Genomic DNA, 72,089 nt, shown 5'->3' on the forward strand with positions numbered 1-72,089 from the left:
AGATATGCGGTGGAGTAGGGGCCTGAGGGCACACAGTGTGTTGTGAAATCTGTGAATGGATTGTAGCGTTTTTAAAATTGTATAAACTGCCTTAATTTTGCTGCACCGCAGGATGAGTAATGGGGATCCATAATAAATACAAATACAGATCCGGGGCTCAGCCAGCAGGGGGCAGCAGAGACGACAGGTCTCAGAGCTTTACCTCAAGACCCAGCTCAAACCCCATCACAACACCATGACGTGCTTCAGCACCAACCCCAGCTTCAACAGCACCCCTCACACCAACACCAGCTTCAACAGCACCCCTCACACCAACACCAGCCTCAACACGACCCCTCACACCAACACCAACCTCAACACGACCCCTCACACCAATGCCAGCCTCAACAGGACCCCTCACACCAACGCCAGCCTCAACAGGACCCCTCACACCAACGCCAGTCTCAACAGGACCCCTCACACCAACGCCAGCCTCAACACGGACCTTCACACCAACGCCAGCCTCAACAGGACCCCTCACACCAACTCCAGCCTCAACACGACCCCTCACACCAACACCAGCCTCAACAGGACCCCTCACACCAACACCAGCCTCAACAGGGCCCCTCACACCAATGCCAGCCTCAACAAGGACCTTCACACCAACACCAGCCTCAACAGGACCCCTCACACCAACGCCAGCCTCAACACGACCCCTCACACCAACACTAGCCTCAACAGGACCCCTCACACCAACGCCAGCCTCAACAGGACCCCTCACACCAACACCAGCCTCAACACGACCCCTCACACCAAGACCAGCCTCAACAGGACCCCTCACACCAACGCCAGCCTCAACAAGACCCCTCACACCAACGCCAGCTTCAACACGACCCCTCACACCAACACCAGCCTCAACAGGACCCCTCACACCAACGGCAGCCTCAACAGGAGCCCTCACACCAAAGCCAGCCTCAACAGGACCTGTTCCATTCATATACTAACCAGATCATTTCTAGTCCCCCAGTGGAGAAACCTGTCTTTTCTCTATCTTCCACTCCTGTCAGGTTGAACTTGAGCAGTAACTTCCGGTGAGCCTCCATGGGTCACCACGGCAACCCTAGCCACCTCCCTAGAGCTAGTCACTGGATATGTGTTTAGCAAATATTTATACTACATGAAACTTATCTTCAAAATAAAGAAAGGATGAAATAATATAATTGAGCAGTATAGTTAGTATGTTAAATTTAAAATAATATGACACATGAAATATAGAACGTATATCATTAAAAATATATATATATTTGACATTTCATACTTGTGCACATTTTTCTGAAACAAACAATTGTATTTTCCAGATCATAGTGGGGGGCAATAAAGTACCATTTAAAAACACCCACAAGTTGCTATGAGACAAGGCCAGGGCAATGAAATAGACTGTGCATTACAGAGTAAAGAAATTGTAATATGAACGGGTTTACTGAATGAGTTTGAGTTTGAGTTTGTTTGCTGATACCTCGGAGGACAAGTAAAATACCAGGTGTAATGCAGGATGTCCTGAAACAAAGTTACTATATGGCCACTATGCTGCAGCACACTATGCATTAGGAAATGGACAGAGCAAATATCAAATTACACCCTAATCCCCAGACAGAAACCCTCCAAACATTCACACCATGTTCTTCTATGCAGTCAAGGTAAATGGCAACTAGGACATTTCCTTCTGTGAACTCATTCCCAAAGGTGAACAATGCTGTTAGGAGCCACTGAACAGACTAACCTTAGCTGGAAAGTGATGCCACAACTTTATTTCAGTTACTCAGATGCATTAACACAGTCAGACTAGAGGATGTTAAAACACTCATGTCTCTTCTCAGGGAGCCGTGAGAAGCAGGTTGAGTGGGAGAGAACGACCAAGTGTTGGTAAATCCACCAGTCTGACAATCTGTCAAAGTGTTGGTAAATCTACCAGTCTGACAATCTGTCACAACAAAGTGTTGGACAAACTACCAGTCTGACAATCTGTCAAAGTGTTGGCAAATCTACAAGTGTGACAATTTATGGAGACATAAGAGGACTGTGTAGTTTGGTATCAAGTGTGTGTGTAATAGCTAACTTCTGCAGTAGGTTACTCTAGACAATCATCTCCAGCTGCCGTGCATACTCTATGACTTGTGAAGCCAGCTCGGTGGAGGGAGAGTTGACTTCCTCTGTCCTCTGCTGTTGGCTACTGAATGAGTAGTAACCACCTGGGCTCTGGGTCCAGCCCCGCTGTAAAACACAGACGCATATTTAATACGATGAGAGGTTCTGGGTCCAGCCACCGCTGTAAATCACATACACAAATTTAATACGATGAGAGGTTCTGGGTCCAGCCACCGCTGTAAATCACATACACAAATTTAATACGATGAGAGGTTCTGGGTCCAGCCACCGCTGTAAATCACATACACAACTTTAATATGATGAGAGGTTCTGGGTCCAACCTCGCTGTAACACACAGACACAACTGTAATATGATGAGACTGGACTAAACTCAAGTTCTAAGGATCGGCCGTTCTTTAAAGCTAACTCCTATGGTCCTTTGTCAAGCACAAACAGATTTTGGACCAGGCTAGTGTTCAGTAGGGTTACAACAGAGTAGAGCAGATATTAATTAAACTCTGTCATGTTGTTTGTGCAGGAGAAGAAAAGCACTCTGGTAGTTTCATTGAAATGGATCTGTTTATAAGCCTTCTCTATGCACCCAGAAATATCATCACTGGAAAACACACACAAGGATCACACCATGCCATTGCTAGACCACAAGGATGACTCAATGAATCCATGCATCTGCCATTTCCAGACAATATCAATTCATCCAATGTCAGAAATCATTCGGTCTCTTACAGGATGGTGCTTAGCAGAATATCTATGAAGAAGGTGTAGCTCTCAGCAGGGATGTTACTGTAACAGTGCTCTTCTTGCGTTGTGTACAATCAGTCATTGACACGGAACTCCAACATGTACCACCAGTCATGTAGATTTATTCTTATTGGAACAGCACAAAATTGCACGTCATGCAATGCACGGCTCACTATCCAACTCTGCACTCACGCACTGTACAAAATATATGAACCCCCCCACCAGACACAGTAAGTTGCTAGCTAGTACTGGCGGGAATTCTTTACAACAAAATGCACAACAAATATTCTCCAATAAACCACTGCATCTTATGTGTGATGTTCGAATAACATTTACAAACAATTTGATATAAATTGTACATTTCAATCATCACTTGAGAGTATAAAAATCACTTTTGATGTACAGTGCTTGTTCACTGGGACGATTCTAACTGGAACATCCCCCCCCCCCCCATAAGCAAGCTACGCAAACCAGCCAATAAGATGCCATGTTGAGTAGGTGAAGGCAAGACAAACTCAAACCAAAAACCCATTGGCTTAACAATAAAGTGGCAAGGGGAATCACCAATATAACCCTGTTACATTACCTTTGGCCCGACACACTTTGTTGTAACTTCCTTCCATCAGGTACTGACATGAAGATAGTGAAAAGTTAAAAAGGCATTCTACAAGCCAGCTGGAATTGCCATGGTTCCACAAAGACAAAGAGAAAAGAACAAGCAAAGAAGCGATATACATATGGGTCATTACAGTAGAAGGTAGAGGCTCCTAATCCGTGACCTGATCTCTTATTTCTGAGGCTCTGAATACATGTGTGGAAATTAATTTCTGTCATTTTTCTCATGCCAAAACTAAATGCCAAAAAGATGACATTCTCAATGTCACTAGGGAAAACGCACACAAACCCAAAAAATGAAGCGCCACTACAAAGTCAAAACATTATTTAGTTCTGTACAATTTGCTTGATGTTGCAGACCAGTGACTTCGGTATATCGACATTAGCTAGCTAGCTTATGTTAACATGCTAGCGACTCGTCAGAATATGCTGCTACATAATAATCAGCTCTCATTAGCTAGTTACCTGGCTGGATAGAGTAGCAAGCGCCAGTCCAATGGAAACCGATGCAACCCTGCTGGCTAACAGCTAGCTAAATGAGCTCACTGGTCCCTATGAGAGTCAAGGCTTTAAGTGCCATCGTGCAGAAAAAGGAAAGAAAATACTGGTTGATGAGCTAGCTAAGTTAGCTACCATTGTGCGTGCACAAATGCATAACGAGTCAGTGACGACACATTGTATCAAAGTCAAGAAGGCATACAGAATGGACTGCCTCTGGGACTGGACTGCCCCATCTAGCTAGCTATCTAGTACAAGGGGGGTACAAAAATGCAGGTACAGAAGCATAGGTCATACAATTATATGTTCTTCTAGTCAATGACAATACATGTTGCAAAGAAAATACCTGCATCAAATCTCTAGTTGTGTTGTTGTGCATAGGAAATTGGACTCCTTAACATGTATTTATGTATTTATTATGGATCCCCATTAGTTCCTGCCAAGGCAGCAGCTACTCTTCCTGGGGGTTTATTATGGATCCCCATTAGTTCCTGCCAAGGCAGCAGCTACTCTTCCTGGGGTTTATTATGGATCCCCATTAGTTCCTGCCAAGGTAGCAGCTACTCTTCCTGGGGGTTTATTATGGATCCCCATTAGTTCCTGCCAAGGCAGCAGCTACTCTTCCTGGGGTTTATTATGGATCCCCATTAGTTCCTGCCAAGGCAGCAGCTACTCTTCCTGGGGTTTATTATGGATCCCTATTAGTTCCTGCCAAGGCAGCAGCTACTCTTCCTGGGGTTTATTATGGATCCCCATTAGTTCCTGCCAAGGCAACAGCTACTCTTCCTGGGGTTTATTATGGATCCCCATTAGTTCCTGCCAAGGCAGCAGCTACTCTTCCTGGGGTTTATTATGGATCCCCTTTAGTTCCTGCCAAGGCAGCAGCTACTCTTCCTGGGGTTTATTATGGATCCCCATTAGTTCCTGCCAAGGCAGCAGCTACTCTTCCTGGGGTTTATTATGGATCCCTATTAGTTCCTGCCAAGGCAGCAGCTACTCTTCCTGGGGTTTATTATGGATCCCCATTAGTTCCTGCCAAGGCCGCAGCTACTCTTCCTGGGGTTTATTATGGATCCCGATTAGTTCCTGCCAAGGCCGCAGCTACTCTTCCTGGGGTTTATTATGGATCCCCATTAGTTCCTGCCAAGGCCGCAGCTACTCTTCCTGGGGTTTATTAAGGATCCCCATTAGTTCCTGCCAAGGCAGCAGCTACTCTTCCTGGGGTTTATTATGGATCCCCATTAGTTCCTGCCAAGGCCGCAGCTACTCTTCCTGGGGTTTATTATGGATCCCCATTAGTTCCTGCCAAGGCAGCAGCTACTCTTCCTGGGGTTTATTATGGATCCCCATTAGTTCCTGCCAAGGCAGCAGCTACTCTTCCTGGGGTTTATTATGGATCCCCATTAGTTCCTGCCAAGGCAGCAGCTACTCTTCCTGGGGTTTATTAAGGATCCCAATTAGTTCCTGCCAAGGTAGCAGCTACTCTTCCTGGGGTTTATTAAGGATCCCCATTAGTTCCTGCCAAGGCAGCAGCTACTCTTCCTGGGGTTTATTATGGATCCCCATTAGTTCCTGCCAAGGCAGCAGCTACTCTTCCTGGGGTTTATTATGGATCCCCATTAGTTCCTGCCAAGGCAGCAGCTACTCTTCCTGGGGTTTATTATGGATCCCCATTAGTTCCTGCCAAGGCAGCAGCTACTCTTCCTGGGGTTTATTATGGATCCCCATTAGTTCCTGCCAAGGCAGCAGCTACTCTTCCTGGGGTTTATTATGGATCCCCATTAGTTCCTGCCAAGGCCGCAGCTACTCTTCCTGGGGTTTATTATGGATCCCCATTAGTTCCTGCCAAGGCCGCAGCTACTCTTCCTGGGGTTTATTATGGATCCCCATTAGTTCCTGCCAAGGCAGCAGCTACTCTTCCTGGGGTTTATTATGGATCCCCATTAGTTCCTGCCAAGGCCGCAGCTACTCTTCCTGGGGTTTATTATGGATCCCCATTAGTTCCTGCCAAGGCCACAGCTACTCTTCCTGGGGTTTATTATGGATCCCCATTAGTTCCTGCCAAGGCAGCAGCTACTCTTCCTGGGGTTTATTATGGATCCCCATTAGTTCCTGCCAAGGCAGCAGCTACTCTTCCTGGGGTTTATTATGGATCCCCATTAGTTCCTGCCAAGGCAGCAGCTACTCTTCCTGGGGTTTATTATGGATCCCCATAAGTTCCTGCCAAGGTAGCAGCTACTCTTCCTGGGGTTTATTATGGATCCCCATTAGTTCCTGCCAAGGCAGCAGCTACTCTTCCTGGGGTTTATTATGGATCCCGATTAGTTCCTGCCAAGGCCGCAGCTACTCTTCCTGGGGTTTATTATGGATCCCCATTAGTTCCTGCCAAGGCCGCAGCTACTCTTCCTGGGGTTTATTAAGGATCCCCATTAGTTCCTGCCAAGGCAGCAGCTACTCTTCCTGGGGTTTATTATGGATCCCCATTAGTTCCTGCCAAGGCCGCAGCTACTCTTCCTGGGGTTTATTATGGATCCCCATTAGTTCCTGCCAAGGCAGCAGCTACTCTTCCTGGGGTTTATTATGGATCCCCATTAGTTCCTGCCAAGGCAGCAGCTACTCTTCCTGGGGTTTATTAAGGATCCCCATTAGTTCCTGCCAAGGTAGCAGCTACTCTTCCTGGGGTTTATTAAGGATCCCCATTAGTTCCTGCCAAGGCAGCAGCTACTCTTCCTGGGGTTTATTAAGGATCCCCATTAGTTCCTGCCAAGGTAGCAGCTACTCTTCCTGGGGTTTATTAAGGATCCCCATTAGTTCCTGCCAAGGTAGCAGCTACTCTTCCTGGGGTTTATTATGGATCCCCATTAGTTCCTGCCAAGGCAGCAGCTACTCTTCCTGGGGTTTATTAAGGATCCCCATTAGTTCCTGCCAAGGTAGCAGCTACTCTTCCTGGGGTTTATTAAGGATCCCCATTAGTTCCTGCCAAGGCAGCAGCTACTCTTCCTGGGGTTTATTATGGATCCCCATTAGTTCCTGCCAAGGCAGCAGCTACTCTTCCTGGGGTTTATTATGGATCCCCATTAGTTCCTGCCAAGGCAGCAGCTACTCTTCCTGGGGTTTATTATGGATCCCCATTAGTTCCTGCCAAGGCAGCAGCTACTCTTCCTGGGGTTTATTATGGATCCCCATTAGTTCCTGCCAAGGCAGCAGCTACTCTTCCTGGGGTTTATTATGGATCCCCATTAGTTCCTGCCAAGGCCGCAGCTACTCTTCCTGGGGTTTATTATGGATCCCCATTAGTTCCTGCCAAGGCCGCAGCTACTCTTCCTGGGGTTTATTATGGATCCCCATTAGTTCCTGCCAAGGCAGCAGCTTCTCTTCCTGGGGTTTATTATGGATCCCCATTAGTTCCTGCCAAGGCCGCAGCTACTCTTCCTGGGGTTTATTATGGATCCCCATTAGTTCCTGCCAAGGCCGCAGCTACTCTTCCTGGGGTTTATTATGGATCCCCATTAGTTCCTGCCAAGGCAGCAGCTACTCTTCCTGGGGTTTATTATGGATCCCCATTAGTTCCTGCCAAGGCAGCAGCTACTCTTCCTGGGGTTTATTATGGATCCCCATTAGTTCCTGCCAAGGCAGCAGCTACTCTTGCTGGGGTTTATTATGGATCCCCATAAGTTCCTGCCAAGGTAGCAGCTACTCTTCCTGGGATTTATTATGGATCCCCATTAGTTCCTGCCAAGGCCGCAGCTACTCTTCCTGGGGTTTATTATGGATCCCCATTAGTTCCTGCCAAGGCCGCAGCTACTCTTCCTGGGGTTTATTATGGATCCCCATTAGTTCCTGCCAAGGCCGCAGCTACTCTTCCTGGGGTTTATTATGGATCCCCATTAGTTCCTGCCAAGGCCACAGCTACTCTTCCTGGGGTTTATTATGGATCCCCATTAGTTCCTGCCAAGGCAGCAGCTACTCTTCCTGGGGTTTATTATGGATCCCCATTAGTTCCTGCCAAGGCAGCAGCTACTCTTCCTGGGGTTTATTATGGATCCCCATTAGTTCCTGCCAAGGCAGCAGCTACTCTTCCTGGGGTTTATTATGGATCCCCATAAGTTCCTGCCAAGGTAGCAGCTACTCTTCCTGGGGTTTATTATGGATCCCCATTAGTTCCTGCCAAGGCAGCAGCTACTCTTCCTGGGGTTTATTATGGATCCCGATTAGTTCCTGCCAAGGCCGCAGCTACTCTTCCTGGGGTTTATTATGGATCCCCATTAGTTCCTGCCAAGGCCGCAGCTACTCTTCCTGGGGTTTATTAAGGATCCCCATTAGTTCCTGCCAAGGCAGCAGCTACTCTTCCTGGGGTTTATTATGGATCCCCATTAGTTCCTGCCAAGGCCGCAGCTACTCTTCCTGGGGTTTATTATGGATCCCCATTAGTTCCTGCCAAGGCAGCAGCTACTCTTCCTGGGGTTTATTATGGATCCCCATTAGTTCCTGCCAAGGCAGCAGCTACTCTTCCTGGGGTTTATTAAGGATCCCCATTAGTTCCTGCCAAGGTAGCAGCTACTCTTCCTGGGGTTTATTAAGGATCCCCATTAGTTCCTGCCAAGGCAGCAGCTACTCTTCCTGGGGTTTATTAAGGATCCCCATTAGTTCCTGCCAAGGTAGCAGCTACTCTTCCTGGGGTTTATTAAGGATCCCCATTAGTTCCTGCCAAGGTAGCAGCTACTCTTCCTGGGGTTTATTATGGATCCCCATTAGTTCCTGCCAAGGCAGCAGCTACTCTTCCTGGGGTTTATTAAGGATCCCCATTAGTTCCTGCCAAGGTAGCAGCTACTCTTCCTGGGGTTTATTAAGGATCCCCATTAGTTCCTGCCAAGGCAGCAGCTACTCTTCCTGGGGTTTATTATGGATCCCCATTAGTTCCTGCCAAGGCAGCAGCTACTCTTCCTGGGGTTTATTATGGATCCCCATTAGTTCCTGCCAAGGCAGCAGCTACTCTTCCTGGGGTTTATTATGGATCCCCATTAGTTCCTGCCAAGGCAGCAGCTACTCTTCCTGGGGTTTATTATGGATCCCCATTAGTTCCTGCCAAGGCAGCAGCTACTCTTCCTGGGGTTTATTATGGATCCCCATTAGTTCCTGCCAAGGCCGCAGCTACTCTTCCTGGGGTTTATTATGGATCCCCATTAGTTCCTGCCAAGGCCGCAGCTACTCTTCCTGGGGTTTATTATGGATCCCCATTAGTTCCTGCCAAGGCAGCAGCTTCTCTTCCTGGGGTTTATTATGGATCCCCATTAGTTCCTGCCAAGGCCGCAGCTACTCTTCCTGGGGTTTATTATGGATCCCCATTAGTTCCTGCCAAGGCCGCAGCTACTCTTCCTGGGGTTTATTATGGATCCCCATTAGTTCCTGCCAAGGCAGCAGCTACTCTTCCTGGGGTTTATTATGGATCCCCATTAGTTCCTGCCAAGGCAGCAGCTACTCTTCCTGGGGTTTATTATGGATCCCCATTAGTTCCTGCCAAGGCAGCAGCTACTCTTGCTGGGGTTTATTATGGATCCCCATAAGTTCCTGCCAAGGTAGCAGCTACTCTTCCTGGGGTTTATTATGGATCCCCATTAGTTCCTGCCAAGGCCGCAGCTACTCTTCCTGGGGTTTATTATGGATCCCCATTAGTTCCTGCCAAGGCCGCAGCTACTCTTCCTGGGGTTTATTATGGATCCCCATTAGTTCCTGCCAAGGCAGCAGCTACTCTTCCTGGGGTTTATTATGGATCCCCATTAGTTCCTGCCAAGGCAGCAGCTACTCTTCCTGGGGTTTATTATGGATCCCCATTAGTTCCTGCCAAGGCAGAAGATACTCTTCCTGGGGTTTATTATGGATCCCCATTAGTTCCTGCCAAGGCAGCAGCTACTCTTCCTGGGGTTTATTATGGATCCCTATTAGTTCCTGCCAAGGCCGCAGCTACTCTTCCTGGGGTTTATTATGGATCCCCATTAGTTCCTGCCAAGGCAGCAGCTACTCTTCCTGGAGTTTATTATGGATCCCCATTAGTTCCTGCCAAGGCAGCAGCTACTCTTCCTGGGGTTTATTATGGATCCTCATTAGTTCCTGCCAAGGCAGCAGCTACTCTTCCTGGGGTTTATTATGGATCCCCATTAGTTCCTGCCAAGGTAGCAGCTACTCTTCCTGGGGTTTATTATGGATCCCCATTAGTTCCTGCCAAGGTAGCAGCTACTCTTCCTGGGGTTTATTATGGATCCCCATTAGTTCCTGCCAAGGCCGCAGCTACTCTTCCTGGGGTTTATTATGGATCCCCATTAGTTCCTGCCGAGGCCGCAGCTACTCTTCCTGGGGTTTATTATGGATCCCCATTAGTTCCTGCCGAGGCAGCAGCTACTCTTCCTGGGGTTTATTATGGATCCCCATTAGTTCCTGCCGAGGCAGCAGCTACTCTTCCTGGGGTTTATTATGGATCCCTATTAGTTCCTGCCAAGGCAGCAGCTACTCTTCCTGGGGTTTATTATGGATCCCCATTAGTTCCTGCCAAGGCAGCAGCTACTCTTCCTGGGGTTTATTATGGATCCCCATTAGTTCCTGCCAAGGCCGCAGCTACTCTTCCTGGGGTTTATTATGGATCCCCATTAGTTCCTGCCAAGGCAGCAGCTACTCTTCCTGGCGTTTATTAAGGATCCCCATTAGTTCCTGCCAAGGTAGCAGCTACTCTTCCTGGGGTTTATTAAGGATCCCCATTAGTTCCTGCCAAGGTAGCAGCTACTCTTCCTGGGGTTTATTATGGATCCCCATTAGTTCCTGCCAAGGCAGCAGCTACTCTTCCTGGGGTTTATTAAGGATCCCCATTAGTTCCTGCCAAGGTAGCAGCTACTCTTCCTGGGGTTTATTAAGGATCCCCATTAGTTCCTGCCAAGGCAGCAGCTACTCTTCCTGGGGTTTATTATGGATCCCCATTAGTTCCTGCCAAGGCCGCAGGTACTCTTCCTGGGGTTTATTATGGATCCCCATTAGTTCCTGCCAAGGCAGCAGCTACTCTTCCTGGGGTTTATTATGGATCCCCATTAGTTCCTGCCAAGGCAGCAGCTACTCTTCCTGGGGTTTATTATGGATCCCCATAAGTTCCTGCCAAGGTAGCAGCTACTCTTCCTGGGGTTTATTATGGATCCCCATTAGTTCCTGCCAAGGCCGCAGCTACTCTTCCTGGGGTTTATTATGGATCCCCATTAGTTCCTGCCAAGGCCGCAGCTACTCTTCCTGGGGTTTATTATGGATCCCCATTAGTTCCTGCCAAGGCAGCAGCTACTCTTCCTGGGGTTTATTATGGATCCCCATTAGTTCCTGCCAAGGCAGCAGCTACTCTTCCTGGGGTTTATTATGGATCCCCATTAGTTCCTGCCAAGGCGAAGATACTCTTCCTGGGGTTTATTATGGATCCCCATTAGTTCCTGCCAAGGCAGCAGCTACTCTTCCTGGGGTTTATTATGGATCCCTATTAGTTCCTGCCAAGGCCGCAGCTACTCTTCCTGGGGTTTATTATGGATCCCCATTAGTTCCTGCCAAGGCAGCAGCTACTCTTCCTGGAGTTTATTATGGATCCCCATTAGTTCCTGCCAAGGCAGCAGCTACTCTTCCTGGGGTTTATTATGGATCCTCATTAGTTCCTGCCAAGGCAGCAGCTACTCTTCCTGGGGTTTATTATGGATCCCCATTAGTTCCTGCCAAGGTAGCAGCTACTCTTCCTGGGGTTTATTATGGATCCCCATTAGTTCCTGCCAAGGTAGCAGCTACTCTTCCTGGGGTTTATTATGGATCCCCATTAGTTCCTGCCAAGGCCGCAGCTACTCTTCCTGGGGTTTATTATGGATCCCCATTAGTTCCTGCCGAGGCCGCAGCTACTCTTCCTGGGGTTTATTATGGATCCCCATTAGTTCCTGCCGAGGCAGCAGCTACTCTTCCTGGGGTTTGTTATGGATCCCCATTAGTTCCTGCCGAGGCAGCAGCTACTCTTCCTGGGGTTTATTATGGATCCCTATTAGTTCCTGTCGAGGCAGCAGCTACTCTTCCTGGGGTTTATTATGGATCCCCATTAGTTCCTGCCAAGGCAGCAGCTACTCTTCCTGGGGTTTATTATGGATCCCCATTAGTTCCTGCCAAGGCCGCAGCTACTCTTCCTGGGGTTTATTATGGATCCCCATTAGTTCCTGCCAAGGCAGCAGCTACTCTTCCTGGGGTTTATTAAGGATCCCCATTAGTTCCTGCCAAGGTAGCAGCTACTCTTCCTGGGGTTTATTAAGGATCCCCATTAGTTCCTGCCAAGGTAGCAGCTACTCTTCCTGGGGTTTATTATGGATCCCCATTAGTTCCTGCCAAGGCAGCAGCTACTCTTCCTGGGGTTTATTAAGGATCCCCATTAGTTCCTGCCAAGGCAGCAGCTACTCTTCCTGGGGTTTATTATGGATCCCCATTAGTTCCTGCCAAGGCAGCAGCTACTCTTCCTGGGGTTTATTATGGATCCTCATTAGTTCCTGCCAAGGCAGCAGCTACTCTTCCTGGGGTTTATTATGGATCCCCATTAGTTCCTGCCAAGGTAGCAGCTACTCTTCCTGGGGTTTATTATGGATCCCCATTAGTTCCTGCCAAGGTAGCAGCTACTCTTCCTGGGGTTTATTATGGATCCCTATTAGTTCCTGCCAAGGCAGCAGCTACTCTTCCTGGGGATTATTATGGATCCCCATTAGTTCCTGCCAAGGCAGCAGCTACTCTTCCTGGGGTTTATTATGGATCCCCATTAGTTCCTGCCAATGCAGCAGCTACTCTTCCTGGGGTTTATTATGGATCCTCATTAGTTCCTGCCAAGGCAGCAGCTACTCTTCCTGGGGTTTATTATGGATCCTCATTAGTTCCTGCCAAGGCCGCAGCTACTCTTCCTGGGGTTTATTATGGATCCTCATTAGTTCCTGCCAAGGCCGCAGCTACTCTTCCTGGGGTTTATTATGGATCCTCATTAGTTCCTGCCAAGGCAGCAGCTACTCTTCCTGGGGTTTATTATGGATCCTCATTAGTTCCTGCCAAGGCAGCAGCTACTCTTCCTGGGGGTTTATTATGGATCCTCATTAGTTCCTGCCAAGGCAGCAGCTACTCTTCCTGGGGTTTATTATGGATCCCCATTAGTTCCTGCCAAGGCAGCAGCTACTCTTCCTGGGGTTTATTATGGATCCCTATTAGTTCCTGCCAAGGCCGCAGCTACTCTTCCTGGGGGTTTATTATGGATCCCTATTAGTTCCTGCCAAGGCCGCAGCTACTCTTCCTGGGGGTTTATTATGGATCCCCATTAGTTCCTGCCAAGGCAGAAGCTACTCTTCCTGGGGTTTATTATGGATCCCCATTAGTTCCTGCCAAGGCAGAAGCTACTCTTCCTGGGGTTTATTATGGATCCCCTTTAGTTCGTGCCAAGGCAGCAGCTACTCTTCCTGGGGTCCAGCAACACCAAGGCAGTTATGAAATGTAATGTTACATTTTTTACCCAATACATTCATTGTGTTCCCTCAGAGCACTACTACCACATATCAACAATACATTCATTGTAGCTGTAGCATGTAGACCGACTCTGGCAACTCATCCCTGGATGGAGCAGCAGGAGCATGTAGGCCGACTCTGGCAACTCATCCCTGGATGGAGCAGCAGGAGCATGTAGGCCGACTCTGGCAACTCATCCCTGGATGGAGCAGCAGGAGCATGTAGGCCGACTCTGGCAACTCATCCCTGGATGGAGCAGCAGGAGCATGTAGGCCGACTCTGGCAACTCATCCCTGGATGGAGCAGCAGGAGCATGTAGGTCGACTCTGGCAACTCATCCCTGGATGGAGCAGCATGAGCATGTAGGCCGACTCTGGCAACTCATCCCTGGATGGAGCAGCATGAGCATGTAGGCCGACTCTGGCAACTCATCCCTGGGTGGAGCAGCAGGAGCATGTAGGCCGACTCTGGCAACTCATCCCTGGATGGAGCAGCAGGAGCATGTAGGCCGACTCTGGCAACTCATCCCTGGATGGAGCAGCAGGAGCTTGTAGGCCGACTCTGGCAAGTCATCCCTGGATGGAGCAGCAGGAGCATGTAGGCCGACTCTGGCAACTCATCCCTGGATGGAGCAGCATGAGCATGTAGGCCGACTCTGGCAACTCATCCCTGGATGGAGCAGCAGGAGCATGTAGGCCGACTCTGGCAACTCATCCCTGGATGGAGCAGCAGGAGCATGTAGGCCGACTCTGGCAACTCATCCCTGTATGGAGCAGCAGGAGCATGTAGGCCGACTCTGGCAACTCATCCCTGTATGGAGCAGCAGGAGCATGTAGGCCGACTCTGGCAACTCATCCCTGGATGGAGCAGCAGGAGCATGTAGGCCGACTCTGGCAACTCATCCCTGGATGGAGCAGCAGGAACATGTAGACCGACTCTGGCAACTCATCCCTGGATGGAGCAGCAGGAGCATGTAGGCCGACTCTGGCAACTCATCCCTGGATGGAGCAGCAGGAGCATGTAGGCCGACTCTGGCAACTCATCCCTAGATGGAGCAGCAGGAGCATGTAGGCCGACTCTGGCAACTCATCCCTGGATGGAGCAGCAGGAGCATGTAGACCGACTCTGGCAACTCATCCCTGGATGGAGCAGCAGGAGCATGTAGGCCGACTCTGGCAACTCATCCCTGGATGGAGCAGCAGGAGCATGTAGACCATCTCTGGCAACTCATCCCTAGATGGAGTGTGAGACACTGATCTAGTTGATTGAACAAGCTCAGGTTGAGATGCTCAGACAGAGGGCCTTCAGAAAGTATTCACACCTTGACTTTACACATGTTGTTGTTTTACTGCCTAAATGTAACATTACATTTAGATTTGTTACTGGCTTACACACAATACCCCATAATGTCAAAGTGTTCGTAATTTTTTTTACGAATTAATTATAAATGAAAAGCTGAAATGTCTTGAGTCAATAAGTATTGTCATGACTACACTTGAGGATCCAAGGGCTCAGATCAGATTGGCAATGGTTGACAATTAACCAGGCCCTCTCTCACCCACATAAGAGAGGAGGGGGGGTTGGGCCGACTTTTGACACCTCACACCCGGTTGTAAATTTTATGTAGCAGAGACTCTCTCTCTTTAGTATCAACCAAAGGAATGAGTTTGTTCACAGACACTTTTGCCCACGCAAAACTCTAACATCCAAAAGGTGAACACTGGAACAATATTCCTAACATCAGAACATGGGGAATGATGAGAGATGGTCTATGGAAAGCTATGGTATATGGTATAACGAAAAAACTGTAACTTGAAAAATATACACACTGTATATGTCAAGTTTTCATCTTATATGTTGTGGTGAGACATGAAACATGAACGTATTTTTGTTAAGAACATAGTTTTAATGATACTTTGCACCAGTAAGTAGCCTCGCCCCGAGGGAGCTCAGAGATCATGTCAGGATGATGGAATGCCCCTTTTACACAGAGTGCATAAAGGATTGGAAGAGAAATTAGCATCAGACCAGAAAGACATGAGACCGTGGTACATGTGTTTGAAATGGTTAGAACTTAACCTCAATACGAGGTGAAGAAGATGAACTCACCAGACTAGACCCGAACATTGCCAGGCTGCAGCTGTGCATGTAAAGTGGTTCAAACTCTGACTGACTATCCACACGAGCTAAGAACAAGTTCTGAACAAAGATACTACCGATGACCGAACATCTAAGGAGGGCATTGTGACCTCTGGTGGACAACCCCCTTTCAAGAAGGCATGGTTTCAACAGAGATAGATGATGAACGACTGCATTCAAACACATAAATGCATTCATGACTTCTTATTCCAAACAGGCGGTGGTTCGTGTGGAAAGTAAATGGTTACTGTGAGCGTAGTTTCCAAATGTACGATAAGTGATCTTTGTCTCCCTCTCTCTACCCCTTTTTTGGTAAACAAGCAGTCATCTGTCAGTCCACTAGGGACCTTTGTCTCATGTAAGTGTGTATTCTGTGCTATTTAGTTAGCTGGTAAATAAATATTAAAACCAATTTGTGTGGTACAGAATGATCAGTAAAGCTGGGGTTTTTGCGGCTCAAAGAAGGTTGAGGTAATGATTAATAAGTGACTGTTATCGATATAACTTATATATCTAGAGTTTTTTTTTATATTGATATAAAGTGCCATAACACCCCAAAAATTATCCGTATTGATATGATGTGCCATAACTTGTGACCAATAAAACAAGGAGATATTGGGCATCCTTGTTTATTTCAAGGGCTAATATCAAATCTCTGAGTTTCCATGGGATAATTTAACAGAGCTGTTACTATTATGAAGTGTCTTAATTACACTTTGAAAATATTGACCAAAGGTCTACAAATAAAATAGAGACATCTTCCATAATGTGCTCATTGTAGTCTATCAAGTCCAATACTAGTCGGACATTATTACATATAAACTCAGCAAAAAAAAGAAAAAGAAAAAAATCCCTTTTTCAGGACCCTGTCTTTCAAAGGTAATTTGTAAAAATCCAAATAACTTCACAGATCTTCATTGTAAAGGGTTTAAATTCTGTTTTCCCATGCTTGTTCAATGACCCATAAACAATGAATGAACATGCACCTGTGGAACGGTCGATAAGACACTAACAGCTTACAGACGGTAGACAATTAAGGTCACAGTTATGAAAACTTAGGACACTAATGAGGCCTTTCTACTGACTCTGAAAAACACCAAAAGAAAGATGCCCAGGGTCCCTGCTCATCTGTGTGAACATGCCTTAGGCATGCTGCAAGGAGGCATGAGGACTGCAGATGTAGCCAGGGCAATAAATTACAATGTCCGTACTGTGAGACACCTAAGACAGTGCTACAGGGAGATAGGACGGACAGCTGATCATCCTCGCAGTAGCAGACCACGTGTAACAACAGGAAAAACATTTTTGAGGTCATTGGATTTTCCAATGCTTTTCTATGGGGAAGCCAAATTATTAGGACCCAGATTGCAGTTCCTATGGTTTCCACTAGATGTCAACAGCCTTTAGAAATTGTTCTATGTTTTTTTTTTTATGAAGAAGTAGTCTTACTCTTTCTAAGTGTCACTCAGGTGGCCTCCAGTCTTTTTGTGAGCGTGAATGAAGGTGCGCTCTGTGTTGTTTTTCTCCAGTAAACAGTTTTTTCAGTCTTAAATTTTATCGATGATTTACATTTTAGGGTACCTGAGGTTGGATTAGAAACGTTGTTTGAAATGTTTGGACCAAGTCTACAGGTAACTTATTAGATCCTTTGTAGGCATGTTGGGCGAGTTCTGAATCAAACGCGCCAAAAATAAATATACATTTTTGGGATATAAAGAAGGACTTTATCGAACTAAACAACCATTCATTGTGTAACTGAGACCTTTGGGATTGCAAAAAGATGAAGATCTTCAAAGGTAAGCGATTTATTTTATCGCTATTTCTGACTTTCGTGATGCATCTGTTTGGTTGGAAAATGTTTTTCATGCTTTTGTATGCATGCTTGTGTATGCCTTACAATAAGCAAATATTCACCCATAGTTAGTGTTTAGTTTTTCCAGTTCAGGTCAGCCTTTCTCACTCAAAGTGTTTTTGTAAATTCTTTACAATAAAAGGCTGCTTTTCACCTGGCAATTAGGCAGTATTTAGGCCTACCAGTTCTGTTTGAGTTAGACTGGATCTCTCTCAAATGTTCTGATTTGGTCACATTTCTTTCCCATCAATGATCACTCTTGCAATGACAAAGAATGCTGTTTTCCCTGCATTTCAAACTGCAGGCACCATCAGCCACAGGTTCTGTGTCACACCCTGACCATAGTTTGCTTTGTATGTTTCTATGTTTTGGTTGGTCAGGGTGTGATCTGAGTGGGCATTCTATGTTGGATGTCTTGTTTGTCTATTTCTATGTCTGGCCTGATATGGTTCTCAATCAGAGGCAGGTGTTAGTCATTGTCTCTGATTGGGAACCATATTTAGGTAGCCTGGGTTTCACTGTGTGTTTGTGGGTGATTGTTCCTGTCTTTGTGTTTGCACCAGATGGGACTGTTTAGGTTTTCTCACGTTTGTTGTTTTTGTTAGTTATCTCATGTGTAGTGTCTTTATAAATTAAAGAACATGAATAACCACCACGCTGCATTTTGGTCCGCCTCTACTTCACCTAAAGAAAGCCGTTACATTCTGACTGTCTACAGATCCTCAGTGAACTTACATTTTCGCTTGATGAGGAACTCACAGTTCTTTCCTCACCTCCAGAGAAGATCCTGTGTAGATCTGTTGGTGAACTGGATGATGGTTGTCCTCGGACTCGTCTTGATCCTTGACTCTTCCCAAACAATGAACGATGTCCACATTTTCCTGAAGTTTGGCTTTTGATTCAGGAATGGCAGCTCCACAGATGTCAACAACTTCAACAACAACGTCAACAACAATGTCCTCACCCACCTGCTCTGGAATTCCATGGAGCCTCAGGTTCAGACTGGTTTCTCTCTGCCTCATTTACCTTTTGATCAATTTGATCAAACTGAGGTCAATGTTAACCGCAAGAATTGCGTGATGTAATTTATTGGCAGGTTGTGGAAGCTGCATGCTTGTCTTTTCTATTCCGAGGATGTGTGCTCATCCTGTCATATTTACCTAACCTTTATTGAACTGTTAAAGCTAATATATAATACATGTTGGGTTGAAGTTGATGCACCTGACTAGAGATTATTTGGCTGGGGTTCAATAGTTGCTATAGTTATTATTTTTGCTCTCCCAAAAGCAACACAGGCCTAATACAAGATTATATAAAGTAATGAGTTACCATTTCAGAAAATCATGGGACATATAGTCCTTGGTATTTTATGTCAATCATATTGCTACTACAGCCTTTAACTGATGCTTAATGGTCTTATGCTCCCATCTATTGGAAATATTTAGCAATTACTTCACATAAAAACATTGAATAGGCAGCTGAGAGAGTATTTTTCATGTGAAATCCTGAGATTAGTCTAAAACCTATGAATTCCTGAGATTAGTCTGCCCCACTTATCCCAGTTGCTGGACTTTCAAACAGAGGTTACTAGGTCACACCCAGTTCAAACCACATCTGAAAAATAAAATGTCAAATGTGGCTTGTTTCTCAAGTGTTCTGCCTTGCAATAATACATTTCATAAAATAACTAATAATAAAAAACTAAATGCTTATTTAGGTTTGATTTTTTTAAAATATATATAATCTAAATTATATTTAGTACAAATCAAATCAAATGTATTTATATAGCCCTTCATACATCAGCTGATATCTCAAAGTGCTGTACAGAAACCCAGCCTAAAACCCCAAACAGCAAGCAATGCAGGTGTAGAAGCACGGTGGCTAGGAAAAACTCCCTAGAAAGTCCAAAACCTAGAGAGGAACCAGGCTATGTGGGGTGGCCAGTCTTCTTCTGGCTGTGCCGGGTGGAGATTATAACAGAACATGGCCAAGATGTTCTAAGGTTCATAAAGGACCAGCATGGTCAAATAATAATAATAATCACAGGCAGAACAGTTGAAACTGGAGCAGCAGCACGGCCAGGTGGACTTGGGACAGCAATGAGTCATGATGTCAGGTAGTCCTGAGGCATGGTCCTAGGGCTCAGGTCCTCCGAGAGAGAGAAAGAGAGAATTAGAGAGGGCATACTTAAATTCGCACAGGACACCGGATAGGACAGGAGAAGTACTCCACATATAACAAACTGACGCTAGCCCCCAGACACAAACTACTGCAGCATAAATACTGAAGGCTGAGACAGGAGTAGTCAGGAGACACTGTGGCCCCATCCGAGGACACCCCCGGACAGTGCCAAACAGGAAGGATATAACCCCACCCACTTTGCCAAACCACAGCCCCCACACCAGTAGAGGGATATCTTCAACCACCAACTTACCATCCTGAGACAAGGCCGAGTATAGCCCACAAAGATCTCCGCCACGGCACAACCCAAGGGGGGGCGCCAACCCAACTACAATGGTATTTACTAAGATAATATTATTACTAAAATAGTTTCTAAAAGTCTTCTAGGCTACCCTACCCTAGTATTAGGGGTTAGGGTTAAGGCTAAAATAAGTTACACCTAGGGTTAGCGGTTAGGGTTAAAATAGGTCATACGTAGGTTTAGGGTTTAAGGCAACAACAAAAAACAGTATGGGTTTAGAGCTCTCTTGCCCATCCATGTGGCCTTCTGCGGGTACTACATACCTCATTCGAAACTTTAAAAATATATATTTTTATTATTATTATGGACACAAATTCAAAAACAGATATACAAACAAGAGTACATAAATCTAACAGACAGGGGTATTACATATTGAGATACATTTTCAATTTGTCAAACTTTCATGGTGCTTATTGCTTTTATGTTTTTATATTTACTGATAGAATTTAAATATTATTTTGAAATGATCTTAAATCATTTTCAGAGGGATAGGCCAACAAGTGATAGGTTTCAGTAGGATTAGATTTTTATCAATGTTATCAACTGTACTGCAGGGGTGGAATGTAAATCACAGAAAATGTAGGTTGTGGTGGCAGGTGTGTGAGACTTGACATCAGAAGAGTTACAGGGTGTGTTAAGTGGTGGTGACTCATCCTTTCAGGTTGTTGGCCTGAGGTAGGACTAAATAGATTTAAATAGTGGAGTAGGGTGGTGTCCCATCCTTTCAGGTTGTTGGCCTGAGGTAGGACTAAATAGATTTAAATAGTGGAGTAGGGTGGTGTCCCATCCTTTCAGGTTGTTGGCCTGAGGTAGGACTAAATAGATTTAAATAGTGGAGTAGGGTGGTGTCCCATCCTTTCAGGTTGTTGGCCTGAGGTAGGACTAAATAGATTTAAATAGTGGAGTAGGGTGGTGTCCCATCCTTTCAGGTTGTTGACCTGAGGTAGGACTAAATAGATTTAAATAGTGGAGTAGGTTGGTGTCCCATCCTTTCAGGTTGTTGGCCTGAGGTAGGACTAAATATATTTAAATAGTGGAGTAGGGTGGTGTCCCATCCTTTCAGGTTGTTGGCCTGAGGTAGGACTAAATATATTTAAATAGTGGAGTAGGGTGGTGTCCCATCCTTTCAGGTTGTTGGCCTGAGGTAGGACTAAATAGATTTAAATAGTGGAGTAGGGTGGTGTCCCATCCTTTCAGGTTGTTGGCCTGAGGTAGGACTAAATATATTTAAATAGTGGAGTAGGGTGGTGTCCCATCCTTTCAGGTTGTTGGCCTGACGTAGGACTAAATATATTTAAATAGTGGAGTAGGTTGGTGTCCCAGCCTTTCAGATTGTTGGCCTGAGGTAGGACTAAATAGATTTAAATAGTGGAGTAGGGTGGTGTTATTATACACTGCTCAAAAAAATAAAGGGAACACTAAAATAACACATCCTAGATCTGAATGAATGAAATATTCTTATTAAATACTTTTTCTTTACATAGTAGAATGTGCTGACAACAAAATCACACAAAATTTGTCAATGGAAATCATATTTATCAACTCATGGAGGTCTGGATTTGGAGTCACCCTCAAAATTAAAGTGGAAAACCTCACTACAGGCTGATCCAACTTTGATGTAATGTCCTTAAAAAACAAGCCAAAATGAGGCTCAGTAGTGTGTGTGGCCTCCACGTGCCTGTATGACCTCCCTACAACGCCTGGGCATGCTCCTGATGAGGTGGCGGATGGTCTCCTGAGGGATCTCCTCCCAGACCTGGACTAAAGCATCCGCCAAAATAAAACAAATCAAAAATAATAATAATCGCTGAAGGTGGAGACTTTTATTTCCCTCACCAACTTTAAACATCAACTATCTGAGCAGCTAACCGATCACTGCAGCTGTACATAGTCCATCTGTAAATAGCCCACCCAATCTACCTACCTCATCCCCATACTTTATTTTATCTTATTTACTCTTCTGCTCTTTTGCACAACAGTATCTCTACTTGCACACTGCTATGCTTTATCTTGGCCAGGTCGCAGTTGCAAATAAGAAGGTGTTCTCAACTAGCCTACCTGGTTAAATAAAGGTGTTCTCAACTAGCCTACCTGATTAAATAGGTGTTCTCAACTAGCCTACCTGGTTAAATAAAGGTGTTCTCAACTAGCCTACCTGGTTATATAAAGGTGTTCTCAACTAGCCTACCTGGTTAAATAAAGGTGTTCTCAACTAGCCTACCTGGTTAAATAAAGGTGTTCTCAACTAGCCTACCTGGTTAAATAAAGGTGTTCTCAACTAGCCTACCTGGTTAAATAAAGGTGTTCTCAACTAGCCTACCTGGTTAAATAAAGGTGTTCTCAACTAGCCTACCTGGTTAAATAAAGGTGTTCTCAACTAGCCTACCTGGTTAAATAAAGGTGTTCTCAACTAGCCTACCTGGTTAAATAAAGGTGTTCTCAACTAGCCTACCTGGTTAAATAAAGGTGTTCTCAACTAGCCTACCTGGTTAAATAAAGGTGTTCTCAACTAGCCTACCTGGTTAAATAAAGGTGTTCTCAACTAGCCTACCTGGTTAAATAAAGGTGTTCTCAACTAGCCTACCTGGTTAAATAAAGGTGTTCTCAACTAGCCTACCTGGTTAAATAAAGGTGTTCTCAACTAGCCTACCTGGTTAAATAAAGGTGTTCTCAACTAGCCTACCTGGTTAAATAAAGGTGTTCTCAACTAGCCTACCTGGTTAAATAAAGGTGTTCTCAACTAGCCTACCTGGTTAAATAAAGGTGTTCTCAACTAGCCTACCTGGTTAAATAAAGGTGTTCTCAACTAGCCTACCTGGTTAAATAAAGGTGTTCTCAACTAGCCTACCTGGTTAAGTAAAGGTGTTCTCAACTAGCCTACCTGGTTAAGTAAAGGTGTTCTCAACTAGCCTACCTGGTTAAATAAAGGTGTTCTCAACTAGCCTACCTGGTTAAATAAAGGTGTTCTCAACTAGCCTACCTGGTTAAATAAAGGTGTTCTCAACTAGCCTACCTGGTTAAATAAAGGTGTTCTCAACTAGCCTACCTGGTTAAATAAAGGTGTTCTCAACTAGCCTACCTGGTTAAATAAAGGTGTTCTCAACTAGCCTACCTGGTTAAATAAAGGTGTTCTCAACTAGCCTACCTGGTTAAATAAAGGTGTTCTCAACTAGCCTACCTGGTTAAATAAAGGTGTTCTCAACTAGCCTACCTGGTTAAATAAAGGTGTTCTCAACTAGCCTACCTGGTTAAATAAAGGTGTTCTCAACTAGCCTACCTGGTTAAATAAAGGTGTTCTCGACTAGCCTACCTGGTTAAATAAAGGTGAAATAAAAAATTAAAAAAACATGGGGTGTTGGGTTGAGATTGACACAGAGACAGGGAGGCTTTAGTCCGTAAAAACGACTTTACTAAGAATATATATATATATATATATATCAAAGAAATAACTTAGGTTTTGCTCTGTCTTCCTTGTCTCTCTTGACTGGTGTCCGTCTCTCTCCCCGTTTCCTCTCGAAGTGTGCCACCGTGCTCCTTTTATTTGGCCTCCACGGCCCGTTGTCCCTTTCCTCTAATTACCTCCAATTAGAGCTGTCTGTGTCGGGGTGTCCAGCTCCCGTATCCCCAGCAGAGGGAGCCAACGTCGCCTCACATACCTCCCCTCTATTACCATCCCCCAGGGTAGACCTCCTGGGATATCATATAAGATTGAGCTTGTTCAAAATTTCTCCACATTTGTTTGGATTTTTCTTGTTGCATATAGCCCCGCGGTCTCTTTCAATACAGACACCATGGGGATTCTGCTAAATGTACGACACTTACAGCCTGGAATAAGCAACTGTCGTAAAACAGCGCTGTTGCTAAAGTAACTTCTTTGTTCTAATTCAAATCAACCAAATTGTATTTGTCACACACACACATGGTTAGCAGATGTTAATGCGAGTGTAGCAAAATGCTTGATAAAGATGGCAGCAGTGGGATATGAACCCTCCATAGAGACTGGAGCCTTAATCCAGCACCTTAGACCGCTCGGCCAAACTACCCAGCTCTACCTAGTACAAACTGGGACAAACTGTGCATTCGAGCCTCCTACAGGCAGACACATAAAACCGTTGAGTTTCTGAGAAAGGAAAATGTGAAATACTGTCTATCCTAGGTAGTTTCCATATGTTTCATCCTTCACGGGGCGTCCTAGTGAGGAATTCCCCATGTATGCATCAAGTGAAGTAGCTGGAGACCCCTGTTTAGTGGGCTGTTGTTTGGGTCCATCCTGGTCCTCCTATGCTGTAGTCTTGACAGCAGTGTGCCAGTGTTAACCAGTGCCTTTTAGGGTTCAGGGGGAATGTCACGTAGCATGTTTTTTGTTGTTGTTGTGAAAATACATTTTCCATCATAGTAACATTAACTACTTTAAAGCAACGCAATACTTTTGATAAGTGTTTTTAACTGTCTGTAATGTGCATTACCAAATAACTATCCTCTTGTCAAAGTGGGGATTGAATTCGCTCTAGCGGTGTTATACATGGCAAAGACTTGTTTTAATATCCACATTGGAAGCTAATCAAAATTCCTCTGTCACTGAAATATCTCATGAGAAATGTCAAGACATCTACTCCACATTACTGTAATGTTGGAAAGCCACACTGTGCATTCAGCAACACTGCCTGTTGATCTGATTAGGAAATCTCTCTCTGTCTCGCGCCCACACACACAAATAACACATTTTGGAGTGTGGCCTAAACATCTGGGGGAAAGGAAAAGTCCAAATAGGGCAATGTTGTTAATTTGAATGTTTTATCATAAATGTAGTGTCTAGAGGCTGAGCTGCAGCCGAAGGAAACTTCGCTGACCGAGGAAAGCTGATATTAATAGTTCAGGCCAGCCCACCACATTCCTGGCATGTGAGTCACACTGTACACTGGGAGGGGGGGAAACCTATGTACAGACATTGAGAAAGGTCACCGTAGGCAGACCTGCCTCTCGAGAAGATGTGCACACTGCCCACAAAATAAGGTGGAAACTGAGCTGCACTTCCTAACCTCCTGCCAAATGTAAGACCATAGAGACACATATTTCCCTCAGATTAGATTATACAGAACCACAAAGAATTTGAAAACAAATCCAGCCAGAGTGAAATTCTCAACCTCCAAAGAGAAAACAAGACACTCACAGCCAAGGTAAAAATACACGATTCCAACATGGATTGTCTACTCAGGGAAAACAGGGTGATGAAGGAGACGCTACTTGACATACAAAGTCGTAACATGCGTGAAAATCAATATTTTTCTGGTATTCCTGAGGACACATCCAATAATCGAGGGTGCGATCAGAGAATTCATGCAATCCGCCTTGAAACTTCCTATAGAGACTGTAAACAAGGTGGCTTTCCCACCGAGAACATAGACTTGGCGCTCAGAGCGACAAGACCAAGGATCCCGGACCGATCATTGCAAAATTTGAACACTACCAACAAAAGGAGCTGATCAAAAGCCGGGGAAGGGAGTTTAAAGAGACCAAATTCAGTCTCAATTACCAATTTCCAAAGGAGATAAATGAACGTTGTAAAAGACTGTATCCGGTACAAAGACAACAAAGGAAGGATGGTAGGCGTGCCTTTATCATTGTGGACAAACTCTTTATAGATGGACAGCTATTCTGAGACAGCTCCATAACTCCGTGGCTGTACTAAAGTCTACTTGGACTTCAGGTTTAAAATAAATAAATAAATAAAAGGTATGGGAACTGTTTAAAATATGTGAACATTATGAAGTGGAAATGAACACACATGTACTCACCTACATGCTTGCTTACACATACGGACACACACATACACCTGATATCGCTCTCTTCTCTCACTTTCCCTCCCTCTCTATTGTCGAGACCTGTTTTATAATTTAATGTTTTATTTTTTGATGTATTTGTCTACAAGTGTATATATGTTTACAACAAGCAAGGGGAAGATATCAGAATAGGGGCATTGAGGAATAATAACAGTGTACGGAATACATTTGTACTGTAGTGAAGTCGTCTCTAGAGTAAAGTCTCTTTCATGATAATGTGAAATGTCAATTGCTATGGAAACGCTGGGATGTGTTTTTCAATTAAAGGTAATTATGATGCAACTGATCTTAGTTCCTTTATTTATGTCTTTGTGTCAGTTTGGTCAGGGCGTGAGTTGGGGTGGGTAGTCTATGTTCTTTTTTCTATTCTTGTGTTACGTATTTGTGTTAGGTGTGTTCGTGCTCCGGACCTGGTACCCTGTGTTTTGGGTTGGTCCATATTTTTTTCGGCCTGTGTTTTGGGCATTGCTTTTGGTGCCATATTAAAGTGCACTTCTCCCTGTGGAACTCTATGCTTTCTGCACCTGATTCTTCCCTCACGCACCTAGTCAGCCGTTAAAGAATCACCCACCACAACCAGACCAAGCAGCGTGGTAACCAGGAGCAGAGGGTTCTGGACACCTGGACATGGGAGGAGATTTTGGACGGAACGGAACCCTGGGCACAGCCTTGGGAATATCGCCACCCCAAGGCAGAGCTGGAGGCAGCAAAAGCTGAGCGATGGCGATATGATGAGGTAGCACGGCAGTGCGACAGGCACGAGAGGCAGCCCCAAAAATATGTTTTGGGGTTGCACACGGGGAGTGTGGCAGAGTCAGGTTGGAGACATGAGGTCACTCCTCGTGCTTACCAGAAGAAGCGCAGTACTGGTCAGGCACCGTGTTATGCGGTCAAGCGCACGGTGTTGCCAGTATGCGCTCATAGCCCGGCAGGCTATAGGCCAGCCCCACGCAAGTGCCATGCGAGAGTAGGCATCCAGCAAGGGCGTGTTGCGCCAGCCCAGCGTGTTTGGTGTGTGCCAGCCCAGCGTGTTTGGTCTCCAGTACGTCGTTTTGGCCCAGGGTATCCTGCGCCGCGCTGCGTGCTGTGTCTCTGGGGCGCTGGGATGGTGCAGTGCGTCCTATGCCTGCGCTCCGCCCGTGCCGGGCGAATGTGGGTATTGAGCCTAAGGGAGAAGTGTGAGTGGTCTGCACCAGATCTCCAGTGCTCACCCACAGCCAGGTTCAACCTGTGCCTGCACTCTGGAGGGTCTGGGCTAAAGGGGTCATCCAGCCTAGAGGAGTGGTGCCAAGACTGCGCACCAGGGCTCCAGTCCTCCCCCACAGCCTGGTCCATCCGGTGCCTCCTCCACGCACCAGGAATCCTGAAGGTCTCCCCAGCCTGGTGGGTCCTGTGGCAGCCCCATGCACCAGGCTGTCTCTCCGTCTCCTCCCTTCAGGTTGGCCCATCTGTCCTGAGCCGCCAGAGCCGCCCGTCTGTCCCGAGCCGTCAGAGCCGCCCGTCAGTCAGGAGCCGCCAGAGCCGCCCGTCAGTCAGGAGCCGCCAGAGCCGCCCGTCAGTCAGGAGCCGCCAGAGCCGCCAGTCAGTCGTCGCCCTTCACGTCGGCGCCGCTCCCATGGAGCCACGGTTTGGCAGATTATAAAAAAAGATAATTCTTTACATGGCTAAAAGAAAAGGAATATAACATACTGTTTACAGGAAACTCACTCTACATCCTTAGATGAAGTTGCGTGGAAAAAGGAATGGGGTGGTGAAATAATTTTCTGTCATGGACAAAGGAACTCAAAGGGGGTGATGATATTAATTAACAAAAATGTTGATCTGAATGTGCAAGTAATCAGGAATTATTCGCAAGGCAGGTGGATCCTTTTGAATATGAAATTGGACAAAAAAGAGATTTGGCTCAGTAATCTATCTGGTCCAAATCAGGAAGATCCACACTTCTTCGAAAACATTTATACCAATTTATTGAACTTACAGGCAACAAATGATCTAATCACTATGGTAGGAGACTATAATACAGTAAAGTAATACAATACCAGCAACAGTGTATGAAAACCTTGAAGACTTACAGAAAACGTTTGACCTCTGTCATTGCCAACAAAAGGTATATAACAAAGTGTTGAGATAAACTTTTGTTATTGACCAAATACTTATTTTCCACCATAATTTGCAAATAAATTCATTTTAAAAAATCCTACAATGTGATTTTCAGTTTTTTTTCTCATTTTGTCTGTCATAGTTGAAGTGTACCTATGATGAAAATTACAGACCTCTCTCCTTTTTAAGTGGGAGAACTTGCACAATTGGTGGCTGACTAAATACTTTTTCCCCCACTGTACCTCTAATTTAACTAATTACTTTATGTGGATTATTATCGTAACAAATTCACGGATTATATGATACAGCCTGTCAAGATATGTGGCTTTAATTCACAATGGAAATACAATGAAATCGATGAATTATTTAATTGCTCACAATTCCACACGTAAAGTCTAATGCCATCTAAATGTTTGAGTTGAATAGTGCTCTATGTACTATATCATTGGTAATTTTCCACAGCTGCTCTTCACTCACAGCACAAAGGAGTGATTTATTACTGTCTCCTTATCTTTAGGACAGTGGGCTCCTAAGTGGAGCAGGTGTCTAAGACACTGCATCTCAGTGCTATGTGGGGGGCTCCAGAGTAGAGCAGGGGTCTAAGACACTGCATCTCAGTGCTATGTGGGGGGCTCCAGAGTGGAGCAGGTGTCTAAGACACTGCATCTCAGTGCTATGTGGGGGGCTCCAGAGTAGAGCAGGGGTCCAAGACACTGCATCTCAGTGCTATGTGGGGGGCTCCAGAGTGGAGCAGAGGTCTAAGACACTGCATGTCAGTGCTATGTGGGGGGCTCCAGAGTGGAGCAGGGGTCTAATACACCATCTCAGTGCTATGTGGGGGGCTCCAGAGTGGAGCAGGGGTCTAATACACCATCTCAGTGCTATGTGGGGGGCTCCAGAGTGGAGCAGGGGTCTAAGACACTGCATCTCAGTGCTATGTGGGGTCTCCAGAGTGGATCAGGGGTCTAAGACACTGCATCTCAGTGCTATGTGGGGGGCTCCAGAGTGGAGCAGGGGTCTAAGACACTGCATCTCAGTGCTATGTGGGGGGGGGGGGGGCTCCAGAGTGGAGCAGGGATCTAAGACACTGCATCTCAGTGCTATGTGGGGGGCTCCAGAGTGGAGCAGGGGTCTAAGACACCATCTCAGTGCTAGAGGTGTCACTACAGACCCTGGTTCGGTCACGGGCTGTATCACAACCGGCTGTGATCGGGAGTACCAAAGGGCGGCGCACAATTGGCACAGCGTCTTCCGGGTTAGGGGAGGGTTTGGCCGGGGTAGGCCGTCATTGTAAATAACAGTTTGTTCTTAACTGACCTTAACCAAATGTTAAATTAAAAATACATTTAAAAAAGGCCCAACCAGGCTGAATTCTTGTCCAATCTGTTTTGATAAAAGAGTTCAGATTTGTGCCTACGCATAATTGATGAGGCCCCTGGAGCATCACTTTAATCCACAGATTCAAATGATGTTTGTCTGTTGTTGATTAGAATCACATCAAGTCATCACCACCATTACCTAATCCTCCACCATTACCTAATCCCCCACCATTACCTAATCCTCCACCATTACCTAATCCTCCACCATTACCTAATCCCCCACCATTACCTAATCCTCCACCATTACCTAATCCTCCACCATTACCTAATCCTCCACCATTACCTAATCCTCCACCATTACCTAATCCTCCACCATTACCTTTCCTTTCTCTAAACACTTATGAATTCAACTTCTTATCCTCTTCAATCTGAACAAAAGGTCAGTGGAGGTCATCAGAACACAGTCCATACAGTTTATTAGGTAATGATAATAATAACATGTAGCTGTTGGGTTAACTGTGCACAGCAGTCATTGTTTTACATAACAACATTGTTCTCACAGCATATGACATTAATTTGAAACAAATGCTGTTATTTGTCTAGTAAATAGAAAATCAACAGCACTACTCACTAAACAATCCCCCAAAAGCTGAATAGAAGACAGTGACAGTGTGTGAGGAAAACTATACTAACTATATAAGTACTGCAATGTTATTGGTTGGACCAGTCCCCTGCAGACAGACAGAGAGATGACTAAACAAGCTTTATACTGTACCTAATGGCAACAGCTGTCAAATACATGAACATAGATTAGTGTACTTGAACATATTCAACGTGTCTATGTATGTCGGTCTTGATTTGTTAAAACCCCTGCAAAATAGCTCCATGTAAAAGCAAGTCAAATATAGTAAGGCAGCTTTCAGAGCCATGTATAATCAGATCAGTGTGTAATTAGCAGAGCAGAGTAGAGTAGAGTAGAGCAGAGTAGAGCAGGCCACTAGCTTTTATTTGACATCACTCAGCAAAACACATTTAGATCCAATTGGAAAAAGTTGTGGTGCATCTCAATAATATGAAGTATCTTCTCCTCCTCCTTTCCTTTCCTTCATCTGCACTATGGGAAAGGAATTAGAGTGGAGACACATTGGACGCGGGGGTTCAAGTCCCATCTCCACTACTCTGTCTACTTACGATCTCCCTCTCTACTCTCCTTCTGTCCTTTTGTCCTGTCCATTAATACAAAACACGAAAGGGCATCAGACCTCTGTTATCCTTTAGGAATAAAACACAAGAAAATGTTACTTTACAGGAGAGGAGAAGAAAAAGCTACCGAAGACTATTGAGATGCAGCCAGGGGCTTACAGACACAAAGTAAGGAAAGATAATGAGACAAGGAGACAATGTAGGGCACAAGGGGAAAACGTGGGGAACTAGGGGACAATGTAGAGGACTGGGGACAATGTAGGGGACTAGAAGAAATGTAGGGGACAACGTAGGGGACTGGGGACAACGTAGGGGACAATGTAGGGGACGATGTAGAGGACTGGGGGATGACGTAGGGGACAATGTAGGGGACTAGAAGACAATGTAGGAGACAAGGTTGGGGACTGGGGACATTGTAGGGGACTGGGGACAATGCAGGGGACAACGTAGGGGACAATGTAGGGGACTAGGTGACAATGTAGGGGACAAAGTAGGGGACAATGTAGGGGACAATGTAGGGGACAACGTAGGGGACTAGGTGACAATGTAGGGGACAAAGTAGGGGGACAACGTAGGGGACAAAGTAGGGCGGCAGTAGTGTGTGTGTCAGCTGTCAGAGGGTTATACTCTCAGCTCCAAAGGGTGGGTTAATGTAGTCTCTATATATCAGATCCTTTCTGCCTGCGCTTGGAGGGGGGCACCAGGCGTGCTGGCAGCTCGGGTGGCAGACCATGCCCCTCTAACTTCACCTCGATCAGGTGGCTGGCCAGGGCAAACTCCTCGTCATCCAGCATGCCATCTCGGTCCACATCCGACAGCTTCCAGATCCTCCCCAGGACGGAGTTTGGCAGCCGGGTGCTCACCATCCAGTCCCTGGCCTTGGTGCCACTCAGCTTGCCCTCGTTGGGCACCAGGTTGTAGAAGATCTCATCATATTTGGGCTTGTCCTTGGTCACCACCCAGGCCATCTCGCCCCCATCCTCGCCCTCCTTCTCCACGTCTCCGAATGGGTCGTTCACCACGAAGGGCCCGGCGCGGGTTCCCAGGAAGGCCCCCCCCTGTACCCCTGGCTGCTCCCCCAGGTTGACCTCCTCCTGGCGCAGCAGGGGCATCAGCTTGGCGATGTCGGATGCCAGCAGCTCGTCCAGAGCAGCCATCAGGGACGGTTTCAGGGGCTTGAACTTACTGAAGTCATGGGTCAACAGCTGCTCCTGGATGGGAAGAGAACAGAGCAAACTAGTCAGCCAATCAGTCCATCTGGGAAATTAAATGGCTTGCGAAAGTATTCACCCCCTTGACATTTTTCCTACTTTTCTTTGTCTTATAAACCTGGAATTAAAATGGATTTGGGGAGTTTATCATTTGATTTACACAACATGCCTACCACTTTGAAGAAGCAAAATATTTTCTCTTGTGAAACAAACAAGATATTAGACAAAAAACAGAAAACCAGAGCATGCATAACTATTCATCCCCAAGGTCAATACTTTGTAGAGCCACTGTTTGCAGCAATTACAGCTGCAAGTCTCTTGGGGTATGTCTCTATAAGCTTGGCACATCTAGCCACTGGGAGTTTTGCCCATTCTTCAAGGCAAAACTGCTCCAGCTCCTTCAAGTTGGATGGTTTCCACTGGTGTACAACAATCTTTAAGTCATACCACATATTTTTAATTGGATAGGGGTCAGGGCTTTGACTAGACCATTCCAAGACATTTAAATGTTTCCCCTTAAACCACTCGCGTGTTGCTTTAGCAGTATGCTTAGGGTCATTGTCCTGCTGGAAGGTGAACCTCTGTCCCAAGTCTCAAATCTCTGGAAGACTGAAACAGGATTCCCTCAAGAGTATCCCTGTATTTAGCACCATCCATCATTCCTTCAATTCTGACCAGTTTTCCAGTCCTTGCCGATGAAAAACATCCCCACAGGATGGTGTTCTCGGGGTGATGAGGTGTTGGGTTAGCGCAAAACATAGCATTTTCCTTGATGGCCAAAAAGCTCAATTTTAGTCTCATCTGACCAGAGTACCTTCTTCCATATATTTAGGAAGTCTCCCACATGCCTTTTGGCAAACACCAAACATGTATGCTTATTTTTTTCTGGCCACTCTTCCGTAAAGCCCAGCTCTGTGGAGTGTACGGCTTAAAGTGGTCCTATGGACAGATACTCCAATCTCCACTGTGGAGCTTTGCAGCCCCTTCAGGGTTATCTTTGGTCTCTTTGTTTCCTCTCCGATTAATGTCCTCCTTGCCTGGTCTGTGAGTTTTGGTGGGCGGTCCTCTCGTCAGGTTTGTTGTGGTGCCATTTTCTTTCAATTTTTTATTAATGGATTTAATGGTGCTCTGTGGGATGTTCAAAGTTTCAGATACATTTTTTAGAACCCAACCCTGATATGTCCTCCACAACTTTGTACCTGACCTGTTTGGAGAGCTCCTTGCTCTTCATGGTGCCGCTTGCTTAGTGGTGTTGCAGACTCTGGGATCTTTCAGAACAGGTGTATACATACTGAGCTCATTTGACACTTAAATAAAGTCCACCTGTGGCAATCTAACTAATTATGTGACTTCTGAAGGTAATTGGTTGCACCGGATCTTATTTAGGGGTTTCATAGCAAAGGGGGTGAATGAATACATATGCATGCACCAATTTTCCGTTTCAATAAGTAATTTTTTTCATTTCACTTCACCAATTTGGACTATTTTGTGTATGTCCATTACATGAAGTCCAAATAAAATGCAACAAAATAGGAAAACCGCCAAGGGTGATGAAATACTTTTGCAAGGCACTGTATGACTTAAAGATGGATTACTGAGGGATGCTGGACTTTTGCTATGGACATTGAGAAGTCTCACCTTTTCATAGAGGGGTCATATTAGTGCTGGACACTGAAACCCAAATAGACTAAATATAAACTATATTTTGAATGTTTATATCAAAATAAAAAATTCAGTTTTAAATCAACAAATGTTTCATACTACTTACTATCTAATAAACCTTTTTTTATCATGTTGAGTGTTTTCGAATTAATGAAAAAAAAGACAGGCAGAAAGACAGGCAGAAAGACAGACAACCAGATAGACCTGCATCTTGGCGCAGTCAGGGAAGTCCCCAGCAGAGATGTGGTGTTGCAGCTGGATCTTGGAGAAGATGACAGGAAGTTGGTAGATCAGGTTCTTCTTCCTGTTGTCCTTCCTGAAGGTTGGCATCTCCTTCTTCAGGTAACTTATGATGTAGGCATGCACCTGGAGGGTGGAGAGAGGGGGGAGGTAGAGAGAGAAAGAGGGGGAGATATTAACTTCAGCAAAGTCACTTTCTCCTCAATGTTTCATATCAAACTGAGTCAGACACCTTATTCTTTAGTACCTAGTCAGAAAGGTGTAGTTGCAGATTATATCATAGCATCTAGTAGATGAATGAGGGAGGGAGATCCAGAGAGAGAGAACCTACCCTGACCAGCCGTGCCCTCTTCACCAGGTCGTTGAGTTTCCTGAGGGCTGCATTATGGGGAAGGTTCTGGATGTCACTAAACAGATCCTCCTCCTCCAGCTCAAACAGACGACGGTTATCAGGGACCAGCAGTGGTTCAGACCAGAACGACCCGATATACACCCTCACGACCTCTGGGGTGTTGAACACCTGTCAATCAATCGAATGTATCCATGAAGCCCCTTTAACAGTTATCACAAAATGTTATACCCACTCCACAACACCCTTTAGGTGATATACCCACTCAACACAACCCTCTAGGTGATATACCCACTCAACACAACCCTCTAGCAGTAAGGCCAAATTCAATGTTTCATCCCCCCCAAAAAGTATATATATTTTTTATACCTAAAGGGGTCCTTCAATTCAAAATCAAATAGCTATAATTCCATGTGTTAACTTAGTATAACCCCCTTTATACAAAGTGTAATTAATAACTTCACCATGCTCAAAGGGATATTCAATATCTGCTGTTTTAATTTTTACCTATCTACCCTTCTTTGTGAGGCATTGGAAAACCTTCCTGGTCTTTGTTGGGTGAATCTGTTTGAAATTCACTGCTCGACTGAGGGACCTCACAGATAATTCTGTGTGTGGGATACAGAGATGAGGTAGTCATTCAAAAATCATGTTAAACAGTATTATTGCACACAGAGTGAGTACACGCAACTTATTATGTGACTTGTTAAGCACATTTTTACTCCTGAATGTATTTAGGGTTGCCATAACAACGGGGTTGAATACTTGACTCAAGACTTTTCAGCTTTTCATTTGTTATTAATTTGTACAAATATCTAAAAACATAATTCCACTTGGACTTTATGGGGTATTGTGTTTAGGCCAGTGACACAACATGTGGAAAACGTCAAGGGGTTTGTACACTTTCTCAAGGAACTGGTTGAATATTTATTGTTCAGTGATTGTTTTGACTATGTATTGGCAGTGGCAATTTTAGCATTTAAATCTTGGTGGGGCAAACTCCCAAAATATTTTTGAGATGCATGCCAGCAAAGCCACTACACAACACATTAATTGCACTATAACGGTGACAAACCAATTAGCAGAGCTTTCTTTTCAGCACCATGGAGTGAATCCTTACCACTGCTACACCTGGCTATCAGCGTAGTCTTGTCTGGCAGAGAAACAATTCATTCAGCCTCATTTACTGCCTTTTAAAAAAGCATAGCTGATATGGCTGACATGCTTAAACAAATATGGTCTCTACTGACAGTTGAGATGTACAAACTATGGCATAAAGGGACAACAAGCGTATAAGAGGTAATCTGTAATTTCGATTAAGACATTAATGAGCGAGCTAAGACAGACGTAGTCAAAATAACTATTTGTTCAGCACTTTTTAAATGCACTGCGACAGAATTCAGCACATGGGCCATTCTTACAGTATTCTCCCTGAACACCAAGTCAGAACTGTATGATAAATAAAGGAGGCATATAAACAGACATTGAAAGCTCTTACAATATTCAACGATTACATTTTTCTAAAACAGGCTACATGTGCACCACCAAGTCAGAACAGTAGGCTAAGTTCTGAGGGGGAAAGGAACTAAATTATTAGGGGTTGAGGCACATGAGCTACTAACACAGCCCTGGGCATCTCCAGTCCTCAGGGACCTGATTGGTGTCACATTTTTGCCCCAGCCCCAGCTAACACACCTGACTCCAATAATCACCTAATTATGGTCTTCCGTTTAGAATGCAATTCGTTTAAATCAGCTGTGTTTGCTAGGGATGGGGGGAAAGTGTGACACCAATCAGGCCTCCAATCAGTCCTCCAAGGACCATGCCTGTACTAACAGCTTACTACACAACAGAGTTAGTATTACTCTCTTAGCTACAGTACTGATTGTTGGGTTGAATGAGGAAGACACATTTCAGTTGAATGCATTCAGTTGTACAACTGACTAGGTATCCCCCTTCATATCTCCCTGGCATATTACATAATTTATGCAGCAGCATAAAACACATTTTTGGACTCACCTTTTTGTGCTGTTGTGGTGTGGCAGTCTTTTGTGGGCAAATTTTATCAACAAACTTTGTCAACAAAGTCTGGCATTCTCTGGATTTATGGTGCTTTCAAGACAACTGGAAACTGAAGAAAACAAGGTTGAATCATGACATCAGTGATCTTCAGATCAGAGCTCTAGAAAGAGGCCAGTTTTCACGACTTGGAATACCGAGTTGGATGACTGTTCCCAGTCGGAGCTAATTGTTTTCTTGAACTCACTGAAGTCTGAGATTTCCCAGTTCAGAGTTTCCAGTTGTTTTGAACTTGGCAGAAGTCATGATGGATTGATTGGATGGCCAATGTATTCAACCTTTTCTGGCCCATGGTGTTGAATGTTTATAGTTTTAAGCTTGGAAAAGAGACCCATATACCCAGACTTGGACCACACATCCTCTCCACTGAATATCAGGCTAGTGATTACTTTGCAACACTTGCAGTTAGTCACTGATTCCTTCCGAACCACTTATTGTTGAATTTGCAATTTCCAACTTGTTTTGTAATGTTTGTCCAATGGCCAATGAGCACTGGTACGTTTTATCTATAATATTTCTTCATATGACAAGGATTGAAAAGATTTTGCCAGTAGATTGTCGACTTGATTCATGATGATGACTGCTAGCTAAGATTTTAGAAAGTATGATGTTGACATGATCAGTCCAATCAAAGCTACGGTTGACCTGCCCTGCGGGTCACCGCTGTGTATAGGTCTGTATCATTTTTACTATGACTGTAGGAAAGTATTTTCCCTTGGGGATGAATAAAGGTCTCCTCTCACCTTGCCCAGAGACCACATTAGAGCTCCGTAGATTCTCATCAGCTGTTGTGTTCCCACCATGTCAGCCTTGTTCAGGACGACGCGCAGTTTCTCCTCATTACCACGCAGCGCTCTGATGGCATCGGAGAACTCATCACTGATCTCCAACTTGTGGGCATCGAACAGGAGGATGATACGGTCAACACGCTCTGCAAACCATCGCAGCACCGCTGGGAAGTCATAGCCTGAAGAGGGTTAGGGGTCAGGGAACACAGAGGGTTTCTCAGATGATTCATAGATTATAGTGAAAAATAGATGAGTCTTACATTTTTAGATTTGCAACATGGTGAGAACAAAAAATTATGCTGAAAGAAATGAATGTTTTTGTAATACACAATGAACTGTAATACACAATGAAGTAGCACAAAGGGTGGAGAAGGGAGGAAAAGGGTGGAAGAAGGGAAGAGGATAAGGGTGGAGGAAGGGAGGAGGATAAGGGTGGAAGAAGGGAGGAGGAAGATAAGGGAGGAGAATAAGGGTGGAAGAAGGGAGGAGGATAAGGGTGGAAGAAGGGAGGAGGATAAGGGTGGAGGAAGGGAGGGGGATAAGGGTGGGGGAAGGGAGGAGGATAAGGGAGGAGGATAAGAGTGGAGGAAGGGAGGAGGATAAGGGTGGAAGAAGGGTGGAGGAAGATAAGGGTGGAAGAAGGGTGGAAGAAGGGAGGAGGATAAGGGTGGAAGAAGGGAGGAGGATAAGGGTGGAAGAAGGGAGGAGGATAAGGGTGGAGGATAAGGGTGGAGAAGGGAGGAGGATAAGGGTGGAGGAAGATATGGGAGGGTGGAGGAAGAGATGGGAAAGGAAGGGGAGGGTGTATTTATCTATCTGTGTCTTTATCTGTGTGTGTGTCATTATCTATCTATCTGTGTGTGTGTCTTTCAATCAATCTGTGTGTGTGTGTGCGTGTGTATTTTTCTGTGTGTGTGTGTGTGTGTGTGTGTGTGTGTGTGTGTGTGTGTGCGCATCTTTCAATCAATCTGTGTGTGTGTGTGCGTGTGTGTGTGTGTGCGCATCTTTCAATCAATCTGTGTGTGTGTGTATAACTGTGTGTGTGTGTGTGTGTGTGTATAACTGTGTGTGTGTGTGTGTGTGTGTATAACTGTGTGTGTGTGTGTGTGTGTGTGTGTGTGTGTGTGTGTATAACTGTGTGTGTGTGTGTATAACTGTGTGTGTATAACTGTGTGTGTGTGTGTATAACTGTGTGTGTGTGTGTGTATAACTGTGTGTGTGTGTGTGTGTGTGTATAACTGTGTGTGTATAACTGTGTGTGTATAACTGTGTGTGTGTGTGTATAACTGTGTGTGTGTGTGTATAACTGTGTGTGTATAACTGTGTGTGTGTGTGTATAACTGTGTGTGTGTGTGTGGTGTGTGTATAACTGTGTGTGTGTGTGTGGTGTGTGTATAACTGTGTGTGTGTGTGTGTGTGTGTATAACTGTGTGTGTATAACTGTGTGTGTGTGTGTGTGTGTATAACTGTGTGTGTGTGTGTATAACTGTGTGTGTATAAACTGTGTGTGTGTGTATAACTGTGTGTGTGTGTGTGTGTGTGTATAACTGTGTGTGTGTGTGTGTGTATAACTGTGTGTGTATAACTGTGTGTGTATAACTGTGTGTGTGTGTGTATAAACTGTGTGTGTGTGTGTATAACTGTGTGTGTATAACTGTGTGTGTGTGTGTATAACTGTGTGTGTGTGTGTGTGTGTGTATAACTGTGTGTGTGTGTGTGTGTGTGTATAACTGTGTGTGTGTGTGTGTGGTGTGTCATAACTGTGTGTGTATAACTGTGTGTGTGTGTGTATAACTGTGTGTGTGGTGTGTGTGTATAACTGTGTGTGTGTGTTAAACTGTGTGTGTATAAACTGTGTGTGTGTGTATAACTGTGTGTGTGTGTGTGTATAACTGTTGGGTGTGTGTGTTGTGTGTGTATAACTGTGTGGTGTGTGTGTGTGTGTGTATAACTGTGTGTGTGTGTGTGTGTGTGTATAACTGTGTGTGTGTGTGTGTGTGTGTATAACTGTGTGTGTGTGTGTATAACTGTGTGTGTATAACTGTGTGTGTATAACTGTGTGTGTGTGTGTGTGTGTGTATAACTGTGTGTGTGCTGTGTGTGTGTGTATAACTGTGGTGTTGTGTGTGTATAACTGTGTGTGTGTGTGTATAACTGTGTGTGTGTGTGTATAACTGTGTGTGTGGTGTATAACTGTGTGTGTGTGTGTATAACTGTGTGTGTGTGTGTATAACTGTGTGTGTGTGTGTATAACTGTGTGTGTGTGTGTATAACTGTGTGTGTGTGTATAACTGTGTGTGTGTGTGTATAACTGTGTGTGTGTGTGTATAACTGTGTGTGTGTGTGTGTATAACTGTGGTGTGTGTGTGTATACACTGTGTGTGTGTGTGTATAACTGTGTGTGTGTGTGTGTATAACTGTGTGTGTGTGTGTATAACTGTGTGTGTGTGTGTATAACTGTGTGTGTGTGTGTGTATAACTGTGTTGTGTGTGTGTATAAACTGTGTGTGTGTGTGGTATAACTGTGTGTGTGTGTGTATAACTGTGTGTGTGTGTGTAATAACTGTGTGTGTGTGTGTGTATAACTGTGTGTGTGTGTGTATAACTGTGTGTGTGTGTGTGTATAACTGTGTGTGTGTGTGTATAACTGTGTGTGTGTGTGTGTATAACTGTGTGTGTGTGTGATATAACTGTGTGTGTGTGTGTATAACTGTGTGTGTGTGTGTATAACTGTGTGTGTGTGTGTATAACTGTGTGTGTGTGTGTGTGTGTGTGTGTGTGTGTGTGTGTATAACTGTGTGTGTGTGTGTGTGTGTATAACTGTGTGTGTGTGTGTATAACTGTGTGTGTGTGTGTGTGTGTGTGTGTGTGTATAACTGTGTGTGTGTGTGTATAACTGTGTGTGTGTGTGTATAACTGTGTGTGAGTTAATCTTTGTGTGCGTCTATCTATATTCATCTGTACGCGTCTCTCCTCACCTTGTCCCGTCCACTCCTGAGCCTTGCTCTTCTCACCTCGGCTCACCCTTTGTTTCGCTCCTGACAGGATCCCCGGCGTGTCGATAATGCTGATGCTCTCCAGGACCTGATTGGGCAGCTGGGCACACTGTAACCTATCACATGACAGTAGAAAAGGGAGCAGACATGCACAACAATCAAAACACCACAATAAAAGTTTTTTTTTTAACACACAGTAACACCACAAAACAGTTGCACGATACCACACAATAAAAAACCACAACACAATTACACACCACAAAACACCACAATAACACTATAACACAAAACAATAACACGATAACACACAATAGCACAACACAATAAAAAACCACTACAACACAGTAACAGGATAACACACAATAACACAAAAAAACACCAACAACACAAAACACAACACACCAGGAACGATAACACAATATAACACTAAAACACAATAACAGAACACCATAAGATGACAACAAGACAATAACACCACACAATAACACAACACAAGACAATAACACAATAACACTACTCAACACCACAATAACACTACTCAACAACACAATACAATGACACAAGACAATAACACAATACAATGACACAACATAACACAATAACACTACACAATAGCACAACATGAATCAGTTAGAGTAATGAACATCTATAGTTCACCCACAGGTTGCTTTCAGGTTATTCAAGCCAGGGCAGCTTTCCAACATTCCACTAAACGGCCCCCCCACCCCCCTCCCGTCCAGACCCCATCCAGTCCTGCCTCCATCCCGTCCAGCGCCCATCCCGTCCATCAGTTAGCATCAATGGAAAGAATGTGGATGATGTAGGAACACGGTTATTGGCCATCATCACGGTAACAGCTAAACATGATCTAAGAACCAGACTAAGGCTACGTCCCAAATGGCACCCTATATACTGTAGTGCACTACTTTTGAAAGGTAGTAAACTAATGAATAGGGTGCCATTTGGTATGCAGACTACACTGTGGTATTGCTGCTGTACTGGAGCCCTCCTTGCCCAGGACCCATTGTGTTCCAACAGGGCTCTCAATGCTCTGGGCTTCCTGAAGGAAAACGGTCTCCTGTGTCAGAGCCACAACAATACGATCTGCTAATGAGCGACCACTAACAACAACACCGCTACTTCCTGATTAAGATGGCTTTAACTAGACCAGCACTTCACCGGACAGGAAGCATGCCGCAAACAGTGAGAGAAACACCTACTGTCATTGTCCGAGCCTAAACCACACGAAAACAACGTTGGACACTTTATGGAACACAAAGCCTTCACTATCTCATCCTGGAATATCCCAGGCCTGAGGTCAAAGGGAGCTGGTATTCCCATCCACCAAACTACCTGGAATAAAACAGGAAAGACACTCAGGGGGTATGCTAACTTGATATAGGGTTAGACTATTAAATTAGTCAAAACAGGAACATTTTACATTTGGCTAGAAATTCAAAAAGGAAATTATCTCAGAGAAAAATGTCCTCAAGTGTGCTACCTATATCCCCCCCAATAGAATCTCCATACTTTAACGATGACAGCTTCTCCATCCTAGAGGGGGAGATCAACCATTTCCAGGCTCAGAGACATGTAACAGCTAAACACTAGGTCTGTGGCAACCTAAATGCCAGAACTGGACAAGAACCTGACACTCTCAGCACACAGGGGGACAAACACCTACTTGGAGGTGACAGTATTCCCTCCCAAATATGCCCCCCTTGACACAACTACCTACAAAAGTTGGTCAAAACTCCTGCAGCTCTGTCGCATCCTGGGTCTGTACATAGTCAATGGTAGGCTTAGAGGGGACTCCTATGGTAGATACACCTATAGCGCATCTCTTGGCAGTAGTACTGTAGATTACTTTATCACTGACCTCAACCCAGAGTCTTTCAGAGCGTTCACAGTCAGCCCACTGACACCCTTATCAGATCACAGTAAAATCACAGTCTACCTGAACAGAGCAATGCTCAGTCATGAGGCATCAAACCCAAAAGGAACTGAATAATATTAAGAAATACTATAGATGGAAGGAAAGTAGTGTCGAAACCTACCGAAAAACAATTAGGCAACGACAAATGAAATAAAAACGTTTCACTGTAATAATGATGGTGTAAACTTACCAGTAGAAGGCCTAAATAGTATATTTTACCTTTCAGCTTCCCTATCAAATCTAAAAATGTCAAGCAGAAAGAAATTGAGAAACCTATCCAACCAAAAACATAGAGACCCAGAAAACCTGAGCCTACACCTTCATTCACTATGGTGAATCACAAAAACAATACAGAAATACACTACGGAAAAAGAAGGAACAGCACGTCAGAAATCAGCTCAGTGTAAGTGAAGAATCCATAGAGAATCTAACCACTTCTGGGAAAATTCGAACACACTAAACAAACAATACGAAGAGTTATCTATCCAAAATGGAGATGTATGGATAAACCACTTATCCAATCTGCTTGTCTTTATAACAAATAATAAATAGCAAAAACATACAGAACCAATTACAAATGTTAGAATCAATTATTAAAGACTACCAGAACCCACTAAATTATCCAACTAAATTGAATGAACTACAGGACAAAATATAACCCTCCAACCCAAAAAGGCCTGTGGTGTTGATGTTACCCTAAATTAAATGATAAAATATACAGACCACAAATTCCAATTGGCTATACTTAAACTCTAACATCATCCTTAGCTCTGTCATCTTCCCCAATGTTTGAAAGCAAGGACTGATCACTCTAATCCACAAAGCGGAGACAGATTTGACCCCAATAACTACTGTGGGATATGCGTCAACAACAACCTTGGGGAAATCCTCTACATTATCATTAACAGCAGAATCGTACATTTCCTCAGTGAAAACAATGTGCTGCGCAAATGTTAAATTGGTATCACCACATTACCTTACGACAGGGTCCCTTACTTATTCACCCTAATTGACAAACTAACCAAAACAAAGGCAAAGCCTTCTCATGATTTGTTGTTTTCAAAAAAGCTTGACTCAATTTGGCATGAGAGTCTGCTATACAAACAAATTGACAAGGACACTAGAACAGTCTGCAGCACCCGGCCTCACCAAACTAGAATCTTAGGTCAAATGTCTATTGTTTACTGATGATCTAGGGCTTCTGTCCCCAACCAAGGAGGGCCTACAGTAGTACATAGATCTTCTGCACATATTCTGTCAGACCTGAGCCCTGACAGTAAATCTCAGTAAGACAAAAATACTGGTGTTCCAAAAAAGGTCCAGTTGCACAAATACAAATTCCATCTAGATGCCGTTGCCCTAGAGCACACAAAAAACTACACATACCTCAGCCTAAACATCAGCTCCACAGGTAACTTTCACAAAGCTGTGAATGATCCGAGAGACCAGGTAAGAAGGGCCTTCTACGCCATCAAATGGAACATAAAATTTGACATACAATTAGGATCTAGCAACAAATACTTGAATCAGTTATAGAACCCATTGCCCTTCATGGTTGTGAGGTCTGGGGTCCACTCAACAAACAAGAATTCACAAAATGGGACAAACACCAAAGAGTAGCAGTGATCCAGTGTTTTTCAAGGCAGAGTGCTACAGTCAATATGCTGATAGAATTTAGGTAGTCTTGTTCTCAAATGTGCTTTGTTAAAATCCCCAGCTACAATAAATGCAGCCTCAGGATATTTGGTTTCCAGTTTGCATAAAGTCCAGTAAAGTTCCTTGAGGGCCATCGTGGTATCGGCTTGAGGGGGGATATGCACGGCTGTGACAATAACCGGATGATAGTTCCCTTGGGAGATAAGGAACAAAAGGACTTGAGTTCCTGTTTGTTGTTACAATTACACCATGAGACATTAATCATGAAGCATACACCCCCACCCATCTTCCTGAAGTGATGTTTATTCCTGTCGGCACGACACAAAGAATCCAGGTGCCTGTATCGATTCTGACAGCATATCCCAAAAGAGCAATGTTTCCGTGAAACTGAGTATGTTACAATCCCTGATGTCTCTCTGGAAAGCCCTGATTTCGTTGACCTTGTTATCTAGAGACTGGATATTCGCAAGTAATATACTCAGAAGTGGTGGGTGGTGTGTACGCCTCCGAAGTCTGACCAGAAGACCGCTCCGTCGTCCTCTTCTCTGGCGGCGTTGTTTTGGGTCAGCCTCTGGATTCAGTTCAAATGCACTGGGTGGTTCGGACAAAGTATCCGATTCGGGGAAGTCGTATTCCTGGTAAGTTGATGTCGGTCTGATATCTAATAGTTCTTCCCGGCTGTTTGTAATGCCACAAGATTTTCTGGGCTAACAATGTAAAAACAAAATACTGAAAAGTTTCCTAAGGACTAGAATATAGGTAGCCCTTTCTGTCGGCGCCATCTTGGAAATGAGTTCGTAGCAATGCCAATATAATGGTACAGCTATATGGACACTCAATCACTATGGTACTTTTTAAATGGTGAGTTTACAAACAAATATTTTGATAAATAGAATTGAAAGTTGTGTCTCATTATGGTAAGTGGTGAAATAAGTAAAAGCCAGTTGGCTTAGCAGATAATAAGAAGACGATCAGTATTTACCCAGCTAAAAGAGAAGGAATATAATATCTATTGTTTACAGGAAACTCATTCAACAATTTTAGATGAAGTTGTGTGGAAAAAAGGAATGGGGGGAGATCAAAATATATTTCTCCCATGTGCAAAGAAATTCAAAATGGTAACGATATTAATTAACAGTAACTTTGATCCAAATGTGCAAATTATCCATACAGATCCACAAGATTATTTTAAATATGTTATTGGACCATAAACCGATTTGTCTCCTTAATCTATACAGTCCAAATAATTATGATCATGGCTTCTTAATGTATGAACCCTACAAGCAACACTGGACTCCATTATTATGGTGGGAGATAATACCGTTTTAAATACCTCAATGGACCATAAAGGAAATCACACTACACACAATCACTCCCATGCTCTTTAGAAAATCACAAATATATTTGAACCAGTGGATATATGGAGACTTTAAAATCCTGACCTAGTGAGATATACAGTTGAAGTCAGAAGTTTACATACACTAGGTTGGAGTCATCAAACACGTTTTTCAACCACTCCACAAATTTCTTGTTAATTAACAAACTATAGTTTTGGCAAGTTGGTTAGGACATCTACTTTGTGCATGACAAGTAATTTTTCCAACAATTGTTTACAGACAGATTATTTCACTGTATCACAATTCCAGTTTACATACACTAAGTTGACTGTGCCTTTAAACAGCTTGGAAAATTCCAGAAAATGATGTCATGGCTTCAGAAGCTTCAGGAAAGACTAATTGAAACCATTTGAGTCAATTAAAGGTGTACCTGTGGATGTATTTCAAAAAGTCCGGTTCATCCTTGGGAACAATTTCCAAAGAGAGGCACAGAATAAGTTAGAGGGAAAACAAAAAGAAATGGAGGATCTTATTCAAGAAAGATCAACTGTAATATTATAAAAATAAAGCAAACTAGATGGAATATGGGGTGAAATACAATCTTCAACAATCTTCAACATGGAAATGCTACCAAAAATAATGTACTGAAACTTATTACAAATGAGGGAGTTACCCATGATTCAAAGGATATTTTGAAAGAGGAAATAAAGAACTTTAAGCATATGTTTGTGTTTCAGTCTCTTCCATCTCCACTAACCAAACACAAATTGGATGGATTTTCTTTGTAATAATAATAATAATAATAATAATGTCAAATTAACAGCTGTACAGAACGACTCACATGAAGGAGAAATTACAGAGGAGGAACTTCTTTATGAAGCAAGTGTGGAAAAAGACTAATTTAAGGGTTATTCTTCATTTTTACAATTTTCTACATTCTACATAATAGTGAAGACATCAAAACTATGAAATAACACATAATGGAATCATGTAGTAAGCAAAAAAGTGCTAAGGAAAAAGTGCTTTTCCTTAAGGGAACTATACAGTCAGCTCTCATGGTAGACCTTGTGGATCTGCTGCCATATGTTTGGGTTTTCTGTTAACAAAAATACTCAGTGGAGGGGAAGCCAGGCCATTTAGGATCTTGAATACAAGACATGCGTTGGTGTATTGCTGTCACGGCTGTTGAAGGATGAGGCCCAAGGTGCAGCGTAGTGAGCGTACGTTTGAGTTTATTTAAGAATGATGCCGACAAAAAACAATAAACCATACAAAACAAACCGTGAAGCTAAAGGCAATAGCGCCAACAAACAATGACAACTTCCCACAAACACAGGTGGGAAAAAAGGGTACCTAAATATGGTTCCCAATCAGAGACAACGATAGACAGCTGTCCCTGATTGAGAACCATACCCGGCCAAACACAAAGAAATAGAAAATCTGAGAAACACAAAACATAGAATGCCCACCCCCCAACTCACACCCTGACCAAACCAAAATAGAGACATAAAAAGGATCTCTAAGGTCTGGGCGTGAAAATTGCACAAGATTTTTCCAACTCAGGAGCTCATGCTTTCTGAGGATATAACAGTGATGATGGTTATTGGGCTTCCTATCAAGCACTTTGAGAGCCTGTTTGTAGACAGACTGAATGGGTTTTAATGTTGTACAGTAAGCTTGGGCCCAATTAGTCAAGCAGTATGTTAAGTGGGGAGTATCATAGATTTGAAGTACAGTTTTGCTACCTCTGTAGTCAAACAAGTTTGTATAAATCGGAAATTAGCTAGGTTGAATTTAGTTATTTGAATTACCTTTTTCACATGTTTTTTACAAGAGAGGTTGGAATCAAGTATGATGCCAAGGTACTTAAAATCAGATACCACCTGGAGCTTCTCCCCTGACACATAGACATCTGGCTCAGTAGCATCTGTTGCCCTCTTTGTGAAGAACATGCAAACCGTTTTTTTCACATTGAGATGCAAACATGAGTCACTGAGCCAGTTTGTAACCTGGACCATTACAGTAGTGAGTTCTTGTGCAGCTTGTTGTTTGCTCTTTGCATGCACATACTGTATTTCACTGTATCATCTGCATACATTTGAACTTCAGACCCAGTACAGACAGAAGGCAGATCATTAAAGTACAGGCTGAACAGGAGGGGCCCCAGTATTGACCCTTGGGGCACGCCCACATCATTGCTAAGAGTGGGCGACAGCTCAGTCTGACACACTGAGTTCTGCCTTCAAGGTATGATTTCATCCATCTCAAGGCATCGGGGGAAAAGCTGAACTTGGACAATTTTGCGATGAGAATCTCATGGTTAACAGTATCAAAAGCCTTCCTTTGGTCCAGAAACACAGCCCCAACAACGCCCCCTTTGTCAATCTTGGAATTCACATTTTCCAGAAGAAAGCAGTTGGCCGTTTCTGTGGAGTGTTTCGCTCTGAAGCCAAACTGCATGGAGTGTAATGTGAAGGGGCTGTTGTTGAGGTGGGCAATCAGCTGTTCTGCTACACACTTTTCAACAACCTTTGACACCACAGGTAGTATACTAATGGGCCTGTAGTTACTCACGTCAGCAGGGTCGCCTGATTTAAAGATGGCCGTTATTATGGCCAACTTCCATACCCTTGGAAACACCCCCACACCAAAAAATGTGTTGGTGACCTTAGTAATGGGGCCAATGAGTGACTCTTTGTAGTTGTTAAGAAAGGTAGAGTCCAGCCCAAACACATCTTTGGCTTTAGAGTTCTTTAGTGAGCTAATCACCTTGTTCACCTTTGACTCAGAAACCTCCCTTATGATGAAGACAGGATGAGCATCATTTACTAGCACTGAGCCAAAGAAACCAGTGGAACCGACTAACTATCGGCTTCCACGTCTGTATAGGACAAGAGATCATTCCAGTTAATTCCCTTAATTGCGTTTTCAAAATGGTTTAATTCACTCTTAGGTATTCTTATTTTATCCGGCTTTCTAACAGTAGAGAGGTTAATCCTGCTCTTAGACAGGTTTCATAAGGCTATAAGTGTCAGGTTATGATCAGATAGCCCAGTAACCATATTGAATGATTTAGTCACTCGCTCTGGTTTATTACTAAACACCAAATCAATCTGTTTTAGAGCAACAAGTCACCCTGGTTGGCCCTTTAACTAGCTGTGTAAGGTCAAAGGTATTAGTGATCCATTTGAGGGTTTTCCTACAAGAGTTGTCTTCATAATTAATATTAAAATCTCCCATTAAGATGACCTCTTTCAGGGCCTCCCGGGTGGCGCAGTGGTTAAGGGCGCTGTACTGCAGCGACAGCTGCGCCACCAGAGACTCTGGGTGGGGCGACGCACAATTGGCCTAGCGTCGTCTGGGTTAGAGAGGGTTTGGCCGGTATGGAAATCGCGCACCAGCGACTCCTGTGGCGGGCCGGGCACAGTGCACGCTAACCAAGGTTGCCAGGTGCAGAAGCAGTGCGGCTTGGTTGTGTATCGGAGGATGCATGACTTTCAACCATCATCTTTCCCGAGCCCGTACGGGAGTTGTAGCGATGAGACAAGATAGTAGCTACTAAAACAATTGGATACCACAAAATTGGGGAGAAAAAGGGGAAAAAAAAAAAAAAGATGACCTCTTTCCCAAAATCACATTCCCTAAGCATTTTATTAAACTGATCAAAAAACACACTTTTTACCCATTCTAATGAGGGTAAAATACATTTGGGTCGACAGTGTAACGTTCAGGCCAATACATTCTAGTTCATTATCACATGACCACTCAATTTGTTTACATCGGATATGTTCTTTAATGTAAATCATCACACACCCTCCTCTTCCTTCCAGCCTGTCTCTCCTGAAGACATTGTAGCCAATCACAAACACAGCAGCATATGGAGAGTTTTTATGGAGCCATGTCTCTGAGAGGCAGAGGAAGTCAAGGTTGGAGTCTATGTAGATGTTGAATTTGATCACTTTTTGGAATGACACTACGAATGTTCAAGTAGTGCCCCCCTAGTAGTCCCTTGGACTTAGCTCGTGGTTCCCAGATGACTCGAGAGTGATTGACACATTTAAAAAAGTTAGATTTTCTGTGTTTTCTGATGGCTGGATTTAGGCCATTTTGTTTCGTTTTGATTCATTAACAATCCCTCCCACCTGCACTGGATGCGGGGAACCAACTAAAACAGCTTGCGTACCAGAAGCAGAGTCAGGGATCGCATATAGCGACGTGGGTATGTTTGAAGAGTCTAAATCTATCCTGGAGCCAGGTGAGTCAAGAGAAACCATGGGACCATAGCACTCATCCACTTCCACAGCGGGCGACGATCAGTGGACGAGGCCATCCACTGCTTTCCACTCCGGTGAGTATCGCTGGCTCGGTGATGTTAGGCCCAGGGTTGAGGCTGGCTCGGTGATGTTAGGCCCAGGGTTGAGGCTGGCTCGGTGATGTTAGGCCCAGGATTGAGTTGCACATCCCTGGAGAGCAGGAGGGTAGTGAACAGGTAGTTTCCGATAAATGTTGGACTTGTGTTTGTTACACCTAAGCGGTTCAGTGGAATAGGGAGAGAGGTAGACCTGGCCATTTTGGTATGCTGTGTACTGTCTGCTCCCGTGGAACGGTGAACCAATGTGTTTGGTGTTGGTATTCTCCGGCAGTAGATTTGTGTCATCCCAGCAAGGATGCACTGAGATTATCAGTAGAGCAGCTACATAACTGACAATCATGGCAAAGTACTGGAGATAACACATAATTGTGCTTTAACTCTTTGCATGAGTTACTTAGCTGGGGTCGGCGTACACCTGATGTTTTAGATAAAATAACAGCATTCGTATGAGAAGCGGCACCTGCCGCATCACCCTGTCTTCCGTTCGCCATTGTTCAGATATGGGTGACCATATTAATTGAGACCGTGTTTGTGCCTTGATGGGCAAAACTTAACAAGGCGGTGTTCACTTTGCAATCTCACTGGAATGAAGACGTCCTCCATTCCTGCCATTATTGAAAGAGATTGTGACACCTCACATCTCAAAATAGAGCTAAAAATAGGGAATTTCATCAAAAGCTGTGCAAAAGTTATCAGACAACCCAAAGATTCCTAGATGCCCTTCCAGACTCCCTCCACCTACCCAAGGACATCAGAGTACAAAAATTGGTTAACCACCTAACTGAGGAACTAAATGTAACCTTGCGTAATAGCCTAGATGCAGTCGCACCCCTAAAACAAAAAACATTTATCATAAGAAACTAGCTCCCTGGTGTACAGAAAATACTCGAGTCCTGAAGCAAACTTCCAGGAAATTGGATCGGAAATGGCGCTACACCAAACTGGAAGTCTTCCCTATTAGCTTGGAAAGACAGTACCGTGTAGCATCAAAGAGCCCTCACTGTTCCTCAATCATCCTATTTTTCCAACTAAATTGAGGAGAATAAGAACAATCCTGAATAAATTTGATACTGCCGCAAAGCTAACTGAAAAGCAACACTCCCCAAGAGAGGATGGCTTGCACTTCAGCAGTGATAAATTCATGAACTTCTTTGAGGAAAAGATCATGATCATCAGAAATCTAATTACGGACTCCTCTTTAAATCTGCGTATTCCTCCAAAGCTCAGTTGTCCTGAGTCTGCACAACAATGCCAGGACCTAGGGTCAAGGGAGACACTCACGTTGTTTAATACTATATCTCTTGACACATTGATGAAAATAGTCATGGCCTCTAAACCGTCAAGCTTCAAACTGGACCCTATTCCAAAAAATACCCTATTCCAAGCACTTCCCGTGCTTGGCCTTCTTTTGTTGAACATAATAAACGGCTCCCTATCCACCGATGTGTATAGTAATAAAGCCTCTCTTGAAAAAGCCAAACCTTGACCCAGAATTTAAAAAAACTAAATCGGCTATATCGAATCTCCCATTCCTCTCAAAAACATTTGAAAAATCTGTTGCGCATCAACTCACTGCCTTCCTGAAGAAACACAATGTATACAAATCGCTTCAGTCTGGTTTTAGACCCCATCATAGCACTGAGACTGCTCTCGTTAAGGTGGTAAACAACCATTTAACCTCTTTCAGCTAGGGGGCACTATTGTTATGTTTGGAAAAATATTGTTCCCAAAGTAAACGGCCTATTTCTCATGCACTGATGCTAGAATATGCATTTCATTCACAGATTAGGATAGGAAACACTAAAGTTTCCAAAACTGTCAAAATATTGTCTGTGAGTATAACAGAACTGATATTGCAGGCGAAAACCTGAGGAAAATCAAACCAGGAAGTGGCTTATATTTTGAAAGCTCCATGTTCCATAGCCTGCCTTCGCTCCATTTAAAGAGATATCAGCCAGATTCCTTTTCCTACGACTTCCTCAAGGTGTCAGTCTTTAGACATAGTTTCAAAATCTCCCATTTTATTTTGAAAAAATGAGCGAGTTTTGCTTGCACAACAGAGCTTGGGCAGCCATCGTCTCTCCCTCTCCTACTGAAAAAGACAGTGCCGGTTGATATAATCAATAATATATATTTTAAAAACAACCTGAGGATTGTTTATAAAAAAAATGTTTGACATGTTTCTGTGGACATTACGGATAGTATTTCGAATTTTCGTCTGCGTTGTCTGACCACTCGAGCCTTTGGATTTCTGAACATAACGCGTCTCGTGAGTGAAAACATCCAAAGATCAAAAGGTAAGCGATTCATTTTTACTGCTTTCTGATTTTCGTGACCAAGCTACTTTGATGCTAGGTGTTCATAATGTTTGGTCTAGTGATCGATAAACTTACACAAATGCTTGGATTGCTTTCGCTGTAAAGCATATTTTCAAATTATGACACAACAGGTGGATTAACAAAATGCTAAGCTGTGTTTTTTAGTAATATTATTTGAATGTGGCGCTCTGCAATTCAGCGGTTATTGATGACAATTATCCCGCTAAAGGGATGGGTAGCGACAAGAAGTTAATGGTGTCAGATCAAGGCTCTGCATCTGTCCTCATGCAGCTTTTTATACCTTCGATCACCACATTCTATTGGAGAGATTGGAAACCCAAATTGGTATACATGGACAAGTTCTGGCCTGGTTTAGATCTTTCATCGGGAAGATATCAGTTTGTCTCTGTGGATGGTAGGTCCTCTGAAAAAACAAGAGTACATTTCGGTGTTCCTCAAGGTTCCGTTGATGGACCTCTATTATTTTCACTGTATATTTTACCTCTTGGTGATGTAATTCGGAAACATAATGTTAACTTTCACTGCTATGCGGACGATACACAGCTGTACATTTTGACAAAACATGGGTAAGCCCCAAAATTGCCCTCCCTGGAAGCCTGTGTTTCAGACATAAGTAAGTGGATGATAGGAAATGTTTTACTTTTAAACTCGAACAAAACAGAGATGCTAATTCCAGGTCCCAAGAAACAATGAGATCTGTTGGATCTGGTAATTAATCTTGATGGTTGTACAGTCGTCTCAAAGAAAACTGAAGGACCTCGGCGTTACTCTGGACCCTGACCCCTCTTTTGACGAAAACATATCAAGACTGTTTCAAGGACAGATTTTTTCCATTTATGTAACATTGCGAAAATCAGAAACTTTCTGTCCAAAAATTATGCAGAAAAATGTATCCATGCTTTTGTCACTTCTATATTAGACTACTGCAATGCTCTACTTTCCGGCTACCTGGACCTTGTCCCAGACCTGCTGTTTTCGACTCTCTCTCTCCACACCTGTTGTCTCTACCTCTGAATGATCATCTATGAAAAGCCAACTGACATTTACTCCTGAGGTGCTGACCTGTTGCACCCTCTACAACCACTGTGATTATTATTATTTACCCTGCTGGTCATCTATGAACATTTGAACATCTTGGCCATGTGCTGTTATAATCTCCACCCGGCACAGCCAGAAGAGGACTGACCACCCCTCAGAGCCTGGTTCCCCTCTAGGTTTCTTCCTAGGTTCCTGCCTTTCTAGGGAGTTTCTTAGCCACCGTGATTCTACGTCTGCATTGCTTGCTGTTTGGGGTTTAGGCTGAGTTTCTGTATAGCACTTTGTGACATCGGCTGATGTATAAAGTGCTTCATAAATACATTTGATTGATTGATATGGCTTCAGTAATTCTAGTGTTCGACTCCTACAGTTGATATGGCTTCAGTAATTATAGTGTTCGACTCCTACAGTTGATATGGCTTCAGTAATTCTAGTGTTCGACTCCTACAGTTGATATGGCTTCAGTAATTCTAGTGTTCGACTCCCACAGTTGATATGGCTTCAGTAATTCTAGTGTTCGACTCCTACAGTTGATATGGCTTCAGTAATTCTAGTGTTCGACTCCTACAGTTGATATGGCTTCAGTAATTCTAGTGTTTTGACTCCTACAGTTGATATGGCTTCAGTAATTCTAGTGTTCGACTCCCACAGTTGATATGGCTTCAGTAATTCTAGTGTTCGACTCCTACAGTTGACATGGCTTCAGTAATTCTAGTGTTCGACTCCTACAGTTGACATGGCTTCAGTAATTCTAGTGTTCGACTCCTACAGTTGACATGGCTTCAGAATTCTAGTGTTCGACTCCTACAGTTGATTTGGCTTCAGTAATTCTAGTGTTCGACTCCTACAGTTGATATGACTTCAGTAATTCTAGTGTTCGACTCCTACAGTTGATATGGCTTCAGTAATTCTAGTGTTCGACTCCTACAGTTGATATGGCTTCAGTAATTCTAATGTTCGACTCCTACAGTTGATATGGCTTCAGTAATTCTAGTGTTCAACTCCTACAGTTGATATGACTTCAGTAATTCTAATGTTCGACTCCTACAGTTGACATGGCTTCAGTAATTCTAGTGTTTGAGTCCTACAGTTGATATGGCTTCAGTATAACAAACATAGCTGCCACAGCTTGCCTCAACAGAAGGTATCCCTCTGAAAGAGGGCATCCCAGACTACAGGATAAACACACTAGAGCAGAGGATAGTACCTCAGGGTTATTCAGCCCCGTAACGCCATATAGATATCGCTCCCTTTCTCAAGTCCCTCCCCACTCTGAAATTTGGGACGGACAAAAAACTGATTTTCTGTTCTCTCCCTTCCTGGCTCTCCTTTCATTGGAGGAGGTGGTGAGGGCAAGGGGTGGATCTCATTGGCTTAGTTTCTCACGTTTTTCATCCTCATCTCCCCCTTCCAAAAGAAGGACCATTCTAGAATATTTAAAAACCTTCATTATGGATTTCATCCTGTACTCACCTGTTCAGGAAGGTGTTTCCAAAGGGGTTGAGATTGCGGAAGGGTTTGTTGGGGTCGACGATGAGAGCGTTGCCTGGGATAACTCCCTCTACCTCGCCGTGCATGATGGCTGTGAAACAGTCAGTGGTGGGCTCTGGTCCTATCCTGCTTCCTGGGATATCCTGCTCCAACACATACCTGACGCAGAGAGAGAGGAACATATTCACATTAAACTGTGTTGTTAAAACCAATGCGTTTCAGCGTGTAGCCTTAATCAGGGTTTTTATCTGAGCCAGACTCACACAGACAAACAAACGCCACCACGTTAGCCAGACGCACACAGACAAACAAACGCCACCACGTTAGCCAGACGCACACAGACAAACAAACGCCACCACATTAGCCAGACGCACACAGACAAACAAACGCCACCACATTAGCCAGACGCACACAGACAAACAAACGCCACCACATTAGCCAGACGCACACAGACAAACAAACGCCACCACATTAGCCAGACGCACACAGACAAACAAATGCCACCACATTAGCCAGACGCACACAGACAAACAAACGCCACCACATTAGCCAGACGCACACAGACAAACAAACGCCACCACATTAGCCAGACGCACACAGACAAACAAACGCCACCACATTAGCCAGACGCACATATTGGAGCAGGTGCTTATCAAAACATTACATCAAAGTCATGTTTGTTTTGCAGTATTACACAGATTTAAAAAATATTAAAAAACATTCAGGAAAAATATCTGTCCCTGTAACGAACTTGACAGCTACTGTATATCTGAATGGCTACTTGATGAAACTTCTTGAGAAATCTGCTTTAAAGCATTATCCAAAGCCATAGGATGTAGTGATCACAATATATTAGCCATATCTAGGAAAACCAAAGTGTAATACAGATCATACAAGAAGTTTGGTCGTGATTCCTATGTTGATGATAAATCATATTTGCTGGTCTGTGGTGTGTAATGAGGAGCAAACAGACGCTGCTGGTCTGTGGTGTGTAATGAGGAGCAAACAGACGCTGCTGCTCTGTGGTGTGTAATGAGGAGCAACCAGACACTGCTGGTCTGTGGTGTGTAATGAGGAGCAACCAGACGCTGCTGGTCTGTGGTGTGTAATGAGGAGCAACCAGACGCTGCTGCTCTGTGGTGTGTAATGAGGAGCAACCAGACGCTGCTGGTCTGTGGTGTGTAATGAGGAGCAACCAGACGCTGCTGGTCTGTAGTGTGTAATGAGGAGCAACCAGACGCTGCTGGTCTGTGGTGTGTAATGAGGAGCAACCAGACACTGCTGGTCTGTGGTGTGTAATGAGGAGCAACCAGACGCTGCTGGTCTGTGGTGTGTAATGAGGAGCAACCAGACGCTGCACTTGACACTTATGAAACAACTTATTCCAGTTACTAATAAGCACACATTAAGAAAATTACATGAATCTGTTAAATCCCTGTGGGTTTATGAGGAATTGAGTTTGATTTTATTTTTTACAGGGACAGTGCACATTAATCAACGTTTCAGTAAAAGTGCCGGTTTTAGCCAGCTGGCTAATTTTCGACCACAGTCCCTGGGTAGGTTATTAAAAACTATGACAATAACCATACAGACAAACAATGAGCAGTGGGCACATGCAGGACAACATAGAACAAGCAACACATAGCACGCAGACAGAACAAGAAACACGTAGCATGCAGACAGAGCAACGACACAAAAAGCAACAAAACAAAATGCACAGAAGCAACAGTGTTTCCACACCTCACAAGCTACAGACAGAGGAGACTGCGTGAATCAGGCCTTCATGGTCAAATTGCTGCAAAGAAACCACTAACAAAGGACACAAATAAGAAGAAGAGACTTGCTTGAGCCAAGAAACATGAGCAATGAAGATTAGATCAGTGACAATCAACAAGGCAGGTCCTACAGGTTTCTAGATTTGTTGCACCTGGACTCCTGTCCAGTCATGTAGTTAGGTGCCACAAAGAGGGACTTAGGAAAAATGTAATTGGCGTGAACAGGGCAGCATAGCTGTAATTGTATACTGAGTGCTAATATGCATGTCAATCTCTCCTGGCTCAAAGTAGAGAAGAGATTGACTTCATCACTACTTGTTTTTGTGAGAAGTATTTACATGTTGAATGCACCAAGCTGTCTGTTTAAACTCTTACTTGATGAAGCTAGTCTTGCCAGTGGAGTACTGCCCCACCACCAGCACCATGGGTTTGTTGTCAAAGTCTGCGTCCTCCAGAGAGGGGGAGTGGAAGTCATGGAAACCGTAGTGCTGCTCCAAGGGGAGGAGCTTCTGATGGTACAGAGACTTTAACCCCTCTGTCACCGTCCTGATCACCTCAGGAGTCTTCTTCACGTCTTTACGGCCCCAACGAGACATCCTGATTGGATGATAGGTTGATTGATTTGTCAGTTGGTTGATTGATTGTTGTCCTTCAAGAGGAAATTATCTGACTAGATGAATGAGTGAGCTTGGGAGTTCCTTGAGTTATCTGTCTGTAAGGTGGAATTGTGTGTGTGGAATTGTGTGTGTGGAATTGTGTGTGTCGAAGTGTGCGTGTGGAAGTGTGCGTGTGGAAGTGTGCGTGTGGAAGTGTGCGTGTAGCGTCTGTCAGTGTACATCTGTGTTTTCTGAGGGTGAACCTATCTTCAGGTGTACATCTGTGTTTTCTGAGGGTGAACCTATCTTCAGGTGTTTCCTGTGTTTTTGTGAATGTTGCTCTTTACCTCTGGGCCTCCTCTCAGAAGATGGTCCTGTATGTTACTGTAGGGCTGTGACGTCTGTAGTATGTTAGAGCTCTGGTCTGGGCCTTTCCTCTCCTATACACACCACTCTGACTCCTGAACGACCTGAAAAATAATGAATGAATGAAATGTCAATTATAAACATGTCTCTAGAGAAACACAGACACTTTGCTGCAAAAGAAAATCCTAAATGAATTGTCAACATGTTCCAGTGCCATTCTCCAGTGAGAGGAGACAACTGTTAAACAACCTAAAGAAGAGTATGTTCAGAACACATTAAACAAACAGAACACACAGGTAGAGCTGTATAGGGGCCTAGAATAGAAAGGCTATGATACTCAAGAACAGGTCAGAAGGATTTCATCTCTAGACATTAGAAATCTGTCTGCTACATTGTGAATATTACCCCTCTAGACATTAGAATTCTGTCTGCTAAATTGTGAATATTACCCCTCTAGTCATTAGAATTCTATATATACACACTGTTACGAACCTCTTTGGCCCTGCAGTCTAGGGGGGATGGACACGAGACCCGTGTCTGAGTGTGTATATAGTGTGTGTGTATATATATATATATATATATATATATATATATACATACACAGTGGGGCAAAAAAGTATTTAGTCAGCCACCAATTGTGCAAGTTCTCCCACTTAAAAATATGAGAGAGGCCTGTAATGTTCATCATAGGTACACTTCAACTCTGACAGACAATGAGAAAAAAAAAATGTAGGATTTTTCATGAATTTATTTGCAAATTATGGTGGAAAATAAGTATTTGGTCACCTACCTAAACTGCTGGAAAAAAATTCTGTCTCTCGATGTGCAAAACTGATAGAGACATACCCCAAGCGACTTACAGCTGTAATCGCAGCAAAAGGTGGCGCTACAAAGTATTAACTTAAGGGGGCTGAATAATTTTGCACGCCCAATTTATCTGTTTTTGATTTGTTAAAAAAGTTTGAAATATCCAATAAATGTCGTTCCACTTCATGATTGTGTCCCACTTGTTGTTGATTCTTCACAAAAAAATACAGTTTTATATCTTTATGTTTGAAGCCTGAAATGTGGCAAAAGGTCGCAAAGTTCAAGGGGGCCGAATACTTTCGCAAGGCACTGTATATACACACACACACAATATACACACTCAGACTATATATACACACACTTAGACTATATATACACAAACTAAAAACACACTCAGACTATATACATATATACACACTCAGACTATATATGTATATATATACACACATAATACACACTCAGACAATATATGTATATACCCACACTCAGACTATATATATTGTTATTGCCTTGGCTCTGAGTTTTTAACAAAGGGACCACACATGACTTAAATGTCAAAATGAATACTAAATAATAATACAAAAACACTCTAAAGTAGTGTCAGAGCCAAATAGAATCTAAAGTTAACATTCTAAAGTAATGTCAGAGCCAAATAGAATCTAAAGTTAACATTCTAAAGTAATGTCAGAGCCAAATAGAATCTAAAGTTAACATTCTAAAGTAATGTCAGAGCCAAATAGAATCTAAAGTTAACATTCTAAAGTAATGTCAGAGCCAAATAGAATCTAAAGTTAACATTCTAAAGTAATGTCAGAGCCAAATAGAATCTAAAGTTAACATTCTAAAGTAATGTCAGAGCCAAATAGAATCTAAAGTTAACATTCTAAAGTAATGTCAGAGCCAAATAGAATCTAAAGTTAACATTCTAAATTAGTGTCAGAGCCAAATAGAATCTATACAAAAGTGTTTCTGGTAGCACAGTGGATCTGAAGTCAGAGATGGCGCAGTGGGGAAGTTTAGAAAGACACAGAGTGTGATAGTTTAAAGAAAGGGAAACGTCAGTTTGAGTTCACTATAACAGTAGGAACAGTATGACCCTAGTTGAGTGCATTAGAGCGGACCCTCACCAAACCCATTCAATTTCACTGATCAAACACTCAAAACAAAACATATCCAGCCAGTGCTCACAAAGGCTGTTTGATGAGAACTTGGAAACACAGTTTAAAGTCAGACAGAAATAGACCATTACATTAAGTTCTAGCAAAAGAAAAGAAACCCATACCTGGTGAAGATGGGAGTAGAGTCTCTTCCCTTAAGTAAGTTGCAGAATAGTCTGACTTTATAGAGTTGCTGCAGCTCATATGTGGGTGTGGCAGCCAGAAGCCTGTGGGATAGTACATCTCCAGAGTTTAATATGTTTCAGTTGAAGGTTCTCTCTCTCTCTGCCTCTCTCTCTGCCTCTCTCTCTGCCTCTCTCTGCCTCTCTCTCTGCCTCTCTCTCTGCCTCTCTCTCTGCCTCTCTCTCTGCCTCTCTTCGCTACTCCTCTCCTCTTCCCCTCTCTCTGCTCCTTTTCCCCTCTCTCTGCTCCTTTTCCCCTCTCTCTGCTCCTTTTCCCCTCTCTCCGCTCCTCTCCTCCTCTCTCCTCTCCTCTTCCACTCTCTCCACTCCTCCTCTCTCCTCTTCCCATCTCTCCTCTCCATCTCTCCGCTCCTCCTCTCCTCTTCCCATCTCTCCGCTCCTCCTCTCCTCTTCCACTCTCTCTGCTCCTTTTCCCCTCTCTCCACTCCTCCTCTCTCCTCTCCTCTTCCTATCTCTCCGCTCCTCCTCTCCTCTTCCTCTCTCCACTCCTCTCCCCCTCTCTCTGCTCCTCCTCTCCTCTTCCACTCTCTCCGCCTCTCTTCGCTACTCCTCTCCTCTTCCACTCTCTCTGCTCCTTTTCCCCTCTCCACTCCTCCTCTCTCCTCTCCTCTTCCCATCTCTCCGCTCCTCCTCTCCTCTTCCTCTCTCCACTCCTCTCCCCCTCTCTCTGCTCCTCCTCTCCTCTTCCACTCTCTCCACCTCTCTCCGCTCCTCCTCTCCTCTTCCCATCTCTCCACTCCTCCTCTCCTCTTCCTCTCTCCACTCCTCTCCCCCTCTCTCTGCTCCTCCTCTCCTCTTCCACTCTCTCCACCTCTCTCCGCTCCTCCTCTCCTCTTCCCATCTCTCCGCTCCTCCTCTCCTCTTCCCATCTCTCCGCTCCTCCTCTCCTCTTCCCATCTCTCCGCTCCTCCTCTCCTCTTCCCATCTCTCCGCTCCTCTTCTCCTCTTCCCATCTCTCCGCTCCTCCTCTCCTCTTCCCATCTCTCCGCTCCTCCTCTCCTCTTCCCATCTCTCCGCTCCTCCTCTCCTCTTCCCATCTCACCGCTCCTCTTCCCCTCTCTCCGCTCCTCTTCTCCTCTTCCCATCTCTCCTCTCCTCTTCCCATCTCTCCGCTCCTCCTCTCCTCTTCCCATCTCTCCTCTCCTCTTCCCATCTCTCCGCTCCTCCTCTCCTCTTCCCATCTCTCCGCTCCTCTTCCCCTCTCTTCGCTCCTCCTCTCCCACCCTCTCTTCTCCTCTCTACGCTCCTCCTTTCCTCTTCCACTCTGCTCCTTTTCCCCTCTCTCCGCTCATCTTCCCCTCTCTTCACTCCCACACCTCTTCCCCTCACTCTGCTCCTTTTCCACTCTCTCCACTCCTCCTCTCTCCTCTTCCCATCTCTCCGCTCCTCCTCTCCTCTTCCCATCTCTCCGCTCCTCCTCTCCTCTTCCCATCTCTCCGCTCCTCCTCTCCTCTTCCCATCTCTCCGCTCCTCCTCTCCTCTTCCACTCTCTCTGCTCCTTTTCCCCTCTCTCCACTCCTCCTCTCTCCTCTCCTCTTCCCATCTCTCCGCTCCTCCTCTCCTCTTCCTCTCTCCACTCCTCTCCCCCTCTCTCTGCTCCTCCTCTCCTCTTCCACTCTCTCCACCTCTCTCCGCTCCTCCTCTCCTCTTCCACTCTCTCCACCTCTCTCCGCTCCTCCTCTCCTCTTCCATCTCTCTGCTCCTCCTCTCCTCTTCCCATCTCTCCGCTCCTCCTCCCATCTCTCCGCTCCTACTCTCCTCTTCCCATCTCGCCGCTCCTCTTCCCCTCTCCGCTCCTCTTCTCCTCTTCCCATCTCTCCTCTCCTCTTCCCATCTCTCCGCTCCTCCTCTCCTCTTCCCATCTCTCCGCTCCTCTTCCCCTCTCTTCGCTCCTCCTCTCCCACCCTCTCTTCTCCTTTTCCCCTCTCCTCCTCTCTCCTCTCCTCTTCCACTCTCTCCGCTCCTCTTCCCGTCTCTCCGCTCCTCTTCCCTTCTCTCCGCTCCTCCTCTCCTCTTCCACTCACTCTGCTCCTTTTCCCCTCTCTCCACTCTTCCTCTCTCCTCTCCTCTTCCACTCTCTCTGCTCCTCCTCTCCTCTCCTCTTCCCATCTCTCCACTCCTCCTCTCTCCTCTCCTCTTCCCCTCTTCCTCTCCTCTTCCACTCTCTCTGCTCCTTTTCCCCTCTCTCCACTCCTACTCTCTCCTATTCCCTTCTCTCTAATCCCCCTCCACTCTCTCCGCTACTCTTCCCTAACTCTGTGAACCCTGCCCATCAGAGCATGAAGACAGTTTCCATTCTACTACCAACAGCACCCCCTGCTGGCTCACACACACATCACATCCCCCTTTCTATGGGCAAGTCCTACTATATTTATTTATTTCTTAATATTAAGCACAATGTTTTTCTTTACAACGGGAGTATAGACGACCTGGCTGGCATGAAAATAAACCACAGGAAAAGCATTCGCCATTTAAGGGCATAGAGGACATGTATTTTTCCCGCTGCCCCTGTTTCGAGACAGGTGCATGATAATGATCCATTCTAAATCAAAACATATGTCACACATATATAGTATATCTAAAGACAAGATTAAATCAAGAATAGTGTGATGGGTGACAATATTAGCCTGTCACTTGTGAATTACATTTTATCACTTGTGGATGATGAACAGCTTAAGGCAAACAGCGCATGCTTTTTTTGTGACTTTTTCAAATCATAGTCGCACACCTCATGTAGCTGCCATGCCCTGACCTTAGAGATCCTTTTTTATTCTCTATTTTGGTTAGGTCAGGGTGTGACTAGAGTGGGAAGTCTAGTTTTGTCATTTCTATGTTGGCCTGGTATGGTTCCCAATCTATAATTGTCTCTGATTGGGGATCATATTTAGGCAGCCTTTTCCCACTGGGTTTTTTGTGGGATCTTGTTATATGTTTTAATAAGGTTTGTATCGCAACTAAAGTGACCAACTAACGTTTTAAATTGAAGCACATTAATCTGTTTTACAACGGATGTAGGGTTAGGCGTTTCACGTTTGGGGAAGATCATTTTCACCATAAAAAGCATCTTTATAATATAAGAATTACATGGGATAATCACATCTGTGGTCACTTTTGATAATGGTGGTGTCCTGCTAGTGGAACATTTGCGCTTATAGCCTTCTGCTGTGTGGGCATTGCTGCCTTATGTGTAGAAATAGACATTCTGATCTGTTACCATCAGGCTCATTGCTTGAAAAAGTTTGTATTAATTTGGGATCTACCGCATCCCACAACTGTCCCAGAATATGTTCGGAATATTTAGTTATCGTACAGAATAGGGCAACTTTTGTACTATGGGGGATAGTAGATTGACATAGGCTAGTGCTTTTGCTGCTCATTGGGCCTATTCAGCTTGTTGGCTGACAAAAAACAAATGTAGACAGTTCTTCCAACATCTTCAATATGTGCCTCGGAAAAGGGTAAGGACGCACGCAGAGGTGTCCCCGATGTGTCTGTCTTCACTTGTAGCATGTGAGAAAGACCTGATCATGACTGAAAGCCTTGTGAGTGAGAGGTGCTTCGGCATGCAGTGGGGAGAAGGGAATTACAAGGGCTTAACGGCTACTGTCTGAAAAAGGCATTGATTGTTTTAGGGGGATTATGGCCACACAAAGGGAAATTCAAGGCGTTATCAAGTGCTTGTCAAATTGTCAATGAAGAGACTGATGAAGTGTGTAAAACCTACACAAAAAAAACAAAGCAGAGCTCATGCCTTTCATGCAACTTTTTCAAATAATCATTAGAGTCATATCATGAAGCCTTAGAATGTATTAAAAATCCAAACATATAGCCCAACATTTGTATCACAACTAATGTTACAATTAAGGAGAATCTGTTTCTTTAGAACTGTCTAAAATAAATAATGGATTTATTGTGATGGTGTAGACTATATTACATGGATTTATTGTGATGGTGTTAGGCCATATTACATTGATTTATTGTGATGGTGTAGGCCATATTACATGGATTTATTGTGATGGTGTAGGCCATATTACATGGATTTATTGTGATGGTGTAGACTATATTACATGGATTTATTGTGATGGTGTAGACTATATTACATGGATTTATTGTGATGGTGTAGACTATATTACATGGATTTATTGTGATGGTGTAGACTATATTACATGGATTTATTGTGATGGTGTAGGCCATATTACATGGATTATTGTGATGGTTGTAGACTATATTACATGGATTTATTGTGATGGTGTAGACTATATTACAGTGCCTTGCGAAAGTATTCGGCCCCCTTGACCTTTGCGACCTTTTGCCACATTTCAGGCTTCAAACATAAAGATATAAAACTGTATTTTTTTGTGAGAATCAACAACAAGTGGGACACAATCATGAAGTGGAATATTTCAAACTTTTTTAACAAATCAAAAACTGAAATATTGGGCGTGCAAAATTATTCAGCCCCCTTAAGTTAATACTTTGTAGCGCCACCTTTTTTTATATATTTTTTTTATTTCACCTTTATTTAACCAGGTAGCTAGGCTAGTTGAGAACACCTTTATTTAACCAGGTAGGCTAGTTGAGAACACCTTTATTTAACCAGGTAGGCTAGTTGAGAACACCTTTATTTAACCAGGTAGGCTAGTTGAGAACACCTTTATTTAACCAGGTAGGCTAGTTGAGAACACCTTTATTTAACCAGGTAGGCTAGTTGAGAACACCTTTATTTAACCAGGTAGCTAGTTGAGAACACCTTTATTTAACCAGGTAGGCTAGTTGAGAACCACCACTTAGTTTACACCCCGGTAGGCTAGTTGAGAACACCTTTATTTAACCAGGTAGGCTAGTTGAGAACACCTTATTAACCAGGTAGGCCTAGTTTGAGAACACCTTTATTTAACCAGGTAGGCTAGTTGAGAACACCTTTATTTAACCAGGAGGCTATTGAGACACCTTATTTAACCAGGTAGGCTAGTTGAGAAACACCTTTATTTAACCAGGTAGGCTAGTTGAGACACCTTTATTTAACCAGGTAGGCTAGTTGGAACACCTTTATTTAACCAGGTAGGCTAGTTGAGAACACCTTTATTTAACCAGGTAGGCTAGTTGAGAACACCTTTATTTAACCAGTAGGCTAGTTGAGAACACCTTTATTTAACCAGTAGGCTAGTTGAGAACACCTTTATTTAACCAGGTAGGCTAGTTGAGAACACCTTTATTTAACCATGGGGGTGACGGCTAGTTGAGAACACCTTTATTTAACCAGGTAGGCTAGTTGAGAACACCTTTATTTAACCAGGTAGGCTAGTTGAGAACACCTTTATTTAACCAGGTAGGCTAGTTGAGAACACCTTTATTAACCAGGTAGGCTAGTTGAGAACACTTTATTTAACCAGGTAGGCTAGTTGAGAACACCTTTATTTAACCAGGTAGGCTAGTTGAGAACACCTTTATTTAACCAGGTAGGCTAGTTGAGAACACCTTTATTTAACCAGGTAGGCTAGTTGGAGAACACCTTTATTTAACCAGGTAGGCTAGTTGAGAACACCTTTATTTACCAGGTAGGCTAGTTGAGAACACCTTTATTTAACCAGGTAGGCTAGTTGAGAACACCTTTATTTAACCAGGTAGGCTAGTTGAGAACACCTTTATTTAACCAGGTAGGCTAGTTGAGAACACCTTTATTTAACCAGGTAGGCTAGTTGAGAACACCTTTATTTAACCAGGTAGGCTAGTTGAGAACACCTTTATTTAACCAGGTAGGCTAGTTGAGAACACCTTATTTAACCAGGTAGGCTAGTTGAGACACCTTTATTTAACCAGGTAGGCTAGTTGAGAACACCTTTATTTAACCAGGTAGGCTAGTTGAGACACCTTTATTTAACCAGGTAGGCTAGTTGAGAACCCTTTATTTAACCAGGTAGGCTAGTTGAGACACCTTTATTTAACCAGGTAGGCTAGTTGAGAACACCTTTATTTAACCAGGTAGGCTAGTTGAAGAACACCTTATTTAACCAGGTAGGCTAGTTGAGACACCTTTATTTAACCAGGTAGGCTAGTTGAGAACACCTTTATTTAACCAGGTAGGCTAGTTGAGAACACCTTTATTTAACCAGGTAGGCTAGTTGAGAACACCTTTATTTAACCAGGTAGGCTAGTTGAGAACACCTTTATTTAACCAGGTAGGCTAGTTGAGAACACCTTTATTTAACCAGGTAGGCTAGTTGAGAACACCTTTATTTAACCAGGTAGGCTAGTTGAGAACACTTTATTTAACCAGTAGGCTAGTTGAGAAACACCTTTAATTTAAGCCAGGTAGGCTAGTTGAAACACCTTATTTAAACCAGGTAGGGCTAGTTGAGAACACCTTTATTTAACCAGGTAGGCTAGTTTGAGAACACCTTTATTTAACCAGGTAGGCTAGTTGAGAACACCTTTATTTAACCAGGTAGGCTAGTTGAGAACACCTTTATTTAACCAGGTAGGCTAGTTGAGAACACCTTTATTTAACGCATGGTAGGCTAGTTGAGACACCTTTATTTAACCAGGTAGGCTAGTTGAGAAAACCTTTATTTAACCAGGTAGGCTAGTTGAGAACACCTTTATTTAGCAGGTAGGCTAGTTGAGAACACCTTTATTTAACCAGGTAGGCTAGTTGAGAACACCTTTATTTAACCAGGTAGGCTAGTTGAGAACACCTTTATTTAACCAGGTAGGCTAGTTGAGAACACCTTTATTTAACCAGGTAGGCTAGTTGAGAACACCTTTATTAACCAGGTAGGCTAGTTGAGAACACCTTTATTTAACCAGGTAGGCTAGTTGAGAACACCTTTATTTAACCAGGTAGGCTAGTTGAGAACACCTTTATTTAACCAGGTAGGCTAGTTGAGAACACCTTTATTTAACCAGGTAGGCTAGTTGAGAACACCTTTATTTAACCAGGTAGGCTAGTTGAGAAACACCTTTATTTAACCAGGTAGGCTAGTTGAGAACACCTTTATTTAACCAGGTAGGCTAGTTGAGAACACCTTTATTTAACCAGGTAGGCTAGTTGAGAACACCTTTATTTAACCAGGTAGGCTAGTTGAGAACACCTTTATTTAACCAGGTAGGCTAGTTGAGAACACCTTTATTTAACCAGGTAGGCTAGTTGAGAACACCTTTATTTAACCAGGTAGGCTAGTTGAGAACACCTTTATTTAACCAGGTAGGCTAGTTGAGAACACCTTTATTTAACCAGGACCTTTATTTAACCAGGTAGGCTAGTTGAGAACACCTTTATTTACCAGGTAGGCTAGTTGAGAACACCTTTATTTAACCAGGTAGGCTAGTTGAGAACACCTTTATTTAACCAGGTAGGCTAGTTGAGAACACCTTTATTTAACCAGGTAGGCCAGTTTGAGAACACCTTTTTAAACAGGAGGCTAGTTGAGAACACCTTTATTTAATCCAGGTAGGGCTAGTTGAGAACACCTTTATTTAACCAGGTAGGCTAGTTGAGAACACCTTTATTTAACCAGGTAGGCTAGTTGAGAACACCTTTATTTAACCAGGTAGGCTAGTTGAGAACACCTTTATTTAACCAGGTAGGCTAGTTGAGAACACCTTTATTTAACCAGGTAGGCTAGTTGAGAACACCTTTATTTAACCAGGTAGGCTAGTTGAGAACACCTTTATTTAACCAGGTAGGCTAGTTGAGAACACCTTTATTTAACCAGGTAGGCTAGTTGAGAACACCTTTATTTAACCAGGTAGGCTAGTTGAGAACACCTTTATTTAACCAGGTAGGCTAGTTGAGAACACCTTTATTTAACCAGGTAGGCTAGTTGAGAACACCTTTATTTAACCAGGTAGGCTAGTTGAGAACACCTTTATTTAACCAGGTAGGCTAGTTGAGAACACCTTATTTAACCAGGTAGGCTAGTTGAGAACACCTTTATTTAACCAGGTAGGCTAGTTGAGAACACCTTATTTAACCAGGTAGGCTAGTTGAGAACACTTTATTTAACCAGGTAGGCTAGTTGAGAACACCTTTATTTAACCAGGTAGGCTAGTTGAGAACACCTTATTTATAACCAGGTAGGCTAGTGAGAACACCTTTATTTACCAGGTAGGCTAGTTGAGAACACCTTTATTTAACCAGGTAGGCTAGTTGAGAACACCTTTATTTAACCAGGTAGGCTAGTTGAGAACACCTTTATTTAACCAGGTAGGCTAGTTGAGAACACCTTTATTTAACCAGGTAGGCTAGTTGAGAACACCTTTATTTAACCAGGTAGGCTAGTTGAGAAACACCTTTATTTAACCAGGTAGGCTAGTTGAGAACACCTTTATTTAACCAGGTAGGCTAGTTGAGAACACCTTTATTTAACCAGGTAGGCTAGTTGAGAACACCTTTATTTTAACCAGGTAGGCTAGTTGAGAACACCTTTATTTAACCAGGTAGGCTAGTTGAGAACACCTTTATTTAACCAGGTAGGCTAGTTGAGAACACCTTTATTTAACCAGGTAGGCTAGTTGAAGAACACCTTTTATTTAACCAGGTAGGCTAGTTGAGAAACACCTTTATTTACCAGGTAGGCTAGTTGAGAACACCTTTATTTAACCAGGGTAGGCTAGTTGAAGACACCTTTATTTAACCAGGTAGGCTAGTTGAGAACACCTTTATTTAACCAGGTAGGCTAGTTGAGAACACCTTTATTTAACCAGGTAGGCTAGTTGAGAACACTTTATTTAACCCAGGTAGGCTAGTTGAGAACACCTTTATTTAACCAGGTAGGCTAGTTGAGAACACCTTTATTTAAACCAGTTAGGACTAGTTGAGACACCTTTATTTAACCAGGTAGGCTAGTTGAGAACACCTTTATTTAACCAGGTAGGCTAGTTGAGACACCTTATTTAACCAGGTAGGCTAGTTGAGAACACCTTTATTTAACAGGTAGGCTAGTTGAGAACCCTTTATTTAACCAGGTAGGCTAGTTGAGAACACCTTATTTAACCAGGTAGGCTAGTTGAGAACACCTTTATTTAACCAGGTAGGCTAGTTGAGAACACCTTTATTTAACCAGGTAGGCTAGTTGAGAACACCTTTATTTAACCAGGTAGGCTAGTTGAGAACACCTTTATTTAAACCAGGTAGGCTAGTTGAGAACACCTTTATTTAACCAGGTAGGCTAGTTGAGAACACCTTTATTTAACCAGGTAGGCTAGTTGAGAAACACCTTTATTTAACCAGGTAGGCTAGTTGCGAACACCTTTATTGAACCAGGTAGGCTAGTTGAGAACACCTTTATTTAACCAGGTAGGCTAGTTGAGAACACCTTTATTTAACCAGGTAGGCTAGTTGAGAAACACCTTTATTTAAACCAGGTAGGCTAGTTTGAGACACCTTATATTTACCAGGTAGGCTAGTTGAGAACACCTTTTATTTAACCAGGTAGGCTAGTTGAGAACCCTTTATTTAACCAGGTAGGGACTAGTTGAAGCAGAACACCTTTCAGTGTTAACCAGGTAGGCCTAGTTGAGGAACCACCTTTATTTAACCAGGTAGGCTGATTGAGACACACCTTTATTTAACCAGGTAGGCTAGTTGGAGAACACCTTTATTAAACCAGGTAGGCTAGTTGAGAACACCTTTATTTAACCAGGTAGGCTAGTTGAGAACACCTTTATTTAACCAGGTGGCTAGTTGAGAACACCTTTATTTCAACCAGAAAGGCTAGTGAGAACACCTTTATTTAACCAGGTAGGCTGTTTGAGAACACCTTTATTTACCAGTTAGGCTAGTTGAGAACACCTTTATTTACCAGGTATAGGCTAGTTGAGAACACCTTTATTTAACCAGGTAGGCTAGTTGGAGAACACCTTTATTTAACCAGGTAGGCTAGTTGAGAACACCTTTATTTAACCAGGTAGGCTAGTTGAGAACACCTTTTATTTAACCAGGTAGGCTAGTTGGAAACACCTTTATTTAACCAGGTAGGCTAGTTGAGAACACCTTTATTTAACCAGGTAGGCTAGTTGAGAACACCTTTATTTAACCAGGTAGGCTAGTTGAGAACACCTTTATTTAACCAGGTAGGCTAGTTGAGAACACCTTTATTTAACCAGGTAGGCTAGTTGAGAACACCTTTATTTAACCAGGTAGGCTAGTTGAGAACACCTTTATTTAACCAGGTAGGCTAGTTGAGAACACCTTTATTTAACCAGGTAGGCTAGTTGAGAACACCTTTATTTAACCAGGTAGGCTAGTTGAGAACACCTTTATTTAACCAGGTAGGCTAGTTGAGAACACCTTTATTTAACCAGGGTAGGGCTAGTTGAGAACACCTTTATTTAACCAGGTAGGCTAGTTGAGAACACCTTTATTTAACCAGGTAGGCTAGTTGAGAACACCTTTATTTAACCAGGTAGGCTAGTTGAGAACACCTTTATTTAACCAGGTAGGCTAGTTGAGAAACCTTTATTTAACCAGTAGGCTAGTTGAGAACACCTTTATTTAACCAGGTAGGCTAGTTGAGAACACCTTTATTTAACCAGGTAGGCTAGTTGAGAACACCTTTATTTAACCAGGTAGGACTAGTTGAGAACACCTTTATTTAACAGGTAGGCTAGTTGAGAACACCTTTATTTAACCAGGTAGGCTAGTTGAGAACACCTTTATTTAACCAGGTAGGCTAGTGAGAACACCTTTATTTAACCAGGTATGGCTAGTTGAGAACACCTTATTTAACCAGGTAGGCTAGTTGAGAACACCTTTATTAACCAGGTAGGCTAGTTGAGAACACCTTTATTTAACCAGGTAGGCTAGTTGAGAACACCTTTATTTAACAGGTAGGCTAGTTGAGAACACCTTTATTTAACCAGGTAGGCTAGTTGAGAACACCTTTATTTAACCAGGTAGGCTAGTTGAGAACACCTTTATTTAACCAGGTAGGCTAGTGAGAACACCTTTATTTAACCAGGTAGGCTAGTTGAGAACACCTTTATTTAACCAGGTAGACTAGTTGAGAACACCTTTATTTAACCAGGTAGGCTAGTTGAGAACACCTTTATTTAACCAGGTAGGCTAGTTGAGAACACCTTTATTTAACCAGGTAGGCTAGTTGAGAACACCTTTATTTAACCAGGTAGGCTAGTTGAGAACACCTTTATTTAACCAGGTAGGCTAGTTGAGAACACCTTTATTTAACCAGGTAGGCTAGTTGAGAACACCTTTATTTAACCAGGTAGGCTAGTTGAGAACACCTTTATTTAACCAGGTAGGCTAGTTGAGAACACCTTTATTTAACCAGGTAGGCTAGTTGAGAACACCTTTATTTAACCAGGTAGGCCTAGTTGAGAACACCTTTATTTAACCAGGTAGGCTAGTTGAGAACACCTCTTATTTAACCAGGTAGACTAGTTGAGAACACCTTTATTTAACCAGGTAGGCTAGTTGAGAAACACCTTTATTTAACCAGGTAGGCTAGTTGAGAACACCTTTATTTAACCAGGTAGACTAGTTGAGAACACCTTTATTTAACCAGGTGGCTAGTTGAGAACACCTTTATTAACCAGGTAGGCTAGTTGAGAACACCTTTATTTAACCAGGTATAGTTGAGAACACCTTTTTTATTTCACCAGGATAGGCTAGTTGAGAACACCTTTATTTAACAGGTAGGCTAGTTGAGAACACCTTATTTAACCTGGTAGGCTAGTTGAGAACACCTTTATTAACCAGGTAGGCTAGTTGAGAACACCTTTATTTAACCAGGTAGGCTAGTGAGAACACCTTTATTTAATCCAGTAGGCTAGTTGGAACACCCTTTATTAACCAGGTAGGCTAGTTGAGAACACCTTTATTTAACCAGGTAGGTAGTTGAGAACACCTTTATTTAACCAGGGTAGGCTAGTTGAGAACACCTTTATTTAACCAGGTAGGCTAGTTGAGAACACCTTTATTTAACCAGGTAGGCTAGTTGAGAACACCTTTATTTACCCAGGTAGGCTAGTTGAGAACACCTTTATTTAACCAGGTAGGCTAGTTGAGAACACCTTATTTAACCAGAAGTAGGCTAGTTGAGAACACCTTTCTTTAACAGGTAGGTAGTTGAGAACACCTTTATTTAACCAGGTCGGCTAGTTGAGAACACCTTTATTTAACCAGGTAGGCTAGTTGAGAACACCTTTATTTAACCAGGTAAGGCTAGTTGAGAACACCTTTATTTAACCAGGTAGGCTAGTTGAGAACACCTTATTAACCAGGTAGGGCTAGTTGAGAACACTTTATTTAACCAGGTAGGCTAGTGAGAACACCTTTATTTAACCAGGTAGGCTAGTTGAGAACACCTTTATTTAACCAGGTAGGCTAGTTGAGAACACCTTTATTTAACCAGGTAGGCTAGTGAGAACACCTTTATTTAACCAGGTAGGCTAGTTGAGAACACCTTTATTTAACCAGGTAGGCTAGTTGAGAACACCTTTATTTAACCAGGTAGGCTAGTTGAGAACCCCTTTATTAACCAGGTAGGCTAGTTGAGAACACCTTTATTTAACCAGGTAGGCTAGTTGAGAACACCTTTATTTAACCAGGTAGGCTAGTTGAGAACACCTTTATTTAACCAGGTAGGCTAGTTGAGAACACCTTTATTTAACCAGGTAGGCTAGTGAGAACACCTTTATTTAACCAGGTAGGCTAGTTGAGAACACCTTTATTTAACCAGGTAGGCTAGTTGAGAACACCTTTATTTAACCAGGTAGGCTAGTTGAGAACACCTTTATTTAACCAGGTAGGCTAGTTGAGAACACCTTTATTTAACCAGGTAGGCTAGTTGAGAACACCTTTATTTAACCAGGTAGGCTAGTTGAGAACACCTTTATTTAACCAGGTAGGCTAGTTGAGAACACCTTTATTTAACCAGGTAGGCTAGTTGAGAACACCTTTATTTAACCAGGTAGGCTAGTTGAGAACACCTTTATTTAACCAGGTAGGCTAGTTGAGAACACCTTATTTAACCAGGTAGGCTAGTTGAGAACACCTTTATTTAACCAGGTAGGCTAGTTGAGAACACCTTTATTTAACCAGGTAGGCTAGTTGAGAACACCTTTATTTAACCAGGTAGGCTAGTGAGAACACCTTTATTTAACCAGGTAGGCTAGTTGAGAACACCTAGGAGTTAACTTATTAACCAGGTAGGCTAGTTGAGAACACCTTTATTTAACCAGGTAGGCTAGTTGAGAACACCTTTATTTAA

General features: G+C 43.6%; 2 protein-coding genes across 3 annotated transcripts in view; both read right to left on the reverse strand.

Annotated features, from left to right (window-relative positions):
• LOC116353728 (loricrin-like) overlaps window positions 1-226 on the reverse strand; it is a 4,220-nt gene extending 3,994 nt beyond the window's left edge. Inside the window, exon 1 of the mRNA XM_031791466.1 lies at window positions 203-226. Within this exon, the coding sequence (XP_031647326.1) occupies window positions 203-226 (24 nt within the window). The remainder of the gene's footprint in view (window positions 1-202) is intronic.
• A 29,489-nt stretch (window positions 227-29,715) lies between these two features.
• LOC109880846 (EH domain-containing protein 2) lies at window positions 29,716-58,999 on the reverse strand. Of its 2 annotated transcripts, XM_031791313.1 has the most exons (9): window positions 58,780-58,999; window positions 56,672-56,794; window positions 56,104-56,325; window positions 53,936-54,112; window positions 39,767-39,900; window positions 36,744-36,967; window positions 33,904-34,092; window positions 33,537-33,698; window positions 29,716-31,670 (listed from the first exon to the last, which is right to left on the reverse strand). In XM_031791313.1, exons 3-9 carry the CDS (start codon window positions 56,322-56,324, stop codon window positions 31,119-31,121), a joined length of 1,659 nt encoding a protein of 552 aa, XP_031647173.1. In that variant the 5' UTR covers window position 56,325; window positions 56,672-56,794; window positions 58,780-58,999; the 3' UTR covers window positions 29,716-31,118. The 2 variants fall into 2 exon arrangements, with proteins under 2 accessions (XP_031647173.1, XP_031647174.1); XM_031791314.1 differs by lacking the exon at window positions 56,104-56,325.
• Window positions 59,000-72,089: the final 13,090 nt, after the last annotated feature.

Source organism: Oncorhynchus kisutch, linkage group LG15 (assembly GCF_002021735.2).
Source record: "Oncorhynchus kisutch isolate 150728-3 linkage group LG15, Okis_V2, whole genome shotgun sequence".
Taxonomy (NCBI): Eukaryota; Metazoa; Chordata; class Actinopteri; order Salmoniformes; family Salmonidae; genus Oncorhynchus; species Oncorhynchus kisutch.

Excerpts from the sequence above, each read along its gene's own strand:
- LOC109880846 (XM_031791313.1), bottom strand. The coding sequence starts at position 56,324 with ATGTCTCGTTGGGGCCGTAAAGACGTGAAGAAGACTCCTGAGGTGATC. Across the intron at positions 54,113-56,103 it reads GGCAAGACTAGCTTCATCAA|GTATGTGTTGGAGCAGGATA; the intron begins GTAAGAGTTTAA and ends TCTCTGCGTCAG. Across the intron at positions 36,968-39,766 it reads TCAGGAGTGGACGGGACAAG|GCTATGACTTCCCAGCGGTG; the intron begins GTGAGGAGAGAC and ends AACCCTCTTCAG.